Source organism: Onthophagus taurus, chromosome 1 (genome assembly GCF_036711975.1).
Source record: "Onthophagus taurus isolate NC chromosome 1, IU_Otau_3.0, whole genome shotgun sequence".
Lineage (NCBI taxonomy): Eukaryota > Metazoa > Arthropoda > Insecta > Coleoptera > Scarabaeidae > Onthophagus > Onthophagus taurus.
This window is the reverse complement of record NC_091966.1, coordinates 22,023,472-22,095,560: the sequence shown is the minus strand read 5'-3', so window position 1 is coordinate 22,095,560 and position 72,089 is coordinate 22,023,472.

Here is a 72,089-nt window from a genome sequence, read left to right as displayed (position 1 = left end):
TATCACAAATATGGTCAACAGAATTATCGGAACCAAAAGTGATAGAAAGTTCAAACATGGCTCAGAACGGCGTATAACGTCATAATATCACGTTTTGGGCACATTTTGTTTTTTATCTCCAACATGTCATTTGGCGCCTGAACATCACATATATGGTCGACAGAATTATCGGAACCAAAAGTGATAGAAAGTTCAAACATGGCTCAGAACGGCGTATAACGTCATAATATCACGTTTTGGGCACATTTTGTTTTTTATCTCCAACATGTCATTTGGCGCCTGAACATCACATATATGGTCGACAGAATTATAGGAACCAAAAGTGATAGAAAGTTCAAACATGGCTCAGAACGGCGTATAACGTCATAATATCACGTTTTGGGCACATTTTGTTTTTTATCTCCAACATGCTCCAAGATGTCATTTGGCGCCTGAATATCACAAATATGGTCAACAGAATTATCGGAACCAAAAGTGATAGAAAGTTCAAACATGGCTCAGAACGGCGTATAACGTCATAATATCACGTTTTGGGCACATTTTGTTTTTTTTTCTCCAACATGCTCCAAGATGTCATTTGGCGCCTGAATATCACAAATATGGTTAACAGAATTATCGGAACCAAAAGTGATAGAAAGTTCAAACATGACTCAGAACGGCGTATAACGTCATAATATCACGTTTTGGGCACATTTTGTTTTTTTTCTCCAACATGCTCCAATGTTACATTTGGCGCCTGAACATCACATATATGGTCGACAGAATTATCGGAACCAAAAGTGATAGAAAGTTCAAACATGGCTCAGAACGGCGTATAACGTCATAATATTACGTTTTGGGCACATTTTGTTTTTTATCTCCAACATGCTCCAACATGTCATTTGGCGCCTGAACATCACATATATGGTCGACAGAATTATCGGAACCAAAAGTGATAGAAAGTTCAAACATGGCTCACAACGGCGTATAACGTCATAATATCACGTTTTGGGCATATTTTGTTTTTTATCTCCAACATGCTCCAACATGTCATTTGGCGCCTGAATATCACAAACATGGTCAAGAGAATTATCGGAACCAAAAGTGATAGAAAGTTCAAACATGGCTCAGAACGGCGTATAACGTCACAATATCACGTTTTGGGCACATTTTGTTTTTTATCTCCAACATGCTCCAAGATGACATTTGGCGCCTGGATATCACAAATATGGTCAACAGAATTATCGGAACCAAAAGTGATAGAAAGTTCAAACATGGCTCAGAACGGCGTATAACGTCATAATATCACGTTTTGGGCACATTTTGTTTTTTATCTCCAACATGTCATTTGGCGCCTGAACATCACATATATGGTCGACAGAATTATCGGAACCAAAAGTGATAGAAAGTTCAAACATGGCTCAGAACGGCGTATAACGTCATAATATCACGTTTTGGGCACATTTTGTTTTTTATCTCCAACATGTCATTTGGCGCCTGAACATCACATATATGGTCGACAGAATTATCGGAACCAAAAGTGATAGAAAGTTCAAACATGGCTCAGAACGGCGTATAACGTCATAATATCACGTTTTGGGCACATTTTGTTTTTTATCTCCAACATGCTCCAAGATGACATTTGGCGCCTGGATATCACAAATATGGTCAACAGAATTATCGGAACCAAAAGTGATAGAAAGTTCAAACATGGCTCAGAACGGTGTATAACGTCATAATATCACGTTCTGGGCACATTTTGTTTTTTATCTCCAACATGCTCCAACATGTCATTTGGCGCCTGAACATCACATATATGGTCGACAGAATTATCGGAACCAAAAGTGATAGAAAGTTCAAACATGGCTCAGAACGGCGTATAACGTCATAATATCACGTTTTGGGCACATTTTGTTTTTTATCTCCAACATGCTCCAAGATGACGTTTGGCCCCTGAATATCACAAATATGGTCAACAGAATTATCGGAACCAAAAGTGATAGAAAGTTCAAACATGGCTTAGAACGGCGTATAACGTCATAATATTACGTTTTGGGCACATTTTGTTTTTTATCTCCAACATGCTCCCAGATGACATTTGGCCCCTGAATATCACATATATGGTCGACAGAATTATCGGAACCAAAAGTGATAGAAAGTTCAAACATGGCTCAGAACGGCGTATAACGTCATAATATCACGTTTTGGGCACATTTTGTTTTTTATCTCCAACATGCTCCAAGATGTCATTTGGCGCCTGAATATCACAAATATGGTCAACAGAATTATCGGAACCAAAAGTGATAGAAAGTTCAAACATGGCTCAGAACGGCGTATAACGTCATAATATCACGTTTTGGGCACATTTTGTTTTTTTTTCTCCAACATGCTCCAAGATGTCATTTGGCGCCTGAATATCACAAATATGGTTAACAGAATTATCGGAACCAAAAGTGATAGAAAGTTCAAACATGACTCAGAACGGCGTATAACGTCATAATATCACGTTTTGGGCACATTTTGTTTTTTTTCTCCAACATGCTCCAATGTTACATTTGGCGCCTGAACATCACATATATGGTCGACAGAATTATCGGAACCAAAAGTGATAGAAAGTTCAAACATGGCTCAGAACGGCGTATAACGTCATAATATTACGTTTTGGGCACATTTTGTTTTTTATCTCCAACATGCTCCAACATGTCATTTGGCGCCTGAACATCACATATATGGTCGACAGAATTATCGGAACCAAAAGTGATAGAAAGTTCAAACATGGCTCACAACGGCGTATAACGTCATAATATCACGTTTTGGGCATATTTTGTTTTTTATCTCCAACATGCTCCAACATGTCATTTGGCGCCTGAATATCACAAACATGGTCAAGAGAATTATCGGAACCAAAAGTGATAGAAAGTTCAAACATGGCTCAGAACGGCGTATAACGTCACAATATCACGTTTTGGGCACATTTTGTTTTTTATCTCCAACATGCTCCAAGATGACATTTGGCGCCTGGATATCACAAATATGGTCAACAGAATTATCGGAACCAAAAGTGATAGAAAGTTCAAACATGGCTCAGAACGGCGTATAACGTCATAATATCACGTTTTGGGCACATTTTGTTTTTTATCTCCAACATGTCATTTGGCGCCTGAACATCACATATATGGTCGACAGAATTATCGGAACCAAAAGTGATAGAAAGTTCAAACATGGCTCAGAACGGCGTATAACGTCATAATATCACGTTTTGGGCACATTTTGTTTTTTATCTCCAACATGCTCCAAGATGACATTTGGCGCCTGCATATCACAAATATGGTCAACAGAATTATCGGAACCAAAAGTGATAGAAAGTTCAAACATGGCTCAGAACGGCGTATAACGTCATAATATCACGTTTTGGGCACATTTTGTTTTTTATCTCCAACATGCTCCAACATGTCATTTGGCGCCTGAACATCACATATATGGTCAACAGAATTATCGGAACCAAAAGTGATAGAAAGTTCAAACATGGCTCAGAACGGCGTATAACGTCATAATATCACGTTTTGGGCACATTTTGTTTTTTATCTCCAACATGCTCCAAGATGACATTTGGCGCCTGCATATCACAAATATGGTCAACAGAATTATCGGAACCAAAAGTGATAGAAAGTTCAAACATGGCTCAGAACGGCGTATAACGTCATAATATCACGTTTTGGGCACATTTTGTTTTTTATCTCCAACATGTCATTTGGCGCCTGAACATCACATATATGGTCGACAGAATTATCGGAACCAAAAGTGATAGAAAGTTCAAACATGGCTCAGAACGGCGTATAACGTCATAATATTACGTTTTGGGCACATTTTGTTTTTTATCTCCAACATGCTCCAACATGTCATTTGGCGCCTGAACATCACATATATGGTCGACAGAATTATCGGAACCAAAAGTGATAGAAAGTTCAAACATGGCTCACAACGGCGTATAACGTCATAATATCACGTTTTGGGCATATTTTGTTTTTTATCTCCAACATGCTCCAACATGTCATTTTGCGCCTGAATATCACAAACATGGTCAAGAGAATTATCGGAACCAAAAGTGATAGAAAGTTCAAACATGGCTCAGAACGGCGTATAACGTCACAATATCACGTTTTGGGCACATTTTGTTTTTTATCTCCAACATGCTCCAAGATGACATTTGGCGCCTGGATATCACAAATATGGTCAACAGAATTATCGGAACCAAAAGTGATAGAAAGTTCAAACATGGCTCAGAACGGCGTATAACGTCATAATATCACGTTTTGGGCACATTTTGTTTTTTATCTCCAACATGTCATTTGGCGCCTGAACATCACATATATGGTCGACAGAATTATCGGAACCAAAAGTGATAGAAAGTTCAAACATGGCTCAGAACGGCGTATAACGTCATAATATCACGTTTTGGGCACATTTTGTTTTTTATCTCCAACATGCTCCAAGATGACATTTGGCGCCTGCATATCACAAATATGGTCAACAGAATTATCGGAACCAAAAGTGATAGAAAGTTCAAACATGGCTCAGAACGGCGTATAACGTCATAATATCACGTTTTGGGCACATTTTGTTTTTTATCTCCAACATGCTCCAACATGTCATTTGGCGCCTGAACATCACATATATGGTCAACAGAATTATCGGAACCAAAAGTGATAGAAAGTTCAAACATGGCTCAGAACGGCGTATAACGTCATAATATCACGTTTTGGGCACATTTTGTTTTTTATCTCCAACATGCTCCAAGATGACATTTGGCGCCTGCATATCACAAATATGGTCAACAGAATTATCGGAACCAAAAGTGATAGAAAGTTAAAACATGGCTCAGAACGGCGTATAACGTCATAATATCACGTTTTGGGCACATTTTGTTTTTTATCTCCAACATGCTCCCAGATGACATTTGGCCCCTGAATATCACATATATGGTCGACAGAATTATCGGAACCAAAAGTTATAGAAAGTTCAAACATGGCTCAGACCGGCGTATAACGTCATTATATCACGTTTTGGGCACATTTTGTTTTTTATCTAAAACATGCTCCAAGATGTCATTTGGCGCCTGAATATCACAAATATGGTCAACAGAATTATCGGAACCAAAAGTGATAGAAAGTTCTAACATGGCTCAGAACGCCGTATAACGTCATAATATCACGTTTTGGGCACATTTTGTTTTTTTTCTCCAACACGCTCCAAGATGTCATTTGGCGCCTGAATATCACAAATATGGTCAACAGAATTATCGGAACCAAAAGTGATAGAAAGTTCAAACATGGCTCAGAACGGCGTATAACGTCATAATATCACGTTTTGGGCACATTTTGTTTTTTATCACCAACATGCTCCAAGATGACATTTGGCGCCTAAATATCACATATATGGTCAACAGAATTATCGGAACCAAAAGTGATAGAAAGTTCAAACATTGCTCAGAACGCCGTATAACGCCATAATATCACGTTTTGGGCACATTTGGTTTTTATCTCTAACATGCTCCAAGATGACGTTTGGCCCCTGAATATCACAAATATGGTCAACAGAATTATCGGAACCAAAAATGATAGAAAGTTCAAACATGGCTCAGAACGGCGTATAACGTCATAATATTACGTTTTGGGCACATTTTGTTTTTTATCTCCAACATGCTCCAAGATGTCATTTGGCGCCTGAATATCACAAATATGGTCAACAGAATTATCGGAACCAAAAGTGATAGAAAGTTCAAACATGGCTCAGAACGGCGTATAACGTCATAATATTACGTTTTGTGCACATTTTGTTTTTTTTCTCCAACATGCTCCAAGATGTCATTTGGCGCCTGAATATCGCAAATATGGTCAACAGAATTATCGGAACCAAAAGTGATAGAAAGTTCAAACATGGCTCAGAACGGCGTATAACGTCATAATATCACGTTTTGGGCACATTTTGTTTTTTATCTCCAACATGCTCCAAGATGACATTTGGCGCCTAAACATCACATATATGGTCAACAGAATTATCGGAACCAAAAGTGATAGAAAGTTCAAACATGGCTCAGAACGGCATATAACGTCATAACATCACGTTTTATGCACATTTTGTTTTCTATCTCCAACATGCTCCAAGATGACATTTGGCCCCTGAATATCACAAATATGGTCAAGAGAATTATCGGAACCAAAAGTGATAGAAAGTTCAAACATGGCTCAGAACGCTGTATAACGCCATAATATCACGTTTTGGGCACATTTTGTTTTTTATCTCTAACATGCTCCAATGTTACATTTGGCGCCTGAACGTCACACATATGGTCGACAGAATTATCGGTACCAAAAGTGATAGAAAGTTCAAACATGGCTCAGAACGGCGTATAACGCCATAATATCACGTTTTCGGCACATTTTGTTTTTTATCTCTAACATGCTCCAATGTTACATTTGGCGCCTGAACATCACATATATGGTCGACAGAATTATCGGAACCAAAAGTGATAGAAAGTTCAAACATGGCCCAGAACGGCGTATAACGCCATAATATCACGTTTTGGGCACATTTTGTTTTTTATCTCCAACATGTCATTTGGCGCCTGAACATCACATATATGGTCGGCAGAATTATCGGAACCAAAAGTGATAGAAAGTTCAAACATGGCTCAGAACGGCGTATAACGTCATAATATCACGTTTTGGGCACATTTTGTTTTTTATCTCCAACATGCTCCAAGATGACATTTGGCGCCTAAATATCACAAATATGATCAACAGAATTATCGGAACCAAAAGTGATAGAAAGTTCAAACATGGCTCAGAACGGCGTATAACGTCATAATATCACGTTTTGGGCACATTTTGTTTTTTATCTCCAACATGCTCCAACATGTCATTTGGCGCCTGAACATCACATATATGGTCGACAGAATTATCGGAACCAAAAGTGATAGAAAGTTCAAACATGGCTCAGAACGGCGTGTAACGTCATAATATCACGTTTTGGGCACATTTTGTTTTTTATCTCCAACATGCTCCAAGATGACGTATGGCCCCTGAATATCACAAATATGGTCCACAGAATTATCGGAACCAAAAATGATAGAAAGTTCAAACATGGCTCAGAACGGCGTATAACGTCATAATATCACGTTTTGGACACATTTTGTTTTGTATCTCCAACATGCTCCAAGATGACATTTGGCCCCTGAATATCACAAATATGGTCAAGAGAATTATCGGAACCAAAAGTGATAGAAAGTTCAAACATGGCTCAGAACGCTGTATAACGCCATAATATCACGTTTTGGGCACATTTTGTTTTTTATCTCTAACATGCTCCAATGTTACATTTGGCGCCTGAACGTCACACATATGGTCGACAGAATTATCGGTACCAAAAGTGATAGAAAGTTCAAATATGGCTCAGAACGGCGTATAACGTCATAATATCACGTTTTGGGCACATTTTGTTTTTTATCTCCAACATGCTCCAAGATGACATTTGGCGCCTGAATATCACAAATATGGTCAACAGAATTATCGGAACCAAAAGTGATAGAAAGTTCAAACATTGCTCAGAGCGCCGTATAACGCCATAATATCACGTTTTGGGCACATTTGGTTTTTATCTCTAACATGCTCCAAGATGACGTTTGGCCCCTGAATATCACAAATATGGTCAACAGAATTATCGGAACCAAAAGTGATAGAAAGTTCAAACATGGCTCAGAACGGCGTATAACGTCATAATATTACGTTTTGGGCACATTTTGTTTTTTATCTCCAACATGCTCCAAGATGTCATTTGGCGCCTGAATATCACAAATATGGTCAACAGAATTATCGGAACCAAAAGTGATAGAAAGTTCAAACATGGCTCAGAACGGCGTATAACGTCATAATATTACGTTTTGTGCACATTTTGTTTTTTATCTCTAACATGCTCCAATGTTACATTTGGCGCCTGAACATCACATATATGGTCGACAGAATTATCGGAACCAAAAGTGATAGAAAGTTCAAACATGGCCCAGAACGGCGTATAACGCCATAATATCACGTTTTGGGCACATTTTGTTTTTTATCTCCAACATGTCATTTGGCGCCTGAACATCACATATATGGTCGGCAGAATTATCGGAACCAAAAGTGATAGAAAGTTCAAACATGGCTCAGAACGCTGTATAACGCCATAATATCACGTTTTGGGCACATTTTGTTTTTTATCTCTAACATGCTCCAATGTTACATTTGGCGCCTGAACGTCACACATATGGTCGACAGAATTATCGGTACCAAAAGTGATAGAAAGTTCAAATATGGCTCAGAACGGCGTATAACGTCATAATATCACGTTTTGGGCACATTTTGTTTTTTATCTCCAACATGCTCCAAGATGACATTTGGCGCCTGAATATCACAAATATGGTCAACAGAATTATCGGAACCAAAAGTGATAGAAAGTTCAAACATTGCTCAGAGCGCCGTATAACGCCATAATATCACGTTTTGGGCACATTTGGTTTTTATCTCTAACATGCTCCAAGATGACGTATGGCCCCTGAATATCACAAATATGGTCCACAGAATTATCGGAACCAAAAATGATAGAAAGTTCAAACATGGCTCAGAACGGCGTATAACGTCATAATATCACGTTTTGGACACATTTTGTTTTGTATCTCCAACATGCTCCAAGATGACATTTGGCCCCTGAATATCACAAATATGGTCAAGAGAATTATCGGAACCAAAAGTGATAGAAAGTTCAAACATGGCTCAGAACGCTGTATAACGCCATAATATCACGTTTTGGGCACATTTTGTTTTTTATCTCTAACATGCTCCAATGTTACATTTGGCGCCTGAACGTCACACATATGGTCGACAGAATTATCGGTACCAAAAGTGATAGAAAGTTCAAATATGGCTCAGAACGGCGTATAACGTCATAATATCACGTTTTGGGCACATTTTGTTTTTTATCTCCAACATGCTCCAAGATGACATTTGGCGCCTGAATATCACAAATATGGTCAACAGAATTATCGGAACCAAAAGTGATAGAAAGTTCAAACATTGCTCAGAGCGCCGTATAACGCCATAATATCACGTTTTGGGCACATTTGGTTTTTATCTCTAACATGCTCCAAGATGACGTTTGGCCCCTGAATATCACAAATATGGTCAACAGAATTATCGGAACCAAAAGTGATAGAAAGTTCAAACATGGCTCAGAACGGCGTATAACGTCATAATATTACGTTTTGGGCACATTTTGTTTTTTATCTCCAACATGCTCCAAGATGTCATTTGGCGCCTGAATATCACAAATATGGTCAACAGAATTATCGGAACCAAAAGTGATAGAAAGTTCAAACATGGCTCAGAACGGCGTATAACGTCATAATATTACGTTTTGTGCACATTTTGTTTTTTATCTCTAACATGCTCCAATGTTACATTTGGCGCCTGAACATCACATATATGGTCGACAGAATTATCGGAACCAAAAGTGATAGAAAGTTCAAACATGGCCCAGAACGGCGTATAACGCCATAATATCACGTTTTGGGCACATTTTGTTTTTTATCTCCAACATGTCATTTGGCGCCTGAACATCACATATATGGTCGGCAGAATTATCGGAACCAAAAGTGATAGAAAGTTCAAACATGGCTCAGAACGGCGTATAACGTCATAATATCACGTTTTGGGCACATTTTGTTTTTTATCTCCAACATGCTCCAAGATGACATTTGGCGCCTAAATATCACAAATATGATCAACAGAATTATCGGAACCAAAAGTGATAGAAAGTTCAAACATGGCTCAGAACGGCGTATAACGTCTTAATATCACGTTTTGGGCACATTTTGTTTTTTATCTCCAACATGCTCCAACATGTCATTTGGCGCCTGAACATCACATATATGGTCGACAGAATTATCGGAACCAAAAGTGATAGAAAGTTCAAACATGGCTCAGAACGGCGTGTAACGTCATAATATCACATTTTGGGCACATTTTGTTTTTTATCTCCAACATGCTCCAAGATGACGTATGGCCCCTGAATATCACAAATATGGTCCACAGAATTATCGGAACCAAAAATGATAGAAAGTTCAAACATGGCTCAGAACGGCGTATAACGTCATAATATCACGTTTTGGACACATTTTGTTTTGTATCTCCAACATGCTCCAAGATGACATTTGGCCCCTGAATATCACAAATATGGTCAAGAGAATTATCGGAACCAAAAGTGATAGAAAGTTCAAACATGGCTCAGAACGCTGTATAACGCCATAATATCACGTTTTGGGCACATTTTGTTTTTTATCTCTAACATGCTCCAATGTTACATTTGGCGCCTGAACGTCACACATATGGTCGACAGAATTATCGGTACCAAAAGTGATAGAAAGTTCAAATATGGCTCAGAACGGCGTATAACGTCATAATATCACGTTTTGGGCACATTTTGTTTTTTATCTCCAACATGCTCCAAGATGACATTTGGCGCCTGAATATCACAAATATGGTCAACAGAATTATCGGAACCAAAAGTGATAGAAAGTTCAAACATGGCTCAGGACGGCGTATAACGTCATAATATCACGTTTTGGGCACATTTTGTTTTTTATCTCCAACATGCTCCAAGATGACATTTGGCGCCTAAACATCACATATATGGTCAACAGAATTATCGGAACCAAAAGTGATAGAAAGTTCAAACATTGCTCAGAGCGCCGTATAACGCCATAATATCACGTTTTGGGCACATTTGGTTTTTATCTCTAACATGCTCCAAGATGACGTTTGGCCCCTGAATATCACAAATATGGTCAACAGAATTATCGGAACCAAAAGTGATAGAAAGTTCAAACATGGCTCAGAACGGCGTATAACGTCATAATATTACGTTTTGGGCACATTTTGTTTTTTATCTCCAACATGCTCCAAGATGTCATTTGGCGCCTGAATATCACAAATATGGTCAACAGAATTATCGGAACCAAAAGTGATAGAAAGTTCAAACATGGCTCAGAACGGCGTATAACGTCATAATATCACGTTTTGGGCACATTTTGTTTTTTATCTCCAACATGCTCCAAGATGACGTTTGGCCCCTGAATATCACAAATAGGGTCATCAGAATTATCGGAACCAAAAGTGATAGAAAGTTCAAACATGGCGTATAACGTCATAATATCACGTTTTGGGCACATTTTGTTTTTTATCTCTAACATGCTCCAAGATGACATTTGGCCCCTGAATATCACATATATGGTCGACAGAATTATCGGAACCAAAAGTGATAGAAAGTTCAAACATGGCTCAGAACGGCGTATAACGCGATAATATCACGTTTTCGGCACATTTTGTTTTTTATCTCTAACATGCTCCAATGTTTCATTTGGCGCCTGAACATCACATATATGGTCGACAGAATTATCGGAACCAAAAGTGATAGAAAGTTCAAATATGGCCCAGAACGGCGTATAACGCCATAATATCACGTTTTGGGCACATTTTGTTTTTTATCTCCAACATGCTCCAAGATGACATATGGCGCCTGAACATCACATATATGGTCGACAGAATGATCGGAACCAAAAGTGATAGAAAGTTCAAACATGGCTCAGAACGCCGTATAACGCCATAATATCACGTTTTGGGCACATTTTGTTTTTTATCTCTAACATGCTCCAATGTTACATTTGGCGCCTGAACATCACATATGTGGTCGACAGAATTATCGGAACCAAAAGTGATAGAAAGTTCAAACATGGCTCAGAACGGCGTATAACGTCATAATATCACGTTTTGGGCACATTTTGTTTTTTATTACAACATTCTCCAAGATGACATTTGGCGCCTGGATATCACAAATATGGTCAACAGAATTATCGGAACCAAAAGTGATAGAAAGTTCAAACATGGCTCAGAACGGCGTATAACGTCATAATATTACGTTTTGGGCACATTTTGTTTTTTATCTCCAACATGCTCCAAGATGACGTTTGGCCCCTGAATATCACAAATATGATCAACAGAATTATCGGAACCAAAAGTGATAGAAAGTTCAAACATGGCTCAGAACGGCGTATAACGTCATAATATCAAGTTTTGAGCACATTTTGTTTTTTATCTCCAACATGCTCCAAGATGACATTTGGCCCCTGAATATCACAAATATGGTCAAGAGAATTATCGGAACCAAAAGTGATAGAAAGTTCAAACATGGCTCAGAACGGCGTATAACGTCAATTATGATGTTTTGGGCACATTTTGTTTTTTATCTCCAACATGCTCCAAGATGACATTTGGCGCCTGAATATCACAAATATGGTCAACAGAATTATCGGAACCAAAAGTGATAGAAAGTTCAAACATGGCTCAGAACGGCGTATAACGTCAATTATGATGTTTTGGGCACATTTTGTTTTTTATTACAACATTCCCCAAGATAACATTTGGCGCCTGGATATCACAAATATGGTCAACAGAATTATCGGAACCAAAAGTGATAGAAAGTTCAAACATGGCTCAGAACGGCGTATAACGTCAATTATGATGTTTTGGGCACATTTTGTTTTTTATCTCCAACATGCTCCAAGATGACGTTTGGCCCCTGAATATCACAAATATGATCAACAGAATTATCGGAACCAAAAGTGATAGAAAGCTCAAACATGGCTCAGAACGGCGTATAACGTCATAATATCATGTTTTGGGCACATTTTGTATTTTATCTCCAACATGCTCCAAGATGTCATTTGGCGCCTGAATATCACAAATATGGTCAACAGAATTATCGGAACCAAAAATGATAGAAAGTTCAAACATGGCTCAGAACGGCGTATAACGTCAATTATGATGTTTTGGGCACATTTTGTTTTTTATCTCCAACATGCTCCAAGATGACATTTGGCGCCTGAATATCACAAATATGGTCAACAGAATTATCGGAACCAAAAGTGATAGAAAGTTCAAACATGGCTCAGAACGGCGTATAACGTCATAATATCACGTTTTGGGCACATTTTGTTTTTTATCTCCAACATGCTCCAACATGTCATTTGGCGCCTGAACATCACATATATGGTCGACAGAATTATCGGAACCAAAAGTGATAGAAAGTTCAAACATGGCTCAGAACGGCGTATAACGTCATAATATCACGTTTTGGGCACATTCTTTTTTTTATCTCTAACATGCTCCAATGTTACATTTGGCGCCTGAACGTCACACATATGGTCGACAGAATTATCGGAACCAAAAGTGATAGAAAGTTCAAATATGGCTCAGAACGGCGTATAACGTCATAATATCACGTTTTGGGCACATTTTGTTTTTTATCTCCAACATGCTCCAAGATGACATTTGGCGCCTGAATATCACAAATATGGTCAACAGAATTATCGGAACCAAAAGTGATAGAAAGTTCAAACATGGCGTATAACGTCATAATATCACGTTTTGGGCACATTTTGTTTTTTATCTCCAACATGCTCCAAGATGACATTTGGCGCCAGAATATCACAAATATGGTCAACAGAATTATCGGAACCAAAAGTGATAGAAAGTTCAAACATGGCTCAGAACGACGTATAACGTCATAATATCACGTTTTGGGCACATTTTGTTTTTTATCTCCAACATGCTCCAAGATGACATTTTGCGCCTGAATATTACAAATATGGTCAACAGAATTATCGGAACCAAAAGTGATAGAAAGTTCAAACATGGCTCAGAACGGCGTATAACGTCATAATATCACGTTTTGGGCACATTTTGTTTTGTATCTCCAACATGCTCCAAGATGACGTTTGGCCCCTGAATATCACAAATATGGTCCACAGAATTATCGGAACCAAAAGTGATAGAAAGTTCAAACATGGCTCAGAACGGCGTATAACGTCATAATATCACGTTTTGGGCACATTTTGTTTTTTATCTCCAACATGCTCCAAGATGACATTTGGCGCCTGAATATCACAAATATGGTCAACAGAATTATCGGAACCAAAAGTGATAGAAAGTTCAAACATGGCTCAGAACGGCGTATAACGTCATAATATCACGTTTTGGGCACATTTTGTTCTTTATTACAACATTCTCCAAGATGACATTTGGCGCCTGGATATCACAAATATGGTCAACAGAATTATCGGAACCAAAAGTGATAGAAAGTTCAAACATGGCTCAGAACGGCGTATAACGTCATAATATCACGTTTTGAGCACATTTTGTTTTTTATCTCCAACATGCTCCAAGATGACATTTGGCCCCTGAATATCACAAATATGGTCAAGAGAATTATCGGAACCAAAAGTGATAGAAAGTTCAAACATGGCTCAGAACGGCGTATAACGTCATAATATCACGTTTTGGGCACATTTTGTTTTTTATCTCTAACATGCTCCAATGTTACATTTAGCGCCTGAACATCACATACAGTGCTAGCGTAAAGTAACCCCCCCCCCCTTTTAACTTCCGAACAGATTGAGATATCAATATGAGCAAAAAAAAGTCAGGTTCTATATTTTATCAGCACAAATATTTTCTTATGGAAAATTTTGCTATCACTTTTAGTTTTTCCGGAAAATGGATCCACTTTGTTTTTTTAAATGGAACACCCAGTATATTATGGTATCTTCCGAAAGATGAAACCAATACGAATCCAACGGTACCTCACAATCAAATATCGGTTTATTAGTTTTTCGCATAAAAATTAAACAAAATCCGGCATTTCGCCGGAAAAACCAACGTATCTTCGGCGACTACCTGTCGAAATGCAATCGGTCAGTTAAATGGTGGACGGTAGGTATACGCTCGAGCTAAGACGGATTTAAAATTGATAGTTCCCTTACTTATTTTTGAAGTATATTAAATTTATGAATTAATCATATTTTATCAAAAAATATTTATAAAGAAAAGAATTAAAGTCAATATAAGAAATGAAATTTTTTTATTAAAGATTTTGCCGTATCGGTTGAAAAATTGGCTTAGTGTTGTTAATAATAAAAGAATTTTTTATTTATTAAGAACAAACATTTTTGTAGTGTTTCCTCTCTCATACGGCTTAACATGTGTTGATCAATATTTTGGCAGACGTCAATAATTTTTTGTTTTAAATCCTCAATACTCTCCAGCGAAATTTCATATACCTTGGATTTTAAATAACACCATAAAAAGAAATCTAAAGGTGTCAGATCTGGTGATCTTGCTGGCCCTTGCTTGTCAATCGGCCCACGTCGACCGATCCACCGTCCATTAATATTTGTATCAAGATAATTTCGTACTGCCGCATAATGTGGAGGAGCCATTTCAAAATCGTCAGGATTCTGGTGTACAGTTTGCAAAAGACTTGGATTAATATTTTCTTTTAATAATCTTAAATACAATTCCGGTCTAATTTTCGGTTAGGAATATTGGTCCCACGATGTGATTTCCCAATATGCCTGTCCAAACATTTATTTTCTTGGAAAATTGAGTGTTAACTTCACGATTTTCATGTGGATTAAAATCACTCTAGTAACGTACATTTTGCCGATGCAATTTTCCATCCAAAAAGAAAGTACATTCATCACTGAAACAAATCTAAAAATATTTCCCCGCTTTTGTTGGACCCACATCACACGTTGATGCGATAGCAGCAGGCGACATCATACACGCATTAACTACTTCTGTTAACATCTGCACTTGTGTGTCTTCAGAAATCGAACGACGACCAGTTCTTTTGCGGTCTTCGACGCTTCCAGTTTCCAAAAACTTATTTACAAGTTCTCTTAAATATTTTCGACTAATTGGATGTTCAGGAAATCGTTCATTAAATTGTCGCTCTGTTTCATGTACATTTCTGTCAGCACGAGCGAATATTAAAATTCCTCCGATTTTGTGCTGTAAACTCCTTCTAGCCATTTTGATCACGCCTTTCGTTGGTTATACTTGGTCGGGTAGAATTCCAAGATAGAAATGAAGGACAATATTTGCATGCTGCCTTAAATACAAAATTTCAAGGTACCTACAAACTTTAAAATTGTTGTTATGACAATTTTTTCTTAGAAGATTTAAGAAGAACTTTCTTTTTATCCTTTTCTTGCATTGATTGTTTCATAAAAACATTCTAAAAGAATTGCCGATTTTAACCCTGCTTAATCCGAGCGTAGACCGACCTTTAACTGACCGTCCATCATTTATCTGGCCCATTGTATCTCGTCAGGTAGTCAACGCAGATACGTTGGTTTTTTCGACGAAACTTCGCATTTTGTTTAATATTTATGCAAAAAACTAATAAACCGATATTTGATTGTGAGGTATCGTTGGATTCGTATTGTTTTATTCTTTCGGAAGATACCATAATATACTGGGTGTTCCATTTAAAAAAACAAAGTTGTTCCATTTTCCGGAAAAACTAAAAGTGATAGCAAAATTTTCCATAAGAAAATATTTGAGCTGATAAAATATAGAAACTGACGCTTTTTTGCTCATATTGATATCTCAATCTGTTCAGAAGTTAAACAGGGGGGGGGGGTTACTTTACGCTAGCACTGTATATGGTCGACAGAATTATCGGAACCAAAAGTGATAGAAAGTTCAAACATGGCGTATAACGTCATAATATCACGTTTTGGGCACATTTTGTTTTTTATCTCCAACATGCTCCAAGATGACATATGGCGCCTGAACATCACATATATGGTCGACAGAATGATCGGAACCAAAAGTGATAGAAAGTTCAAACATGGCTCAGAACGCCGTATAACGCCATAATATCACGTTTTGGGCACATTTTGTTTTTTATCTCTAACATGCTCCAATGTTACATTTGGCGCCTGAACATCACATATGTGGTCGACAGAATTATCGGAACCAAAAGTGATAGAAAGTTCAAACATGGCTCAGAACGGCGTATAACGTCATAATATCACGTTTTGGGCACATTTTGTTTTTTATTACAACATTCTCCAAGATGACATTTGGCGCCTGGATATCACAAATATGGTCAACAGAATTATCGGAACCAAAAGTGATAGAAAGTTCAAACATGGCTCAGAACGGCGTATAACGTCATAATATTACGTTTTGGGCACATTTTGTTTTTTATCTCCAACATGCTCCAAGATGACGTTTGGCCCCTGAATATCACAAATATGATCAACAGAATTATCGGAACCAAAAGTGATAGAAAGTTCAAACATGGCTCAGAACGGCGTATAACGTCATAATATCACGTTTTGAGCACATTTTGTTTTTTATCTCCAACATGCTCCAAGATGACATTTGGCCCCTGAATATCACAAATATGGTCAAGAGAATTATCGGAACCAAAAGTGATAGAAAGTTCAAACATGGCTCAGAACGGCGTATAACGTCATAATATCATGTTTTGGGCTCATTTTGTTTTTTATCTCTAACATGCTCCAATGTTACATTTAGCGCCTGAACATCACATATATGGTCGACAGAATTATCGGAACCAAAAGTGATAGAAAGTTCAAACATGGCTCAGAACGGCGTATAACGTCATAATATCACGTTTTGGGCACATTTTGTATTTTATCTCCAACATGCTCCAAGATGTCGTTTGGCGCCTGAATATCACAAATATGGTCAACAGAATTATCGGAACCAAAAGTGATAGAAAGTTCAAACATGGCTCAGAACGGCGTATAACGTCAATTATGATGTTTTGGGCACATTTTGTTTTTTATCTCCAACATGCACCAAGATGACATTTGGCGCCTGAATATCACAAATATGGTCAACAGAATTATCGGAACCAAAAGTGATAGAAAGTTCAAACATGGCTCAGAACGGCGTATAACGTCATAATATCACGTTTTGGGCACATTCTGTTTTTTATCTCTAACATGCTCCAATGTTACATTTGGCGCCTGAACGTCACACATATGGTCGACAGAATTATCGGAACCAAAAGTGATAGAAAGTTCAAATATGGCTCAGAACGGCGTATAACGTCATAATACCACGTTTTGGGCACATTTTGTTTTTTATCTCCAACATGCTCCAAGATGACATTTGGCGCCTGAATATCACAAATATGGTCAACAGAATTATCCGAACCAAAAGTGATAGAAAGTTCAAACATGGCGTATAACGTCATAATATCACGTTTTGGGCACATTTTGTTTTTTATCTCCAACATGCTCCAAGATGACATTTGGCGCCAGAATATCACAAATATGGTCAACAGAATTATCGGAACCAAAAGTGATAGAAAGTTCAAACATGGCTCAGAACGACGTATAACGTCATAATATCACGTTTTGGGCACATTTTGTTTTTTATCTCCAACATGCTCCAAGATGACATTTTGCGCCTGAATATTACAAATATGGTCAACAGAATTATCGGAACCAAAAGTGATAGAAAGTTCAAACATGGCTCAGAACGGCGTATAACGTCATAATATCACGTTTTGGGCACATTTTGTTTTTTATCTCCAACATGCTCCAAGATGACATTTGGCGCCTGAATATCACAAATATGGTCAACAGAATTATCGGAACCAAAAGTGATAGAAAGTTCAAACATGGCTCAGAACGGCGTATAACGTCATAATATCACGTTTTGGGCACATTTTGTTTTTTATCTTCAACATGCTCCAACATGTCATTTGGCGCCTGAACATCACATATATGGTCAACAGAATTATCGGAACCAAAAGTGATAGAAAGTTCAAACGTGGCTCAGAACGGCGTATAACGTCATAATATCACGTTTTGGGCACATTTTGTTTTGTATCTCCAAGATGCCCAAGATGACATTTGGCCCCTGAATATCACAAATATGGTCAAGAGAATTATCGGAACCAAAAGTGTTAGAAAGTTCAAACATGGCTCAGAACGGCGTATAACGTCATAATATCACGTTTTGGGCACATTTTGTTTTTTATCTCTAACATGCTCCAATGTTACATTTAGCGCCTGAACATCACATATATGGTCGACAGAATTATCGGAACCAAAAGTGATAGAAAGTTCAAACATGGCTCAGAACGGCGTATAGCGTCATAATATCACGTTTTGGGCACATTTTGTTTTTTATCTCCAACATGCTCCAAGATGACATTTGGCCCCTGAACATCACATATATGGTCGACAGAATTATCGGAACCAAAAGTGATAGAAAGTTCAAACATGGCTCAGAACGGCGTATAACGTCATAATATCACGTTTTGGGCACATTTTGTTTTTTATCTCCAACATGCTCCAAGATGACGTTTGGCCCCTGAATATAACAAATATGGTCAACCGAATTATCGGAACCAAAAGTGATAGAAAGTTCAAACATGGCTCAGAACGGCGTATAACGTCATAATATTACGTTTTGGGCACATTTTGTTTTTTATCTCCAACATGCTCCAAGATGACGTTTGGCCCCTGAATATCACAAATATGGTCCACAGAATTATCGGAACCAAAAGTGATAGAAAGTTCAAACATGGCTCAGAACGGCGTATAACGTCATAATATCACGTTTTGGGCACATTTTGTTTTGTATCTTCAACATGCTCCAAGATGACGTTTGGCCCCTGAATATCACAAATTTGGTCCACAGAATTATCGGAACCAAAAGTGATAGAAAGTTCAAACATGGCTCAGAACGGCGTATAACGTCATAATATCACGTTTTGGGCACATTTTGTTTTTTATCTCCAACATGCTCCAAGATGACATTTGGCCCCTGAACATCACATATATGGTCGACAGAATTATCGGAACCAAAAGTGATAGAAAGTTCAAACATGGCTCAGAACGGCGTATAGCGTCATAATATCACGTTTTGGGCACATTTTGTTTTTTATCTCCATCATGCTCCAAGATGACATTTGGCGCCTGAATATCACAAATATGGTCAACAGAATTATCGGAACCAAAAGTGATAGAAAGTTCAAACATGGCTCAGAACGGCGTATAACGTCATAATATCACGTTTTGGGCACATTTTGTTTTTTATCTTCAACATGCTCCAACATGTCATTTGGCGCCTGAACATCAAATATATGGTCAACAGAATTATCGGAACCAAAAGTGATAGAAAGTTCAAACATGGCTCAGAACGGTGTATAACGCCATAATATCACGTTTTCTTCACGTTTTGTTTTTTATCTCTAACATGCTCCAATGTTACATTTGGCGCCTGAACATCACATATATGGTCGACAGAATTATCGGAACCAAAAGTGATAGAAAGTTCAAACATGGCTCAGAACGGCGTATAACGTCATAATATCACGTTTTGGGCATATTTTGTTTTTTATCTCCAACATGCTCCAAGATGTCATTTGGCGCCTGAATATCACAAATATGGTCAACACAATTATCGGAACCAAAAGTGATAGAAAGTTCAAACATGGCTCAGAACGGCGTATAGCGTCATAATATCACGTTTTGGGCACATTTTGTTTTTTATCTCCAACATGCTCCAAGATGACATTTGGCCCCTGAACATCACATATATGGTCGACAGAATTATCGGAACCAAAAGTGATAGAAAGTTCAAACATGGCTCAGAACGGCGTATAACGTCATAATATCACGTTTTGGGCACATTTTGTTTTTTATCTCCAACATGCTCCAAGATGACGTTTGGCCCCTGAACATAACAAATATGGTCAACCGAATTATCGGAACCAAAAGTGATAGAAAGTTCAAACATGGCTCAGAACGGCGTATAACGTCATAATATTACGTTTTGGACACATTTTGTTTTTTATCTCCAACATGCTCCAAGATGACGTTTGGCCCCTGAATATCACAAATATGGTCCACAGAATTATCGGAACCAAAAGTGATAGAAAGTTCAAACATGGCTCAGAACGGCGTATAACGTCATAATATCACGTTTTGGGCACATTTTGTTTTGTATCTTCAACATGCTCCAAGATGACGTTTGGCCCCTGAATATCACAAATATGGTCCACAGAATTATCGGAACCAAAAGTGATAGAAAGTTCAAACATGGCGTATAACGTCATAATATCACGTTTTGGGCACATTTTGTTTTTTATCTCCAACATGCTCCAAGATGACATATGGCGCCTGAACATCACATATATGGTCGACAGAATGATCGGAACCAAAAGTGATAGAAAGTTCAAACATGGCTCAGAACGCCGTATAACGCCATAATATCACGTTTTGGGCACATTTTGTTTTTTATCTCTAACATGCTCCAATGTTACATTTGGCGCCTGAACATCACATATGTGGTCGACAGAATTATCGGAACCAAAAGTGATAGAAAGTTCAAACATGGCTCAGAACGGCGTATAACGTCATAATATCACGTTTTGGGCACATTTTGTTTTTTATTACAACATTCTCCAAGATGACATTTGGCGCCTGGATATCACAAATATGGTCAACAGAATTATCGGAACCAAAAGTGATAGAAAGTTCAAACATGGCTCAGAACGGCGTATAACGTCATAATATTACGTTTTGGGCACATTTTGTTTTTTATCTCCAACATGCTCCAAGATGACGTTTGGCCCCTGAATATCACAAATATGATCAACAGAATTATCGGAACCAAAAGTGATAGAAAGTTCAAACATGGCTCAGAACGGCGTATAACGTCATAATATCACGTTTTGAGCACATTTTGTTTTTTATCTCCAACATGCTCCAAGATGACATTTGGCGCCAGAATATCACAAATATGGTCAACAGAATTATCGGAACCAAAAGTGATAGAAAGTTCAAACATGGCTCAGAACGACGTATAACGTCATAATATCACGTTTTGGGCACATTTTGTTTTTTATCTCCAACATGCTCCAAGATGACATTTTGCGCCTGAATATTACAAATATGGTCAACAGAATTATCGGAACCAAAAGTGATAGAAAGTTCAAACATGGCTCAGAACGGCGTATAACGTCATAATATCACGTTTTGGGCACATTTTGTTTTTTATCTCCAACATGCTCCAAGATGACATTTGGCGCCTGAATATCACAAATATGGTCAACAGAATTATCGGAACCAAAAGTGATAGAAAGTTCAAACATGGCTCAGAACGGCGTATAACGTCATAATATCACGTTTTGGGCACATTTTGTTTTTTATCTTCAACATGCTCCAACATGTCATTTGGCGCCTGAACATCACATATATGGTCAACAGAATTATCGGAACCAAAAGTGATAGAAAGTTCAAACGTGGCTCAGAACGGCGTATAACGTCATAATATCACGTTTTGGGCACATTTTGTTTTGTATCTCCAAGATGCCCAAGATGACATTTGGCCCCTGAATATCACAAATATGGTCAAGAGAATTATCGGAACCAAAAGTGATAGAAAGTTCAAACATGGCTCAGAACGGCGTATAACGTCATAATATCACGTTTTGGGCACATTTTGTTTTTTATCTCTAACATGCTCCAATGTTACATTTAGCGCCTGAACATCACATATATGGTCGACAGAATTATCGGAACCAAAAGTGATAGAAAGTTCAAACATGGCTCAGAACGGCGTATAGCGTCATAATATCACGTTTTGGGCACATTTTGTTTTTTATCTCCAACATGCTCCAAGATGACATTTGGCCCCTGAACATCACATATATGGTCGACAGAATTATCGGAACCAAAAGTGATAGAAAGTTCAAACATGGCTCAGAACGGCGTATAACGTCATAATATCACGTTTTGGGCACATTTTGTTTTTTATCTCCAACATGCTCCAAGATGACGTTTGGCCCCTGAATATAACAAATATGGTCAACCGAATTATCGGAACCAAAAGTGATAGAAAGTTCAAACATGGCTCAGAACGGCGTATAACGTCATAATATTACGTTTTGGGCACATTTTGTTTTTTATCTCCAACATGCTCCAAGATGACGTTTGGCCCCTGAATATCACAAATATGGTCCACAGAATTATCGGAACCAAAAGTGATAGAAAGTTCAAACATGGCTCAGAACGGCGTATAACGTCATAATATCACGTTTTGGGCACATTTTGTTTTGTATCTTCAACATGCTCCAAGATGACGTTTGGCCCCTGAATATCACAAATTTGGTCCACAGAATTATCGGAACCAAAAGTGATAGAAAGTTCAAACATGGCTCAGAACGGCGTATAACGTCATAATATCACGTTTTGGGCACATTTTGTTTTTTATCTCCAACATGCTCCAAGATGACATTTGGCCCCTGAACATCACATATATGGTCGACAGAATTATCGGAACCAAAAGTGATAGAAAGTTCAAACATGGCTCAGAACGGCGTATAGCGTCATAATATCACGTTTTGGGCACATTTTGTTTTTTATCTCCATCATGCTCCAAGATGACATTTGGCGCCTGAATATCACAAATATGGTCAACAGAATTATCGGAACCAAAAGTGATAGAAAGTTCAAACATGGCTCAGAACGGCGTATAACGTCATAATATCACGTTTTGGGCACATTTTGTTTTTTATCTTCAACATGCTCCAACATGTCATTTGGCGCCTGAACATCAAATATATGGTCAACAGAATTATCGGAACCAAAAGTGATAGAAAGTTCAAACATGGCTCAGAACGGCGTATAACGCCATAATATCACGTTTTCTTCACGTTCTGTTTTTTATCTCTAACATGCTCCAATGTTACATTTGGCGCCTGAACATCACATATATGGTCGACAGAATTATCGGAACCAAAAGTGATAGAAAGTTCAAACATGGCTCAGAACGGCGTATAACGTCATAATATCACGTTTTGGGCATATTTTGTTTTTTATCTCCAACATGCTCCAAGATGTCATTTGGCGCCTGAATATCATAAATATGGTCAACAGAATTATCGGAACCAAAAGTGATAGAAAGTTCAAACATGGCTCAGAACGGCGTATAGCGTCATAATATCACGTTTTGGGCACATTTTGTTTTTTATCTCCAACATGCTCCAAGATGACATTTGGCCCCTGAACATCACATATATGGTCGACAGAATTATCGGAACCAAAAGCGATAGAAAGTTCAAACATGGCTCAGAACGGCGTATAACGTCATAATATCACGTTTTGGGCACATTTTGTTTTTTATCTCCAACATGCTCCAAGATGACGTTTGGCCCCTGAATATCACAAATATGATCAACAGAATTATCGGAACCAAAAGTGATAGAAAGTTCAAACATGGCTCAGAACGGCGTATAACGTCATAATATCACGTTTTGAGCACATTTTGTTTTTTATCTCCAACATGCTCCAAGATGACATTTGGCCCCTGAATATCACAAATATGGTCAAGAGAATTATCGGAACCAAAAGTGATAGAAAGTTCAAACATGGCTCAGAACGGCGTATAACGTCATAATATCATGTTTTGGGCTCATTTTGTTTTTTATCTCTAACATGCTCCAATGTTACATTTAGCGCCTGAACATCACATATATGGTCGACAGAATTAGCGGAACCAAAAGTGATAGAAAGTTCAAACATGGCTCAGAACGGCGTATAACGTCATAATATCACGTTTTGGGCACATTTTGTATTTTACCTCCAACATGCTCCAAGATGTCATTTGGCGCCTGAATATCACAAATATGGTCAACAGAATTATCGGAACCAAAAGTGATAGAAAGTTCAAACATGGCTCAGAACGGCGTATAACGTCAATTATGATGTTTTGGGCACATTTTGTTTTTTATCTCCAACATGCACCAAGATGACATTTGGCGCCTGAATATCACAAATATGGTCAACAGAATTATCGGAACCAAAAGTGATAGAAAGTTCAAACATGGCTCAGAACGGCGTATAACGTCATAATATCACGTTTTGGGCACATTTTGTTTTTTATCTCCAACATGCTCCAACATGTCATTTGGCGCCTGAACATCACATATATGGTCGACAGAATTATCGGAACCAAAAGTGATAGAAAGTTCAAACATGGCTCAGAACGGCGTATAACGTCATAATATCACGTTTTGGGCACATTCTGTTTTTTATCTCTAACATGCTCCAATGTTACATTTGGCGCCTGAACGTCACACAATGGTCGACAGAATTATCGGAACCAAAAGTGATAGAAAGTTCAAATATGGCTCAGAACGGCGTATAACGCCATAATATCACGTTTTCTTCACGTTTTGTTTTTTATCTCTAACATGCTCCAATGTTACATTTGGCGCCTGAACATCACATATATGGTCGACAGAATTATCGGAACCAAAAGTGATAGAAAGTTCAAACATGGCTCAGAACGGCGTATAACGTCATAATATCACGTTTTGGGCACATTTTGTTTTCTATCTCCAACATGCTCCAAGATGACATTTAGCCCCTGAATATCACATATATGGTCGACAGAATTATCGGAACCAAAAGTGATAGAAAGTTCAAACATAGCCATATAACGCCATAATATCACGTTTTCGGCACATTTTGTTTTCTATCTCTAACATGCTCCAATGTTACATTTGGCGCCTGAACATCACATATATGGTCGACAGAATTATCGGAACCAAAAGTGATAGAAAGTTCAAACATGGCTCAGAACGGCGTATAACGTCATAATATCACGTTTTGGGCACATTTTGTTTTTTATCTCCAACATGCTCCAAGATGACATTTGGCCCCTGAACATCACATATATGGTCGACAGAATTATGGGAACCAAAAGTGATAGAAAGTTCAAACATGGCTCAGAACGGCGTATAGCGTCATAATATCACGTTTTGGGCACATTTCGTTTTTTAACTCCAACATGCTCCAAGATGACATTTGGCCCCTGAACATCACATATATGGTCGACAGAATTATCGGAACCAAAAGTGATAGAAAGTTCAAACATGGCTCAGAACGGCGTATAGCGTCATAATATCACGTTTTGGGCACATTTTGTTTTTTATCTCCAACATGCTCCAAGATGACATTTGGCCCGTGAACATCACATATATGGTCGACAGAATTATCGGAACCAAAAGTGATAGAAAGTTCAAACATGGCTCAGAACGGCGTATAACGTCATAATATCACGTTTTGGGCACATTTTGTTTTGTATCTCCAACATGCTCCAAGATGACATTTGGCGCCTGAATATCACAAATATGGTCAACAGAATTATCGGAACCAAAAGTGATAGAAAGTTCAAACATGGCTCAGAACGGCGTATAACGTCATAATATCACGTTTTGGGCACATTTTGTTTTTTATCTTCAACATGCTCCAACATGTCATTTGGCGCCTGAACATCAAATATATGGTCAACAGAATTATCGGAACCAAAAGTGATAGAAAGTTCAAACATGGCTCAGGACGGCGTATAACGTCATAATATCACGTTTCGGGCACATTTTGTTTTTTATCTCCAACATACTCCAAGATGACATTTGGCCCCTGAATATCTCATATATGGTCGACAGAATTATCGGAACCAAAAGTGATAGAAAGTTCAAACATGGCTCAGAACGGCGTATAACGCCATAATATCACGTTTTCTTCACATTTTGTTTTTTATCTCTAACATGCTCCAATGTTACATTTGGCGCCTGAACATCACATATATGGTCGACAGAATTATCGGAACCAAAAGTGATAGAAAGTTCAATCATGGCTCAGAACGGCGTATAACGTCATAATATCACGTTTTGGGCACATTTTGTTTTCTATCTCCAACATGCTCCAAGATGACATTTAGCCCCTGAATATCACATATATGGTCGACAGAATTATCGGAACCAAAAGTGATAGAAAGTTCAAACATAGCCATATAACGCCATAATATCACGTTTTCGGCACATTTTGTTTTCTATCTCTAACATGCTCCAATGTTACATTTGGCGCCTGAACATCACATATATGGTCGACAGAATTATCGGAACCAAAAGTGATAGAAAGTTCAAACATGGCTCAGAACGGCGTATAACGTCATAATATCACGTTATGGGCACATTTTGTTTTTTATTACAACATTCTCCAAGATGACATTTAGCGCCTGGATATCACAAATATGGTCAACAGAATTATCGGAACCAAAAGTGATAGAAAGTTCAAACATGGCTCAGAACGGCGTATAACGTCATAATATTACGTTTTGGGCACATTTTGTTTTTTATCTCCAACATGCTCCAAGATGACGTTTGGCCCCTGAATATCACAAATATGATCAACAGAATTATCGGAACCAAAAGTGATAGAAAGTTCAAACATGGCTCAGAACGGCGTATAACGTCATAATATCACGTTTTGAGCACATTTTGTTTTTTATCTCCAACATGCTCCAAGATGACATTTGGCCCCTGAATATCACAAATATGGTCAAGAGAATTATCGGAACCAAAAGTGATAGAAAGTTCAAACATGGCTCAGAACGGCGTATAACGTCATAATATCACGTTTTGGGCTCATTTTGTTTTTTATCTCTAACATGCTCCAATGTTACATTTAGCGCCTGAACATCACATATATGGTCGACAGAATTATCGGAACCAAAAGTGATAGAAAGTTCAAACATGGCTCAGAACGGCGTATAACGTCATAATATCACGTTTTGGGCACATTTTGTATTTTATCTCCAACATGCTCCAAGATGTCATTTGGCGCCTGAATATCACAAATATGGTCAACAGAATTATCGGAACCAAAAGTGATAGAAAGTTCAAACATGGCTCAGAACGGCGTATAACGTCAATTATGATGTTTTGGGCACATTTTGTTTTTTATCTCCAACTTGCTCCAACATGTCATTTGGCGCCTGAACATCACATATATGGTCGACAGAATTATCGGAACCAAAAGTGATAGAAAGTTCAAACATGGCTCAGAACGGCGTATAACGTCATAATATCACGTTTTGGGCACATTTTGTTTTTTATCTCCAACATGGTCCAAGATGACATTTGGCGCCTGAATATCACAAATATGGTCAACAGAATTATCGGAACCAAAAGTGATAGAAAGTTCAAACATGGCTCAGAACGGCGTATAACGTCATAATATCACGTTTTGGGCACATTTTGTTTTTTATCTCCAACATGCTCCAACATGTCATTTGGCGCCTGAACATCACATATATGGTCGACAGAATTATCGGAACCAAAAGTGATAGAAAGTTCAAACATGGCTCAGAACGGCGTATAACGTCATAATATCACGTTTTGGGCACATTCTGTTTTTTATCTCTAACATGCTCCAATGTTACATTTGGCGCCTGAACGTCACACATATGGTCGACAGAATTATCGGAACCAAAAGTGATAGAAAGTTCAAATATGGCTCAGAACGGCGTATAACGTCATAATACCACGTTTTGGGCACATTTTGTTTTTTATCTCCAACATGCTCCAAGATGACATTTGGCGCCTGAATATCACAAATATGGTCAACAGAATTATCCGAACCAAAAGTGATAGAAAATTCAAACATGGCGTATAACGTCATAATATCACGTTTTGGGCACATTTTGTTTTTTATCTCCAACATGCTCCAAGATGACATTTGGCGCCAGAATATCACAAATATGGTCAACAGAATTATCGGAACCAAAAGTGATAGAAAGTTCAAACATGGCTCAGAACGACGTATAACGTCATAATATCACGTTTTGGGCACATTTTGTTTTTTATCTCCAACATGCTCCAAGATGACATTTTGCGCCTGAATATTACAAATATGGTCAACAGAATTATCGGAACCAAAAGTGATAGAAAGTTCAAACATGGCTCAGAACGGCGTATAACGTCATAATATCACGTTTTGGGCACATTTTGTTTTTTATCTCCAACATGCTCCAAGATGACATTTGGCGCCTGAATATCACAAATATGGTCAACAGAATTATCGGAACCAAAAGTGATAGAAAGTTCAAACATGGCTCAGAACGGCGTATAACGTCATAATATCACGTTTTGGGCACATTTTGTTTTTTATCTTCAACATGCTCCAACATGTCATTTGGCGCCTGAACATCACATATATGGTCAACAGAATTATCGGAACCAAAAGTGATAGAAAGTTCAAACGTGGCTCAGAACGGCGTATAACGTCATAATATCACGTTTTGGGCACATTTTGTTTTGTATCTCCAAGATGCCCAAGATGACATTTGGCCCCTGAATATCACAAATATGGTCAAGAGAATTATCGGAACCAAAAGTGATAGAAAGTTCAAACATGGCTCAGAACGGCGTATAACGTCATAATATCACGTTTTGGGCACATTTTGTTTTTTATCTCTAACATGCTCCAATGTTACATTTAGCGCCTGAACATCACATATATGGTCGACAGAATTATCGGAACCAAAAGTGATAGAAAGTTCAAACATGGCTCAGAACGGCGTATAGCGTCATAATATCACGTTTTGGGCACATTTTGTTTTTTATCTCCAACATGCTCCAAGATGACATTTGGCCCCTGAACATCACATATATGGTCGACAGAATTATCGGAACCAAAAGTGATAGAAAGTTCAAACATGGCTCAGAACGGCGTATAACGTCATAATATCACGTTTTGGGCACATTTTGTTTTTTATCTCCAACATGCTCCAAGATGACGTTTGGCCCCTGAATATAACAAATATGGTCAACCGAATTATCGGAACCAAAAGTGATAGAAAGTTCAAACATGGCTCAGAACGGCGTATAACGTCATAATATTACGTTTTGGGCACATTTTGTTTTTTATCTCCAACATGCTCCAAGATGACGTTTGGCCCCTGAAAATCACAAATATGGTCCACAGAATTATCGGAACCAAAAGTGATAGAAAGTTCAAACATGGCTCAGAACGGCGTATAACGTCATAATATCACGTTTTGGGCACATTTTGTTTTGTATCTTCAACATGCTCCAAGATGACGTTTGGCCCCTGAATATCACAAATTTGGTCCACAGAATTATCGGAACCAAAAGTGATAGAAAGTTCAAACATGGCTCAGAACGGCGTATAACGTCATAATATCACGTTTTGGGCACATTTTGTTTTTTATCTCCAACATGCTCCAAGATGACATTTGGCCCCTGAACATCACATATATGGTCGACAGAATTATCGGAACCAAAAGTGATAGAAAGTTCAAACATGGCTCAGAACGGCGTATAGCGTCATAATATCACGTTTTGGGCACATTTTGTTTTTTATCTCCATCATGCTCCAAGATGACATTTGGCGCCTGAATATCACAAATATGGTCAACAGAATTATCGGAACCAAAAGTGATAGAAAGTTCAAACATGGCTCAGAACGGCGTATAACGTCATAATATCACGTTTTGGGCACATTTTGTTTTTTATCTTCAACATGCTCCAACATGTCATTTGGCGCCTGAACATCAAATATATGGTCAACAGAATTATCGGAACCAAAAGTGATAGAAAGTTCAAACATGGCTCAGAACGGCGTATAACGCCATAATATCACGTTTTCTTCACGTTTTGTTTTTTATCTCTAACATGCTCCAATGTTACATTTGGCGCCTGAACATCACATATATGGTCGACAGAATTATCGGAACCAAAAGTGATAGAAAGTTCAAACATGGCTCAGAACGGCGTATAACGTCATAATATCACGTTTTGGGCATATTTTGTTTTTTATCTCCAACATGCTCCAAGATGTCATTTGGCGCCTGAATATCACAAATATGGTCAACAGAATTATCGGAACCAAAAGTGATAGAAAGTTCAAACATGGCTCAGAACGGCGTATAGCGTCATAATATCACGTTTTGGGCACATTTTGTTTTTTATCTCCAACATGCTCCAAGATGACATTTGGCCCCTGAACATCACATATATGGTCGACAGAATTATCGGAACCAAAAGTGATAGAAAGTTCAAACATGGCTCAGAACGGCGTATAACGTCATAATATCACGTTTTGGGCACATTTTGTTTTTTATCTCCAACATGCTCCAAGATGACGTTTGGCCCCTGAACATAACAAATATGGTCAACCGAATTATCGGAACCAAAAGTGATAGAAAGTTCAAACATGGCTCAGAACGGCGTATAACGTCATAATATTACGTTTTGGACACATTTTGTTTTTTATCTCCAACATGCTCCAAGATGACGTTTGGCCCCTGAATATCACAAATATGGTCCACAGAATTATCGGAACCAAAAGTGATAGAAAGTTCAAACATGGCTCAGAACGGCGTATAACGTCATAATATCACGTTTTGGGCACATTTTGTTTTGTATCTTCAACATGCTCCAAGATGACGTTTGGCCCCTGAATATCACAAATATGGTCCACAGAATTATCGGAACCAAAAGTGATAGAAAGTTCAAACATGGCTCAGAACGGCGTATAACGTCATAATATCACGTTTTGGGCACACTTTGTTTTTTATCTCCAACATGCTCCAAGATGACATTTGGCCCCTGAACATCACATATATGGTCGACAGAATTATCGGAACCAAAAGTGATAGAAAGTTCAAACATAGCCATATAACGCCATAATATCACGTTTTCGGCACATTTTGTTTTCTATCTCTAACATGCTCCAATGTTACATTTGGCGCCTGAACATCACATATATGGTCGACAGAATTATCGGAACCAAAAGTGATAGAAAGTTCAAACATGGCTCAGAACGGCGTATAGCGTCATAATATCACGTTTTCTTCACGTTTTGTTTTTTATCTCTAACATGCTCCAATGTTACATTTGGCGCCTGAACATCACATATATGGTCGACAGAATTATCGGAACCAAAAGTGATAGAAAGTTCAAACATGGCTCAGAACGGCGTATAACGTCATAATATCACGTTTTGGGCACATTTTGTTTTCTATCTCCAACATGCTCCAAGATGACATTTAGCCCCTGAATATCACATATATGGTCGACAGAATTATCGGAACCAAAAGTGATAGAAAGTTCAAACATAGCCATATAACGCCATAATATCACGTTTTCGGCACATTTTGTTTTCTATCTCTAACATGCTCCAATGTTACATTTGGCGCCTGAACATCACATATATGGTCGACAGAATTATCGGAACCAAAAGTGATAGAAAGTTCAAACATGGCTCAGAACGGCGTATAACGTCATAATATCACGTTTTGGGCACATTTTGTTTTTTATTACAACATTCTCCAAGATGACATTTAGCGCCTGGATATCACAAATATGGTCAACAGAATTATCGGAACCAAAAGTGATAGAAAGTTCAAACATGGCTCAGAACGGCGTACAACGTCATAATATTACGTTTTGGGCACATTTTGTTTTTTATCTCCAACATGCTCCAAGATGACGTTTGGCCCCTGAATATCACAAATATGATCAACAGAATTATCGGAACCAAAAGTGATAGAAAGTTCAAACATGGCTCAGAACGGCGTATAACGTCATAATATCACGTTTTGAGCACATTTTGTTTTTTATCTCCAACATGCTCCAAGATGACATTTGGCCCCTGAATATCACAAATATGGTCAAGAGAATTATCGGAACCAAAAGTGATAGAAAGTTCAAACATGGCTCAGAACGGCGTATAACGTCATAATATCACGTTTTGGGCTCATTTTGTTTTTTATCTCTAACATGCTCCAATGTTACATTTAGCGCCTGAACATCACATATATGGTCGACAGAATTATCGGAACCAAAAGTGATAGAAAGTTCAAACATGGCTCAGAACGGCGTATAACGTCATAATATCACGTTTTGGGCACATTTTGTATTTTATCTCCAACATGCTCCAAGATGTCATTTGGCGCCTGAATATCACAAATATGGTCAACAGAATTATCGGAACCAAAAGTGATAGAAAGTTCAAACATGGCTCAGAACGGCGTATAACGTCAATTATGATGTTTTGGGCACATTTTGTTTTTTATCTCCAACATGCTCCAACATGTCATTTGGCGCCTGAACATCACATATATGGTCGACAGAATTATCGGAACCAAAAGTGATAGAAAGTTCAAACATGGCTCAGAACGGCGTATAACGTCATAATATCACGTTTTGGGCACATTTTGTTTTTTATCTCCAACATGGTCCAAGATGACATTTGGCGCCTGAATATCACAAATATGGTCAACAGAATTATCGGAACCAAAAGTGATAGAAAGTTCAAACATGGCTCAGAACGGCGTATAACGTCATAATATCACGTTTTGGGCACATTTTGTTTTTTATCTCCAACATGCTCCAACATGTCATTTGGCGCCTGAACATCACATATATGGTCGACAGAATTATCGGAACCAAAAGTGATAGAAAGTTCAAACATGGCTCAGAACGGCGTATAACGTCATAATATCACGTTTTGGGCACATTCTGTTTTTTATCTCCAACATGCTCCAAGATGACGTTTGGCCCCTGAATATCACAAATATGGTCCACAGAATTATCGGAACCAAAAGTGATAGAAAGTTCAAACATGGCTCAGAACGGCGTATAACGTCATAATATCACGTTTTGGGCACATTTTGTTTTGTATCTCCAACATGCTCCAAGATGACATTTGGCCCCTGAATATCACAAATATGGTCAAGAGAATTATCGGAACCAAAAGTGATAGAAAGTTCAAACATGGCTCAGAACGCTGTATAACGCCATAATATCACGTTTTGGGCACATTTTGTTTTTTATCTCTAACATGCTCCAATGTTACATTTGGCGCCTGAACATCACACATATGCTCGACAGAATTATCGGAACCAAAAGTGATAGAAAGTTCAAACATGGCTCAGAACGGCGTATAACGTCATAATATCACGTTTTGGGCACATTTTGTTTTTTATCTCCAACATGGTCCAAGATGACATTTGGCGCCTGAATATCACAAATATGGTCAACAGAATTATCGGAACCAAAAGTGATAGAAAGTTCAAACATGGCTCAGAACGGCGTATAACGTCACAATATCACGTTTTGGGCACATTTTGTTTTTTATCTCCAACATGCTCCAACATGTCATTTGGCGCCTGAACATCACATATATGGTCGACAGAATTATCGGAACCAAAAGTGATAGAAAGTTCAAACATGGCTCAGAACGGCGTATAACGTCATAATATCACGTTTTGGGCACATTCTGTTTTTTATCTCCAACATGCTCCAAGATGACGTTTGGCCCCTGAATATCACAAATATGGTCCACAGAATTATCGGAACCAAAAGTGATAGAAAGTTCAAACATGGCTCAGAACGGCGTATAACGTCATAATATCACGTTTTGGGCACATTTTGTTTTGTATCTCCAACATGCTCCAAGATGACATTTGGCCCCTGAATATCACAAATATGGTCAAGAGAATTATCGGAACCAAAAGTGATAGAAAGTTCAAACATGGCTCAGAACGCTGTATAACGCCATAATATCACGTTTTGGGCACATTTTGTTTTTTATCTCTAACATGCTCCAATGTTACATTTGGCGCCTGAACATCACACATATGCTCGACAGAATTATCGGAACCAAAAGTGATAGAAAGTTCAAACATGGCTCAGAACGCCGTATAACGCCATAATATCACGTTTTGGGCACATTTTGTTTTTTATCTCTAACATGCTCCAATGTTACATTTGGCGCCTGAACATCACACATATGGTCGACAGAATTATCGGAACCAAAAGTGATAGAAAGTTCAAACATGGCTCAGAACGGCGTATAACGTCATAATATCACGTTTTGGGCACATTTTGTTTTTTATCTCCAACATGCACCAAGATGACATTTGGCGCCTGAATATCACAAATATGGTCATCAGAATTATCGGAACCAAAAGTGATAGAAAGTTCAAACATGGCGTATAACGTCATAATATCACGTTTTGGGCACATTTTGTTTTTTATCTCTAAAATGCTCCAAGATGACATTTGGCCCCTGAATATCACATATATGGTTGACAGAATTATCGGAACCAAAAGTGATAGAAAGTTCAAACATGGCTCAGAACGGCGTATAACGCCATAATATCACGTTTTCGGCACATTTTGTTTTTTATCTCTAACATGCTCCAATGTTTCATTTTGCGCCTGAACATCACATATATGGTCGACAGAATTATCGGAACCAAAAGTGATAGAAAGTTCAAACATGGCCCAGAACGGCGTATAACGCCATAATATCACGTTTTGGGCACATTTTGTTTTTTATCTCCAACATGCTCCAAGATGACATATGGCGCCTGAACATCACATATATGGTCGACAGAATTATCGGAACCAAAAGTGATAGAAAGTTCAAACATGGCTCAGAACGCCGTATAACGCCATAATATCACGTTTTGGGCACATTTTGTTTTTTATCTCTAACATGCTCCAATGTTACATTTGGCGCCTGAACATCACATATATGGTCGACAGAATTATCGGAACCAAAAGTGATAGAAAGTTCAAACATGGCCCAGAACGGCGTATAACGCCATAATATCACGTTTTGGGCACATTTTGTTTTTTATCTCCAACATGCTCCAAGATGACATTTGGCCCCTGAACATCACATATATGGTCGACAGAATTATCGGAACCAAAAGTGATAGAAAGTTCAAACATGGCTCAGAACGGCGTATAACGCCATAATATCACGTTTTGGGCACATTTTGTTTTTTATCTCCAACATGCTCCAAGATGACGTTTGGCCCCTGAATATAACAAATATGGTCAACCGAATTATCGGAACCAAAAGTGATAGAAAGTTCAAACATGGCTCAGAACGGCGTATAACGTCATAATATCACGTTTTGGGCACATTTTGTTTTTTATCTCCAACATGCTCCAAGATGACGTTTGGCCCCTGAATATAACAAATATGGTCAACCGAATTATCGGAACCAAAAGTGATAGAAAGTTCAAACATGGCTCAGAACGGCGTATAACGTCATAATATCACGTTTTGGGCACATTTTGTTTTTTATCTCCAACATGCTCCAAGATGACGTTTGGCCCCTGAATATCACAAATATGGTCCACAGAATTATCGGAACCAAAGTGATAGAAAGTTCAAACATGGCTCAGAACGGCGTATAACGTCATAATATCACGTTTTGGGCACATTTTGTTTTGTATCTCCAACATGCTCCAAGATGACGTTTGGCCCCTGAATATCACAAATATGGTCCACAGAATTATCGGAACCAAAAGTGATAGAAAGTTCAAACATGGCTCAGAACGGCGTATAACGTCATAATATCACGTTTTGGGCACATTTTGTTTTTTATCTCCAACATGCTCCAAGATGACATTTGGCCCCTGAACATCACATATATGGTCGACAGAATTATCGGAACCAAAAGTGATAGAAAGTTCAAACATGGCTCAGAACGGCGTATAGCGTCATAATATCACGTTTTGGGCACATTTTGTTTTTTATCTCCAACATGCTCCAAGATGACATTTGGCCCCTGAACATCACATATATGGTCGACAGAATTATCGGAACCAAAAGTGATAGAAAGTTCAAACATGGCTCAGAACGGCGTATAACGTCATAATATCACGTTTTGGGCACATTTTGTTTTGTATCTCCAACATGCTCCAAGATGACATTTGGCGCCTGAATATCACAAATATGGTCAACAGAATTATCGGAACCAAAAGTGATAGAAAGTTCAAACATGGCTCAGAACGGCGTATAACGTCATAATATCACGTTTTGGGCACATTTTGTTTTTTATCTCTAACATGCTCCAAGATGACATTTGGCGCCTGAACATCAAATATATGGTCAACAGAATTATCGGAACCAAAAGTGATAGAAAGTTCAAACATGGCTCAGAACGGCGTATAACGCCATAATATCACGTTTTCTTCACATTTTGTTTTTTATCTCTAACATGCTCCAATGTTACATTTGGCGCCTGAACATCACATATATGGTCGACAGAATTATCGGAGCCAAAAGTGATAGAAAGTTCAAACATGGCTCAGAACGGCGTATAACGTCATAATATCACGTTTTGGGCACATTTTGTTTTCTATCTCCAACATGCTCCAAGATGACATTTGGCCCCTGAATATCACATATATGGTCGATAGAATTATCGGAACCAAAAGTGATAGAAAGTTCAAACATAGCCATATAACGCCATAATATCACGTTTTCGGCACATTTTGTTTTCTATCTCTAACATGCTCCAATGTTACATTTGGCGCCTGAACATCACATATATGGTCGACAGAATTATCGGAACCAAAAGTGATAGAAAGTTCAAACATGGCTCAGAACGGCGTATAACGTCATAATATCACGTTTTGGGCACATTTTGTTTTTTATCTCCAACATGCTCCAACATGTCATTTGGGGCCTGAATATCACAAATATGGACAACAGAATTATCGGAACCAAAAGTGATAGAAAGTTCAAACATGGCTCAGAACGGCGTATAACGTCATAGTATTACGTTTTGGGCACATTTTGTTTTTTATCTCCACATGCTCCAAGATGACATTTAGCCCCTGAATATCACAAATATGGTCAACAGAATTATCGGAACCAAAAGTGATAGAAAGTTCAAACATGGCTCAGAACGGCGTATAACGTCATAATATCACTTTTCGGGCACATTTTGTTTTTTATCTCCAACATGCTCCAAGATGACATTTGGCCCCTGAACATCACATATATGGTCGACAGAATTATCGGAACCAAAAGTGATAGAAAGTTCAAACATGGCTCAGAACGGCGTATAACGTCATAATATCACGTTTTGGGCACATTTTGTTTTGTATCTCCAACATGCTCCAAGATGACATTTGGCGCCTGAATATCACAAATATGGTCAACAGAATTATCGGAACCAAAAGTGATAGAAAGTTCAAACATGGCTCAGAACGGCGTATAACGTCATAATATCACGTTTTGGGCACATTTTGTTTTTTATCTCTAACATGCTCCAAGATGACATTTGGCGCCTGAACATCAAATATATGGTCAACAGAATTATCGGAACCAAAAGTGATAGAAAGTTCAAACATGGCTCAGAACGGCGTATAACGCCATAATATCACGTTTTCTTCACATTTTGTTTTTTATCTCTAACATGCTCCAATGTTACATTTGGCGCCTGATCATCACATATATGGTCGACAGAATTATCGGAACAAAAAGTGATAGAAAGTTCAAACATGGCTCAGAACGGCGTATAACGTCATAATATCACGTTTTGGGCACATTTTGTTTTCTATCTCCAACATGCTCCAAGATGACATTTGGCCCCTGAATATCACATATATGGTCGATAGAATTATCGGAACCAAAAGTGATAGAAAGTTCAAACATAGCCATATAACGCCATAATATCACGTTTTCGGCACATTTTGTTTTCTATCTCCAACATGCTCCAATGTTACATTTGGCGCCTGAACATCACATATATGGTCGACAGAATTATCGGAACCAAAAGTGATAGAAAGTTCAAACATGGCTCAGAACGGCGTATAACGTCATAATATCACGTTTTGGGCACATTTTGTTTTTTATCTCCAACATGCTCCAACATGTCATTTGGGGCCTGAATATCACAAATATGGACAACAGAATTATCGGAACCAAAAGTGATAGAAAGTTCAAACATGGCTCAGAACGGCGTATAACGTCATAGTATTACGTTTTGGGCACATTTTGTTTTTTATCTCCACATGCTCCAAGATGACATTTAGCCCCTGAATATCACAAATATGGTCAACAGAATTATCGGAACCAAAAGTGATAGAAAGTTCAAACATGGCTCAGAACGGCGTATAACGTCATAATATCACTTTTCGGGCACATTTTGTTTTTTATCTCCAACATGCTCCAACATGTCATTGGCGCCTGAACATCACATATATGGTCGACAGAATTATCGGAACCAAAAGTGATAGAAAGTTCAAACATGGCTCAGAACGGCGTATAACGTCATAATATCACGTTTCGGGCACATTTTGTTTTTTATCTCCACATGCTCCAACATGTCATTTGGCGCCTGAACATCACATATATGGTCGACAGAATTATCGGAACCAAAAGTGATAGAAAGTTCAAACATGGCTCAGAACGGCGTATAACGTCATAATATCACGTTTTGGGCACATTTTGTTTTTTATCTCCAACTTGCTCCAAGATGTCATTTGGCGCCTGAATATCACAAATATGGTCAACAGAATTATCGGAACCAAAAGTGATAGAAAGTTCAAACATGGCTGAGGACGGCGTATAACGTCATAATATCACGTTTCGGGCACATTTTGTTTTTTATCTCCAACATGCTCCAAGATGACATTTGGCCCCTGAATATCTCATATATGGTCGACAGAATTATCGGAACCAAAAGTGATAGAAAGTTCAAACATGGCTCAGAACGGCGTATAAAGTCATAATATCACGTTTTGGGCACATTTTGTTTTTTATCTCCAACATGCTCCAAGATGTCATTTGGCGCCTGAATATCACAAATATGGTCAACAGAATTATCGGAACCAAAAGTGATAGAAAGTTCAAACATGGCTCAGAACGGCGTATAACGTCATAGTATTACGTTTTGGGCACATTTTGTTTTTTATATTCAAAATGCTCCAAGATGACGTTTGGCCCCTGAATATCACAAATCTGATCAACAGAACTATCGGAACCAAAAGTGATAGAAAGTTCAAACATGGCTCAGAACGGCGTATAGCGTCATAATATCACGTTTTGGGCACATTTTGTTTTTTATCTCCAACATGCTCCAAGATGACATTTGGCCCCTGAATATCACATATATGGTCGACAGAATTATCGGAACCAAAAGTGATAGAAAGTTCAAACATGGCTCAGAACGGCGTATAACGTCATAATATCACGTTTTGGGCACATTTTGTTTTGTATCTCCAACATGCCCAAGATGACATTTGGCCCCTGGATATCACAAATATGGTCAAGAGAATTATCGGAACCAAAGGTGATAGAAAGTTCAAACATGGCTCAGAACGGTGTATAACGTCATAATATAACGTTTTGGGCACATTTTGTTTTCTATCTCCAACATGCTCCAAGATGACGTTTGGCGCCTGAATATCACAAATATGGTCAACAGAATTATCGGAACCAAAAGTGATAGAAAGTTCAAACATGGCTCAGAACGGCGTATAACGTCATAATATCACGTTTTGGGCACATTTTGTTTTTTATCTCCAACATGCTCCAAGATGACATTTGGCGCCTGAATATCACAAATATGGTCGACAGAATTATCGGAACCAAAAGTGATAGAAAGTTCAAACATGGCTCAGAACGGCGTATAACGTCATAATATCACGTTTTGGGCACATTTTGTTTTTTATCTTCAACATGCTCCAAGATGACATTTGGCGCCTGAATATCACAAATATGGTCAACAGAATTATCGGAACCAAAAGTGATAGAAAGTTCAAACATGGCTCAGAACGGCGTATAACGCCATAATATCACGTTTTAGGCACATTTTGTTTTTTATCTCCAACATGCTCCCAGATGACATTTGGCCCCTGAATATCACATATATGGTCAACAGAATTATCGGAACCAAAAGTGATAGAAAGTTCAAACATTGCTCAGAACGCCGTATAACGCCATAATATCACGTTTTGGGCACATTTGGTTTTTATCTCTAACATGCTCCAATGTTACATTTGGCGCCTGAACATCACAAATATGGTCAACAGCATTATCGGAACCAAAAGTGATAGAAAGTTCAAACATGGCTCAGAACGGCGTATAACGCCATAATATCACGTTTTGGGCACATTTTGTTTTTTATCTCTAATATGCTCCAATGTTACATTTGGCGCATGAACATCACATATATGGTCGACAGAATTATCGGAACCAAAAGTGATAGAAAGTTCAAACATGGCTCAGAACGGCGTATAACGTCATAATATCACGTTTTGGGCATATTTTGCTTTTATCTCCAACATGCTCCAACATGTCATTTGGCGCCTGAATATCACAAATATGGTCAAGAGAATTATCGGAACCAAAAGTGATAGAAAGTTCAAACATGGCTCAGAACGGCGTATAACGTCATAATATCACGTTTTGGGCACATTTTGTTTTTTATCTCCAACATGCTCCAACGTGTCATTTGGCGCCTGAACATCACATATATGGTCGACAGAATTATCGGAACCAAAAGTGATAGAAAGTTCAAACATGGCTCAGAACGGCGTATAACGTCATAATATCACGTTTTGGGCACATTTTGTTTTTTATCTCCAACATGCTCCAAGATGTCATTTGGCGCCTGAATATCACAAATATGGTCAACAGAATTATCGGAACCAAAAGTGATAGAAAGTTCAAACATGGCTCAGAACGGCGTATAACGTCATAATATTACGTTTTGGGCACATTTTGTTTTTTATCTCCAACATGCTCCAAGATGACGTTTGGCCCCTGAATATCACAAATATGGTCAACAGAATTATCGGAACCAAAAGTGGTAGAAAGTTCAAACATGGCTCAGAACGGCGTATAACGTCATAATATCACGTTTTGGGCACATTTTGTTTTTTATCTCCACATGCTCCAAGATGACATTTGGCCCCTGAATATCACATATATGGTCGACAGAATTATCCGAACCAAAAGTGATAGAAAGTTCAAACATGGCTCAGAACGGCGTATAACGCCATAATATCACGTTTTGGGCACATTTTGTTTTTTATCTCTAATATGCTCCAATGTTACATTTGGCGCATGAACATCACATATATGGTCGACAGAATTATCGGAACCAAAAGTGATAGAAAGTTCAAACATGGCTCAGAACGGCGTATAACGTCATAATATCACGTTTTGGGCACATTTTGTTTTTAATCTCCAACATGCTCCAAGATGACATTTGGCCCCTGAATATCACATATATGGTCGACAGAATTATCGGAACCAAAAGTGATAGAAAGTTCAAACATGGCTCAGAACGGCGTATAACGTCATAATATAACGTTTTGGGCACATTTTGTTTTTTATCTCCAACATGTCATTTGGCGCCTGAATATCATAAATATGGTCAACAGAATTATCGGAACCAAAAGTGATAGAAAGTTCAAACATGGCTCAGCATGGCGTATAACGTCATAATATCACGTTTTGGGCACATTTTGTTTTTTATCTCCAACATGCTCCAAGATGACATTTGGCGCCTGAATATCACATATATGGTCGACAGAATTATCGGAACCAAAAGTGATAGAAAGTTCAAACATGGCTCAGAACGGCGTATAACGTCATAACATCACGTTTTATGCACATTTTGTTTTCTATCTCCAACATGCTCCAACATGTCGTTTGGCGCCTGAACATCACATATATGGTCGACAGAATTATCGGAACCAAAAGTGATAGAAAGTTCAAACATGGCTCAGAACGGCGTATAACGTCATAATATCACGTTTTGGGCACATTTTGTTTTTTATCTCCAACATGCTCCAAGATGACGTTTGGCCCCTGAATATCACAAATATGGTCAACAGAATTATCGGAACCAAAAGTGGTAGAAAGTTCAAACATGGCTCAGAACGGGGTATAACGTCATAATATCACGTTTTGGGCACATTTTGTTTTTTATCTCCACATGCTCCAAGATGATATTTGGCCCTTGAATATCACATATGTGGTCGACAGAATTATCCGAACCAAAAGTGATAGAAAGTTCAAACATGGCTCAGAACGGCGTATAACGCCATAATATCACGTTTTGGGCACATTTTGTTTTTTATCTCTAATATGCTCCAATGTTACATTTGGCGCATGAACATCACATATATGGTCGGCAGAATTATCGGAACCAAAAGTGATAGAAAGTTCAAACATGGCTCAGAACGGCGTATAACGTCATAATATCACGTTTTGGGCACATTTTGTTTTTTTTCTCCAACATGCTCCAAGATGTCATTTGGCGCCTGAATATCACAAATATGGTCAACAGAATTAACGGAACCAAAAGTGATAGAAAGTTCAAACATGGCTCAGAACGGCGTATAACGTCATAATATCACGTTTTGGGCACATTTTGTTTTTTTTCTCAAGATGCTCCAAGATGTCATTTGGCGCCTGAATATCACAAATATGGTCAACAGAATTATCGGAACCAAAAGTGATAGAAAGTTCAAACATGGCTCAGAACGGCGTATAACGTCATAATATCACGTTTTGGGCACATTTTGTTTTTTATCTCCAACATGCTCCAAGATGACGTTTGGCCCCTGAATATCACAAATATGGTCAACAGAATTATCGGAACCAAAAGTGATAGAAAGTTCAAACATGGCTCAGAACGGCGTATAACGTCATAATATCACGTTTTGGGCACATTTTGTTTTTTATCTCCAACATGCTCCAAGATGTCATTTGGCGCCTGAATATCACAAATATGGTCAACAGAATTATCGGAACCAAAAGTGATAGAAAGTTCAAACATGGCTCAGAACGGCGTATAACGTCATAATATCACGTTTTGGGCACATTTTGTTTTTTATCTCCAACATGCGCCAAGATGACATTTGGCGCCTAAACATCACATACATGGTCAACAGAATTATCGGAACCAAAAGTGATAGAAAGTTCAAACATGGCTCAGAACGGCGTATAACGTCATAATATCACGTTTTGGGCACATTTTGTTTTTTATCTCCAATTTGCTCCAAGATGACATTTGGCGCCTGAATATCACAAATATGGTCAACAGAATTATCGGAACCAAAAGTGATAGAAAGTTCAAACATGGCTCAGAACGGCGTATAACGTCATAATATCACGTTTTGGGCACATTTTGTTTTTTATCTCCAACATGCTCCAAGATGACATTTGGCGCCTGAATATCACAAATATGGTCAACAGAATTATCGGAACCAAAAGTGATAGAAAGTTCAAACATGGCTCAGAACGGCGTATAACGCCATAATATCACGTTTTAGGCACATTTTGTTTTTTATCTCCAACATGCTCCCAGATGACATTTGGCCCCTGAATATCACATATATGGTCGACAGAATTATCGGAACCAAAAGTGATAGAAAGTTCAAACATTGCTCAGAACGGCGTATAACGTCATAATATCACGTTTTGGGCACATTTTGTTTTTTTTCTCCAACATGCTCCAAGATGTCATTTGGCGCCTGAATATCACAAATATGGTCAACAGAATTATCGGAACCTAAAGTGATAGAAAGTTCAAACATGGCTCAGAACGGCGTATAACGCCATAATATCACGTTTTGGGCACATTTTGTTTTTTATCTCCACATGCTCCAAGATGACATTTGGCCCCTTAATATCACATATATGGTCGACAGAATTATCGGAACCAAAAGTGATAGAAAGTTCAAACATGGCTCAGAACGGCGTATAACGTCATAATATCACGTTTTGGGCACATTTGGTTTTTATCTCTAACATGCTCCAATGTTACATTTGGCGCCTGAACATCACATATATGGTCGACAGAATTATCGGAACCAAAAGTGATAGAAAGTTCAAACATGGCTCAGAACGGCGTATAACGCCGTAATATCACGTTTTAGGCACATTTTGTTTTTTATCTCCAACATGCTCCCAGATGACATTTGGCCCCTGAATATCACATATATGGTCGACAGAATTATCGGAACCAAAAGTGATAGAAAGTTCAAACATGGCTCAGAACGGCGTATAACGTCATAATATCACGTTTTAGGCACATTTTGTTTTTTATCTCCAACATGCTCCAAGATGACATTTGGCGCCTGAATATCACAAATATGGTCAACAGAATTATCGGAACCAAAAGTGATAGAAAGTTCAAACATGGCTCAGAACGGCGTATAACGTCATAATATCACGTTTTGGGCACATTTTGTTTTTTATCTCCAACATGCTCCAAGATGACGTTTGGCCCCTGAATATCACAAATATGGTCAACAGAATTATCGGAACCAAAAGTGATAGAAAGTTCAAACATGGCTCAGAACGGCGTATAACGTCATAATATTACGTTTTGGGCACATTTTGTTTTTTATCTCCAACATGCTCCAAGATGACGTTTGGCCCCTGAATATCACAAATATGGTCCACAGAATTATCGGAACCAAAAGTGATAGAAAGTTCAAACATGGCACAGAACGGCGTATAACGTCATAATATTACGTTTTGGGCACATTTTGTTTTTTATCTCCAACATGCTCCAAGATGACGTTTGGCCCCTGAATATCACAAATATGGTCAACAGAATTATCGGAACCAAAAGTGATAGAAAGTTCAAACATGGCTCAGAACGGCGTATAACGTCATAATATTACGTTTTGGGCACATTTTGTTTTTTATCTCCAACATGCTCCAAGATGACGTTTGGCCCCTGAATATCACAAATATGGTCCACAGAATTATCGGAACCAAAAGTGATAGAAAGTTCAAACATGGCTCAGAACGGCGTATAATCTCATAATATCACGTTTAGGGCACATTTTGTTTTTTATCTCCACATGCTCCAAGATGACATTTGGCCTCTGAATATCACATATATGGTCGACAGAATTATCGGAACCAAAAGTGATAGAAAGTTGAAACATGGCTCAGAACGGCGTATAACGCCATAATATCACGTTTTGGGCACATTTTGTTTTTTATCTCTAATATGCTCCAATGTTACATTTGGCGCATGAACATCACATATATGGTCGACAGAATTATCGGAACCAAAAGTGATAGAAAGTTCAAACATGGCTCAGAACGGCGTATAACGTCACAATATCACGTTTTGGGCACATTTTATTTTTTATCTCCAACATGCTCCAAGATGACATTGGGCGCCTGAATATCGCAAATATGGTCAACAGAATTATCGGAACCAAAAGTGATAGAAAGTTCAAACATGGCTCAGAACGGCGTATAACGTCATAATATCACGTTTTGGGCACATTTTGTTTTTAATCTCCAACATGCTCCAAGATGACATTTGGCCCCTGAATATCACATATATGGTCGACAGAATTATCGGAACCAAAAGTGATAGAAAGTTCAAACATGGCTCAGAACGGCGTATAACGACATAATATCACGTTTTGGGCACATTTTGTTTTTTATCCCCAACATGCTCCAAGATGACATTTGACGCCTAAATATCACATATATGGTCAACAGAATTATCGGAACCAAAAGTGATAGAAAGTTCAAACATTGCTCAGAACGCCGTATAACGCCATAATATCACGTTTTGGGCACATTTGGTTTTTATCTCTAACATGCTCCAAGACGACATTTGGCGCTGGATATCACAAATATGGTCAACAGAATTATCGGAACCAAAAGTGATAGAAAGTTCAAACATGGCTCAGAACGGCGTATGACGTCATAATATCACGTTTTGGGCACATTTTGTTTTTTATCTCCAACATGCTCCAAGATGACATTTGACGCCCAAACATCACATATATGGTCGACAGAATTATCGGAACCAAAAGTGATAGGAAGTTCAAACATGGCTCAGAACGGCGTATAACGTCATAATATCACGTTTTGGGCACATTTTGTTTTTTATCTCCAACATGCTCCAAGATGACGTTTGGCCCCTGAATATCACAAATATGGTCAACAGCATTATCGGAACCAAAAGTGATAGAAAGTTCAAACATGGCTCAAAACGGCGTATAACGCCATAATATCACGTTTTGGGCAGATTTTGTTTTTTATCTCCAACATGCTCCCAGATGACATTTGGCCCCTGAATATCACATATATGGTCGACAGAATTACCGGAACCAAAAGTGATAGAAAGTTCAAACATGGCTCAGAACAGCGTATAACGTCATAATATCACGTTTTGGGCACATTTTGTTTTTTATCTCCAACATGCTCCAAGATGTCATTTGGCGCCTGAATATCACAAATATGGTCAACAGAATTATCGGAACCAAAAGTGATAGAAAGTTCAAACATGGCTCAGAACGGCGTATAACGTCATAATATCACGTTTTGGGCACATTTTGTTTTTTATCTCCACATGCTCCAAGATGACATTTGGCCCCCGAATATCACATATATGGTCGACAGAATTATCGGAACCAAAAGTGATAGAAAGTTCAAACATGGCTCAGAACGGCGTATAACGCCATAATATCACGTTTTGGGCACATTTTGTTTTTTATCTCTAATATGCTCCAATGTTACATTTGGCGCATGAACATCACATATATGGTCGACAGAATTATCGGAACCAAAAGTGATAGAAAGTTCAAACATGGCTCAGAACGGCGTATAACGTCATAATATCACGTTTTGGGCACATTTTGTTTTTTATCTCCACATGCTCCAAGATGACATTTGGCCCCTGAATATCACATATATGGTCGACAGAATTATCGGAACCAAAAGTGATAGAAAGTTCAAACATGGCTCAGAACGCCGTATAACGTCATAATATCACGTTTTGGGCACATTTTGTTTTTTATCTCCAACATGCTCCAGGATGTCATTTGGCGCCTGAATATCACAAATATGGTCGACAGAATTATCGGAACCAAAAGTGATAGAAAGTTCAAACATGGCTCAGAACGGCGTATAACGTCATAATATCACGTTTTGGGCACATTTTGTTTTTTATCTCCACATGCTCCAAGATGACATTTGGCCCCTGAATATCACATATATGGTCGACAGAATTATCGGAACCAAAAGTGATAGAAAGTTCAAACATGGCTCAGAACGGCGTATAACGTCATAATATCACGTTTTGGGCACATTTTGTTTTTTATCTCCAACATGCTCCAAGATGACGTTTGGCCCCTGAATATCACAAATATGGTCAACAGCATTATCGGAACCAAAAGTGATAGAAAGTTCAAACATGGCTCAAAACGGCGTATAACGCCATAATATCACGTTTTGGGCAGATTTTGTTTTTTATCTCCAACATGCTCCCAGATGACATTTGGCCCCTGAATATCACATATATGGTCGACAGAATTACCGGAACCAAAAGTGATAGAAAGTTCAAACATGGCTCAGAACAGCGTATAACGTCATAATATCACGTTTTGGGCACATTTTGTTTTTTATCTCCAACATGCTCCAAGATGTCATTTGGCGCCTGAATATCACAAATATGGTCAACAGAATTATCGGAACCAAAAGTGATAGAAAGTTCAAACATGGCTCAGAACGGCGTATAACGTCATAATATCACGTTTTGGGCACATTTTGTTTTTTATCTCCACATGCTCCAAGATGACATTTGGCCCCCGAATATCACATATATGGTCGACAGAATTATCGGAACCAAAAGTGATAGAAAGTTCAAACATGGCTCAGAACGGCGTATAACGCCATAATATCACGTTTTGGGCACATTTTGTTTTTTATCTCTAATATGCTCCAATGTTACATTTGGCGCATGAACATCACATATATGGTCGACAGAATTATCGGAACCAAAAGTGATAGAAAGTTCAAACATGGCTCAGAACGGCGTATAACGTCATAATATCACGTTTTGGGCACATTTTGTTTTTTATCTCCACATGCTCCAAGATGACATTTGGCCCCTGAATATCACATATATGGTCGACAGAATTATCGGAACCAAAAGTGATAGAAAGTTCAAACATGGCTCAGAACGCCGTATAACGTCATAATATCACGTTTTGGGCACATTTTGTTTTTTATCTCCAACATGCTCCAGGATGTCATTTGGCGCCTGAATATCACAAATATGGACAACAGAATTATGGGAACCAAAAGTGATAGAAAGTTCAAACATGGCTCAGAACGGCGTATAACGCCATAATATCAAGTTTTGGGCACATTTTGTTTTTTATCTCCAACATGCTCCAGGATGTCATTTGGCGCCTGAATATCACAAATATGGACAACAGAATTATGGGAACCAAAAGTGATAGAAAGTTCAAACATGGCTCAGAACGGCGTATAACGCCATAATATCACGTTTTGGGCACATTTTGTTTTTTATCTCCAACATGCTCCAACATGTCATTTGGCGCCTGAATATCACAAATATGGTCAACAGAATTATCGGAACCAAAAGTGATAGAAAGTTCAAACATGGCCCAGAACGGCGTATAACGCCATAATATCACGTTTTGGGCACATTTTGTTTTTTATCTCCAACATGCTCCAAGATGACATTTGGCGCCTGAACATCACATATATGGTCAACAGAATTATCGGAACCAAAAGTGATAGAAAGTTCAAACATGGCTCAGAACGGCGTATAACCTCATAATATCACGTTTTGGGCACATTTTGTTTTTTATCTCTAATATGCTCCAATGTTACATTTGGCGCATGAACATCACATATATGGTTGACAGAATTATCGGAACCAAAAGTGATAGAAAGTTCAAACATGGCTCAGAACGGCGTATAACTTCATAATATCACGTGTTGGGCACATTTTGTTTATTATCTCCAACATTCTCCAAGATGACGTTTGGCCCCTGAATATCACAAATATGGTCAACAGAATTATCGGAACCAAAAGTGATAGAAAGTTCAAACATGGCTCAGAGCGGCGTATAACGTCATAATAGCACGTTTTGGGCACATTTTGTTTTTTATCTCCACATGCTCCAAGATGACATTTGGCGCCTGAATATCACAAATATGGACAACAGAATTATGGGAACCAAAAGTGATAGAAAGTTCAAACATGGCTCAGAACGGCGTATAACGTCATAATATCACGTTTTGGGCACATTTTGTTTTTTATCTCCAACATGCTCCAGGATGTCATTTGGCGCCTGAATATCACAAATATGGACAACAGAATTATGGGAACCAAAAGTGATAGAAAGTTCAAACATGGCTCAGAACGGCGTATAACGCCATAATATCAAGTTTTGGGCACATTTTGTTTTTTATCTCCAACATGCTCCAGGATGTCATTTGGCGCCTGAATATCACAAATATGGACAACAGAATTATGGGAACCAAAAGTGATAGAAAGTTCAAACATGGCTCAGAACAGCGTATAACGTCATAATATCACGTTTTGAGCACATTTTGTTTTTTATCTCCAACATGCTCCAAGATGACATTTGGCGCCTGAACATCACATATATGGTCAACAGAATTATCGGAACCAAAAGTGATAGAAAGTTCAAACATGGATCAGAATGGCGTATAACCTCATAATATCACGTTTTGGGCACATTTTGTTTTTTATCTCTAATATGCTCCAAGATGACATTTGGCGCCTGAACATCACATATATGGTCAACAGAATTATCGGAACCAAAAGTGATAGAAAGTTCAAACATGGATCAGAATGGCGTATAACCTCATAATATCACGTTTTGGGCACATTTTGTTTTTTATCTCTAATATGCTCCAATGTTACATTTGGCGCATGAACATCACATATATGGTTGACAGAATTATCGGAACCAAAAGTGATAGAAAGTTCAAACATGGCTCAGAACGGCGTATAACTTCATAATATCACGTGTTGGGCACATTTTGTTTATTATCTCCAACATTCTCCAAGATGACGTTTGGCCCCTGAATATCACAAATATGGTCAACAGAATTATCGGAACCAAAAGTGATAGAAAGTTCAAACATGGCTCAGAGCGGCGTATAACGTCATAATAGCACGTTTTGGGCACATTTTGTTTTTTATCTCCACATGCTCCAAGATGACATTTGGCGCCTGAATATCACAAATATGGACAACAGAATTATGGGAACCAAAAGTGATAGAAAGTTCAAACATGGCTCAGAACGGCGTATAACGTCATAATATCACGTTTTGGGCACATTTTGTTTTTTATCTCCAACATGCTCCAGGATGTCATTTGGCGCCTGAATATCACAAATATGGACAACAGAATTATGGGAACCAAAAGTGATAGAAAGTTCAAACATGGCTCAGAACGGCGTATAACGCCATAATATCAAGTTTTGGGCACATTTTGTTTTTTATCTCCAACATGCTCCAGGATGTCATTTGGCGCCTGAATATCACAAATATGGACAACAGAATTATGGGAACCAAAAGTGATAGAAAGTTCAAACATGGCTCAGAACAGCGTATAACGTCATAATATCACGTTTTGAGCACATTTTGTTTTTTATCTCCAACATGCTCCAAGATGTCATTTGGCGCCTGAATATCACAAATATGGTCAACAGAATTATCGGAACCAAAAGTGATAGAAAGTTCAAACATGGCTCAGAACGGCGTATAACGTCATAATATCACGTTTTGGGCACATTTTGTTTTTTATCTCCACATGCTCCAAGATGACATTTGGCCCCCGAATATCACATATATGGTCGACAGAATTATCGGAACCAAAAGTGATAGAAAGTTCAAACATGGCTCAGAACGGCGTATAACGCCATAATATCACGTTTTGGGCACATTTTGTTTTTTATCTCTAATATGCTCCAATGTTACATTTGGCGCATGAACATCACATATATGGTCGACAGAATTATCGGAACCAAAAGTGATAGAAAGTTCAAACATGGCTCAGAAAGGCGTATAACGTCATAATATCACGTTTTGGGCACATTTTGTTTTTTATCTCCACATGCTCCAAGATGACATTTGGCCCCTGAATATCACATATATGGTCGACAGAATTATCGGAACCAAAAGTGATAGAAAGTTCAAACATGGCTCAGAACGCCGTATAACGTCATAATATCACGTTTTGGGCACATTTTGTTTTTTATCTCCAACATGCTCCAGGATGTCATTTGGCGCCTGAATATCACAAATATGGACAACAGAATTATGGGAACCAAAAGTGATAGAAAGTTCAAACATGGCTCAGAACGGCGTATAACGCCATAATATCAAGTTTTGGGCACATTTTGTTTTTTATCTCCAACATGCTCCAAGATGACGTTTGGCCCCTGAATATCACAAATATGGTCAACAGAATTATCGGAACCAAAAGTGATAGAAAGTTCAAACATGACTCAGAGCGGCGTATAACGTCATAATAGCACGTTTTGGGCACATTTTGTTTTTTATCTCCAACATGCTAGAAGATGACATTTGGCGCCTGAATATCACAAATATGGTCAACAGAATTATCGGAACCAAAAGTGATAGAAAGTTCAAACATGGCTCAGAACGGCGTATAACCTCATAATATCACGTTTTGGGCACATTTTGTTTTTTATCTCCAACATGCTCCAAGATGACGTTTGGCCCCTGATTATCACAAATATGGTCCACAGAATTATCGGAACCAAAAGTGATAGAAAGTTCAAACATGGCTCAGAACGGCGTATAACGTCATAATATCACGTTTTGGGCACATTTTGTTTTTTATCTCCAACATGCTCCAAGATGACGTTTGACCCTGAATATCACAAATATGGTCAACAGAATTATCGGAACCAAAAGTGATAGAAAGTTCAAACATGGCTCAGAACGGAGTATAACGTCGTAATATTACGTTTTGGGCACATTTTGCTTTTTATCTCCAACATGCTCCAAGATGACGTTTGGCCCCTGAATATCACAAATATGGTCAACAGAATTATCGGAACCAAAAGTGATAGAAAGTTCAAACATGGCTCAGAACGGCGTATAAAGTCATAATATCACGTTTTGGGCACATTTTGTTTTTTATCTCCAACATGCTCCAAGATGACATTTGGCCCCTGAACATCACATATATGGTCGACAGAATTATCGGAACCAAAAGTGATAGAAAGTTCAAACATGGCTCAGAACGGCGTATAGCGTCATAATATCACGTTTTGGGCACATTTTGCTTTTTATCTCCAACATGCTCCAAGATGACGTTTGGCCCCTGAATATCACAAATATGGTCAACAGAATTATCGGAACCAAAAGTGATAGAAAGTTCAAACATGGCTCAGAACGGCGTATAAAGTCATAATATCACGTTTTGGGCACATTTTGTTTTTTATCTCCAACATGCTCCAAGATGACATTTGGCCCCTGAACATCACATATATGGTCGACAGAATTATCGGAACCAAAAGTGATAGAAAGTTCAAACATGGCTCAGAACGGCGTATAGCGTCATAATATCACGTTTTGGGCACATTTTGTTTTTTATCTCCAACATGCTCCAAGATGACATTTGGCGCCTGAACATCACAAATATGGTCAACAGAATTATCGGAACCAAAAGTGATAGAAAGTTCAAACATGGCTCAGAGCGGCGTATAACGTCATAATATCACGTTTTGGGCACATTTTGTTTTTTATCTCCAACATACTCCAAGATGACATTTGGCCCCTGAATATCACAAATATGGTCAACAGAACTATCGGAACCAAAAGTGATAGAAAGTTCAAACATGGCTCAGAACGGCGTATAACCTCATAATATCACGTTTTGGGCACATTTTGTTTTTTATCTCTAATATGCTCCAATGTTACATTTGGCGCATGAACATCACATATATGGTTGACAGAATTATCGGAACCAAAAGTGATAGAAAGTTCAAACATGGCTCAGAACGGCGTATAACTTCATAATATCACGTGTTGGGCACATTTTGTTTATTATCTCCAACATTCTCCAAGATGACGTTTGGCCCCTGAATATCACAAATATGGTCAACAGAATTATCGGAACCAAAAGTGATAGAAAGTTCAAACATGGCTCAGAGCGGCGTATAACGTCATAATAGCACGTTTTGGGCACATTTTGTTTTTTATCTCCAACATGCTCCAAGATGACATTTGGCGCCTGAATATCACAAATATGGTCAACAGAATTATCGGAACCAAAAGTGATAGAAAGTTCAAACATGGCTCAGAACGGCGTATAACCTCATAATATCACGTTTTGGGCACATTTTGTTTTTTATCTCCAACATGCTCCAAGATGACGTTTGGCCCCTGATTATCACAAATATGGTCCACAGAATTATCGGAACCAAAAGTGATAGAAAGTTCAAACATGGCTCAGAACGGCGTATAACGTCATAATATCACGTTTTGGGCACATTTTGTTTTTTATCTCCAACATGCTCCAACATGTCATTTGGCGCCTGAACATCACATATATGGTCGACAGAATTATCGGAACCAAAAGTGATAGAAAGTTCAAACATGGCTCAGAACGGCGTTAACGTCATAATATCACGTTTTGGGCACATTTTGTTTTTTATCTCCAACATGCTCCAAGATGACGTTTGGCCCCTGAATATCACAAATATGGTCAACAGCATTATCGGAACCAAAAGTGATAGAAAGTTCAAACATGGCTCAGAACGGCGTATAACGCCATAATATCACGTTTTGGGCAGATTTTGTTTTTTATCTCCAACATGCTCCCAGATGACATTTGGCCCCTGAATATCACATATATGGTCGACAGAATTACCGGAACCAAAAGTGATAGAAAGTTCAAACATGGCTCAGAACAGCGTATAACGTCATAATATCACGTTTTGAGCACATTTTGTTTTTTATCTCCAACATGCTCCAAGATGTCATTTGGCGCCTGAATATCACAAATATGGTCAACAGAATTATCGGAACCAAAAGTGATAGAAAGTTCAAACATGGCTCAGAACGGCGTATAACGTCATAATATCACGTTTTGGGCACATTTTGTTTTTTATCTCCACATGCTCCAAGATGACATTTGGCCCCCGAATATCACATATATGGTCGACAGAATTATCGGAACCAAAAGTGATAGAAAGTTCAAACATGGCTCAGAACGGCGTATAACGCCATAATATCACGTTTTGGGCACATTTTGTTTTTTATCTCTAATATGCTCCAATGTTACATTTGGCGCATGAACATCACATATATGGTCGACAGAATTATCGGAACCAAAAGTGATAGAAAGTTCAAACATGGCTCAGAACGGCGTATAACGTCATAATATCACGTTTTGGGCACATTTTGTTTTTTATCTCCACATGCTCCAAGATGACATTTGGCCCCTGAATATCACATATATGGTCGACAGAATTATCGGAACCAAAAGTGATAGAAAGTTCAAACATGGCTCAGAACGCCGTATAACGTCATAATATCACGTTTTGGGCACATTTTGTTTTTTATCTCCAACATGCTCCAGGATGTCATTTGGCGCCTGAATATCACAAATATGGACAACAGAATTATGGGAACCAAAAGTGATAGAAAGTTCAAACATGGCTCAGAACGGCGTATAACGTCATAATATCACGTTTTGGGCACATTTTGTTTTTTATCTCCAACATGCTCCAAGATGACGTTTGACCCTGAATATCACAAATATGGTCAACAGAATTATCGGAACCAAAAGTGATAGAAAGTTCAAACATGGCTCAGAACAGCGTATAACGTCATAATATCACGTTTTGAGCACATTTTGTTTTTTATCTCCAACATGCTCCAAGATGTCATTTGGCGCCTGAATATCACAAATATGGTCAACAGAATTATCGGAACCAAAAGTGATAGAAAGTTCAAACATGGCTCAGAACGGCGTATAACGTCATAATATCACGTTTTGGGCACATTTTGTTTTTTATCTCCACATGCTCCAAGATGACATTTGGCCCCCGAATATCACATATATGGTCGACAGAATTATCGGAACCAAAAGTGATAGAAAGTTCAAACATGGCTCAGAACGGCGTATAACGCCATAATATCACGTTTTGGGCACATTTTGTTTTTTATCTCTAATATGCTCCAATGTTACATTTGGCGCATGAACATCACATATATGGTCGACAGAATTATCGGAACCAAAAGTGATAGAAAGTTCAAACATGGCTCAGAACGGCGTATAACGTCATAATATCACGTTTTGGGCACATTTTGTTTTTTATCTCCACATGCTCCAAGATGACATTTGGCCCCTGAATATCACATATATGGTCGACAGAATTATCGGAACCAAAAGTGATAGAAAGTTCAAACATGGCTCAGAACGCCGTATAACGTCATAATATCACGTTTTGGGCACATTTTGTTTTTTATCTCCAACATGCTCCAGGATGTCATTTGGCGCCTGAATATCACAAATATGGACAACAGAATTATGGGAACCAAAAGTGATAGAAAGTTCAAACATGGCTCAGAACGGCGTATAACGTCATAATATCACGTTTTGGGCACATTTTGTTTTTTATCTCCAACATGCTCCAAGATGACGTTTGACCCTGAATATCACAAATATGGTCAACAGAATTATCGGAACCAAAAGTGATAGAAAGTTCAAACATGGCTCAGAACGGAGTATAACGTCGTAATATTACGTTTTGGGCACATTTTGCTTTTTATCTCCAACATGCTCCAAGATGACGTTTGGCCCCTGAATATCACAAATATGGTCAACAGAATTATCGGAACCAAAAGTGATAGAAAGTTCAAACATGGCTCAGAACGGCGTATAAAGTCATAATATCACGTTTTGGGCACATTTTGTTTTTTATCTCCAACATGCTCCAAGATGACATTTGGCCCCTGAACATCACATATATGGTCGACAGAATTATCGGAACCAAAAGTGATAGAAAGTTCAAACATGGCTCAGAACGGCGTATAGCGTCATAATATCACGTTTTGGGCACATTTTGTTTTTTATCTCCAACATGCTCCAAGATGACATTTGGCGCCTGAACATCACAAATATGGTCAACAGAATTATCGGAACCAAAAGTGATAGAAAGTTCAAACATGGCTCAGAGCGGCGTATAACGTCATAATATCACGTTTTGGGCACATTTTGTTTTTTATCTCCAACATACTCCAAGATGACATTTGGCCCCTGAATATCACAAATATGGTCAACAGAACTATCGGAACCAAAAGTGATAGAAAGTTCAAACATGGCTCAGAACGGCGTATAGCGTCATAATATCACGTTTTGGGCACATTTTGTTTTTTATCTCCAACATACTCCAAGATGACATTTGGCCCCTGAATATCACAAATATGGTCCACAGAATTATCGGAACCAAAAGTGATAGAAAGTTCAAACATGGCTCAGAACGGCGTATAGCGTCATAATATCACGTTTTGGGCACATTTTGTTTTTTATCTCCAACATGCTCCAAGATGACATTTGGCCCCTGAACATCACATATATGGTCGACAGAATTATCGGAACCAAAAGTGATAGAAAGTTCAAACATGGCTCAGAACGCCGTATAACGCCATAATATCACGTTTTGGGCACATTTTGTTTTTTATCTCTAACATGCTCCAATGTTACATTTGGCGCCTGAACATCACATATATGGTCGACAGAATTATCGGAACCAAAAGTGATAGAAAGTTCAAACATGGCTCAGAACGGCGTATAACGTCATAATATCACGTTTTGGGCACATTTTGTTTTTTATCTCCAACATGCTTCATGAAGTCATTTGGCGCCTGAATATCACAAATATGGTCCACAGAATTATCGGAACCAAAAGTGATAGAAAGTTCAAACATGGCCCAGAACGGCGTATAACGTCATAATATCACGTTTTGGGCACATTTTGTTTTTTATCTCCAACATGCTCCAAGATGACGTTTGGCCCCTGAATATCACAAATATGGTCAACAGAATTATCGGAACCAAAAGTGATAGAAAGTTCAAACATGGCTCAGAGCGGCGTATAACGTCATAATATCACGTTTTGGGCACATTTTGTTTTTTATCTCCAACATACTCCAAGATGACATTTGGCCCCTGAATATCACAAATATGGTCAACATAATTATCGGAACCAAAAGTGATAGAAAGTTCAAACATGGCTCAGAACGGCGTATAACGTCATAATATTACGTTTTGGGCACATTTTGTTTTTTATCTCCAACATGCTCCAAGATGACGTTTGGCCCCTGAATATCACAAATATGGTCAACAGAATTATCGGAACCAAAAGTGATAGAAAGTTCAAACATGGCTCAGAACGGCGTATAACGTCATAATATCACGCTTTGGGCACATTTTGTTTTTTATCTCCAATATGCTCCAAGATGACATTTGGCTCCTGAATATCACAAATATGGTCAACAGAATTATCGGAACCAAAAGTGATAGAAAGTTCAAACATGGCTCAGAACGGCGTATAACGTCATAATATCACGTTTTGGGCACATTTTGTTTTGTATCTCCAACATGCCCAAGATGACATTTGGCCCCTGAATATCACAAATATGGTCAAGAGAATTATCGGAACCAAAAGTGATAGAAAGTTCAAACATGGCTCAGAACGGCGTATAACGTCATAATATCACGTTTTGGGCACATTTTGTTTTTTATCTCTAACATGCTCCAATGTTACATTTAGCGGCTGAACATCACATATATGGTCGACAGAATTATCGGAACCAAAAGTGATAGAAAGTTCAAACATGGCTCAGAACGGCGTATAACGTCATAATATCACGTTTTGGGCACATTTTGTTTTTTATCTCCAACATGCTCCAAGATGACGTTTGGCCCCTGAATATCACAAATATGGTCCACAGAATTATCGGAACCAAAAGTGATAGAAAGTTCAAACATGGCTCAGAACGGCGTATAACGCCATAATATCACGTTTTCGGCACATTTTGTTTTTTAACTCTAAGATGCTCCAATGTTGCATTTGGCGCCTGAACATCACATATATGGTCGACAGAATTATCGGAACCAAAAGTGATAGAAAGTTCAAACATGGCTCAGAACGGCGTATAACGTCATAATATCACGTTTTGGGCACATTTTGTTTTTTATCTCCAACATGCTCCAAGATGACGTTTGGCCCCTGAATATCACAAATATGGTCAACAGAATTATCGGAACCAAAAGTGATAGAAAGTTCAAACATGGCTCAGAACGGCGTATAAAGTCATAATATCACGTTTTGTGCACATTTTGTTTTTTATCTCCAACATGCTCCAAGATGACGTTTGGCGCCTGAATATCACAAATATGGTCAACAGAATTATCGGAACCAAAGTGATAGAAAGTTCAAACATGGCTCAGAACGGCGTATAGCGTCATAATATCACGTTTTGGGCACATTTTGTTTTTTATCTCCAACATGCTCCAAGATGACATTTGGCCCCTGAACATCACATATATGGTCGACAGAATTATCGGAACCAAAAGTGATAGAAAGTTCAAACATGGCTCAGAACGGCGTATAACTTCATAATATCACGTTTTGGGCACATTTTGTTTTTTATCTCCAACATGCTCCAAGATGACGTTTGGCCCCTGAATATCACAAATATGGTCAACAGAATTATCGGAACCAAAAGTGATAGAAAGTTCAAACATGGCTCAGAGCGGCGTATAACGTCATAATATCACGTTTTGGGCACATTTTGTTTTTTATCTCCAACATGCTCCAAGATGACATTTGGCGCCTGAATATCACAAATATGGTCAACAGAATTATCGGAACCAAAAGTGATAGAAAGTTCAAACGTAGCTCAGAACGGCGTATAACCTCATAATATCACGTTTTGGGCACATTTTGTTTTTTATCTCCAACATGCTCCAAGATGACGTTTGGCCCCTGATTATCACAAATATGGTCCACAGAATTATCGGAACCAAAAGTGATAGAAAGTTCAAACATGGCTCAGAACGGCGTATAACGTCATAATATCACGTTTTGGGCACATTTTGTTTTTTATCTCCGACATGCTCCAAGAAGTCATTTGGCGCCTGAATATCACAAATATGGTCAACAGAATTATCGGAACCAAAAGTGATAGAAAGTTCAAACATGGCTCAGAACGGCGTATAACGTCATAATATCACGTTTTGGGAACATTTTGTTTTTTATCTCCAACATGCTCCAAGATGACGTATGACCCTGAATATCACAAATATGGTCAACAGAATTATCGGAACCAAAAGTGATAGAAAGTTCAAACATGGCTCAGAACGGAGTATAACGTCGTAATATTACGTTTTGGGCACATTTTGTTTTTTATCTCCAACATGCTCCAAGATGACGTTTGGCCCCTGAATATCACAAATATGGTCAACAGAATTATCGGAACCAAAAGTGATAGAAAGTTCAAACATGGCTCAGAACGGCGTATAAAGTCATAATATCACGTTTTGGGCACATTTTGTTTTTTATCTCCAACATGCTCCAAGATGACGTTTGGCGCCTGAATATCACAAATATGGTCAACAGAATTATCGGAACCGAAAGTGATAGAAAGTTCAAACATGGCTCAGAACGGCGTATAGCGTCATAATATCACGCTTTGGGCACATTTTGTTTTTTATCTCCAATATGCTCCAAGATGACATTTGGCTCCTGAATATCACAAATATGGTCAACAGAATTATCGGAACCAAAAGTGATAGAAAGTTCAAACATGGCTCAGAACGGCGTATAACGTCATAATATCACGTTTTGGGCACATTTTGTTTTGTATCTCCAACATGCCCAAGATGACATTTTCCCCTGAATATCACAAATATGGTCAAGAGAATTATCGGAACCAAAAGTGATAGAAAGTTCAAACATGGCTCAGAACGGCGTATAACGCCGTAATATCACGTTTTAGGCACATTTTGTTTTTTATCTCCAACATGCTCCCAGATGACATTTGGCCCCTGAATATCACATATATGGTCGACAGAATTATCGGAACCAAAAGTGATAGAAAGTTCAAACATGGCTCAGAACGGCGTATAACGTCATAATATCACGTTTTAGGCACATTTTGTTTTTTATCTCCAACATGCTCCAAGATGACATTTGGCGCCTGAATATCACAAATATGGTCAACAGAATTATCGGAACCAAAAGTGATAGAAAGTTCAAACATCGCTCAGAACGGCGTATAACGTCATAATATCACGTTTTGGGCACATTTTGTTTTTTACCTCCAACATGCTCCAAGATGACGTTTGGCCCCTGAATATCACAAATATGGTCAACAGAATTATCGGAACCAAAAGTGATAGAAAGTTCAAACATGGCTCAGAACGGCGTATAACGTCATAATATTACGTTTTGGGCACATTTTGTTTTTTATCTCCAACATGCTCCAAGATGACGTTTGGCCCCTGAATATCACAAATATGGTCCACAGAATTATCGGAACCAAAAGTGATAGAAAGTTCAAACATGGCACAGAACGGCGTATAACGTCATAATATTACGTTTTGGGCACATTTTGTTTTTTATCTCCAACATGCTCCAAGATGACGTTTGGCCCCTGAATATCACAAATATGGTCAACAGAATTATCGGAACCAAAAGTGATAGAAAGTTCAAACATGGCTCAGAACGGCGTATAACGTCATAATATTACGTTTTGGGCACATTTTGTTTTTTATCTCCAACATGCTCCAAGATGACGTTTGGCCCCTGAATATCACAAATATGGTCCACAGAATTATCGGAACCAAAAGTGATAGAAAGTTCAAACATGGCTCAGAACGGCGTATAATCTCATAATATCACGTTTAGGGCACATTTTGTTTTTTATCTCCACATGCTCCAAGATGACATTTGGCCTCTGAATATCACATATATGGTCGACAGAATTATCGGAACCAAAAGTGATAGAAAGTTGAAACATGGCTCAGAACGGCGTATAACGCCATAATATCACGTTTTGGGCACATTTTGTTTTTTATCTCTAATATGCTCCAATGTTACATTTGGCGCATGAACATCACATATATGGTCGACAGAATTATCGGAACCAAAAGTGATAGAAAGTTCAAACATGGCTCAGAACGGCGTATAACGTCACAATATCACGTTTTGGGCACATTTTATTTTTTATCTCCAACATGCTCCAAGATGACATTGGGCGCCTGAATATCGCAAATATGGTCAACAGAATTATCGGAACCAAAAGTGATAGAAAGTTCAAACATGGCTCAGAACGGCGTATAACGTCATAATATCACGTTTTGGGCACATTTTGTTTTTAATCTCCAACATGCTCCAAGATGACATTTGGCCCCTGAATATCACATATATGGTCGACAGAATTATCGGAACCAAAAGTGATAGAAAGTTCAAACATGGCTCAGAACGGCGTATAACGACATAATATCACGTTTTGGGCACATTTTGTTTTTTATCCCCAACATGCTCCAAGATGACATTTGACGCCTAAATATCACATATATGGTCAACAGAATTATCGGAACCAAAAGTGATAGAAAGTTCAAACATTGCTCAGAACGCCGTATAACGCCATAATATCACGTTTTGGGCACATTTGGTTTTTATCTCTAACATGCTCCAAGACGACATTTGGCGCTGGATATCACAAATATGGTCAACAGAATTATCGGAACCAAAAGTGATAGAAAGTTCAAACATGGCTCAGAACGGCGTATGACGTCATAATATCACGTTTTGGGCACATTTTGTTTTTTATCTCCAACATGCTCCAAGATGACATTTGACGCCCAAACATCACATATATGGTCGACAGAATTATCGGAACCAAAAGTGATAGGAAGTTCAAACATGGCTCAGAACGGCGTATAACGTCATAATATCACGTTTTGGGCACATTTTGTTTTTTATCTCCAACATGCTCCAAGATGACGTTTGGCCCCTGAATATCACAAATATGGTCAACAGCATTATCGGAACCAAAAGTGATAGAAAGTTCAAACATGGCTCAAAACGGCGTATAACGCCATAATATCACGTTTTGGGCAGATTTTGTTTTTTATCTCCAACATGCTCCCAGATGACATTTGGCCCCTGAATATCACATATATGGTCGACAGAATTACCGGAACCAAAAGTGATAGAAAGTTCAAACATGGCTCAGAACAGCGTATAACGTCATAATATCACGTTTTGGGCACATTTTGTTTTTTATCTCCAACATGCTCCAAGATGTCATTTGGCGCCTGAATATCACAAATATGGTCAACAGAATTATCGGAACCAAAAGTGATAGAAAGTTCAAACATGGCTCAGAACGGCGTATAACGTCATAATATCACGTTTTGGGCACATTTTGTTTTTTATCTCCACATGCTCCAAGATGACATTTGGCCCCCGAATATCACATATATGGTCGACAGAATTATCGGAACCAAAAGTGATAGAAAGTTCAAACATGGCTCAGAACGGCGTATAACGCCATAATATCACGTTTTGGGCACATTTTGTTTTTTATCTCTAATATGCTCCAATGTTACATTTGGCGCATGAACATCACATATATGGTCGACAGAATTATCGGAACCAAAAGTGATAGAAAGTTCAAACATGGCTCAGAACGGCGTATAACGTCATAATATCACGTTTTGGGCACATTTTGTTTTTTATCTCCACATGCTCCAAGATGACATTTGGCCCCTGAATATCACATATATGGTCGACAGAATTATCGGAACCAAAAGTGATAGAAAGTTCAAACATGGCTCAGAACGCCGTATAACGTCATAATATCACGTTTTGGGCACATTTTGTTTTTTATCTCCAACATGCTCCAGGATGTCATTTGGCGCCTGAATATCACAAATATGGTCGACAGAATTATCGGAACCAAAAGTGATAGAAAGTTCAAACATGGCTCAGAACGGCGTATAACGTCATAATATCACGTTTTGGGCACATTTTGTTTTTTATCTCCACATGCTCCAAGATGACATTTGGCCCCTGAATATCACATATATGGTCGACAGAATTATCGGAACCAAAAGTGATAGAAAGTTCAAACATGGCTCAGAACGGCGTATAACGTCATAATATCACGTTTTGGGCACATTTTGTTTTTTATCTCCAACATGCTCCAAGATGACGTTTGGCCCCTGAATATCACAAATATGGTCAACAGCATTATCGGAACCAAAAGTGATAGAAAGTTCAAACATGGCTCAAAACGGCGTATAACGCCATAACATCACGTTTTGGGCAGATTTTGTTTTTTATCTCCAACATGCTCCCAGATGACATTTGGCCCCTGAATATCACATATATGGTCGACAGAATTACCGGAACCAAAAGTGATAGAAAGTTCAAACATGGCTCAGAACAGCGTATAACGTCATAATATCACGTTTTGGGCACATTTTGTTTTTTATCTCCAACATGCTCCAAGATGTCATTTGGCGCCTGAATATCACAAATATGGTCAACAGAATTATCGGAACCAAAAGTGATAGAAAGTTCAAACATGGCTCAGAACGGCGTATAACGTCATAATATCACGTTTTGGGCACATTTTGTTTTTTATCTCCACATGCTCCAAGATGACATTTGGCCCCCGAATATCACATATATGGTCGACAGAATTATCGGAACCAAAAGTGATAGAAAGTTCAAACATGGCTCAGAACGGCGTATAACGCCATAATATCACGTTTTGGGCACATTTTGTTTTTTATCTCTAATATGCTCCAATGTTACATTTGGCGCATGAACATCACATATATGGTCGACAGAATTATCGGAACCAAAAGTGATAGAAAGTTCAAACATGGCTCAGAACGGCGTATAACGTCATAATATCACGTTTTGGGCACATTTTGTTTTTTATCTCCACATGCTCCAAGATGACATTTGGCCCCTGAATATCACATATATGGTCGACAGAATTATCGGAACCAAAAGTGATAGAAAGTTCAAACATGGCTCAGAACGCCGTATAACGTCATAATATCACGTTTTGGGCACATTTTGTTTTTTATCTCCAACATGCTCCAGGATGTCATTTGGCGCCTGAATATCACAAATATGGACAACAGAATTATGGGAACCAAAAGTGATAGAAAGTTCAAACATGGCTCAGAACGGCGTATAACGCCATAATATCAAGTTTTGGGCACATTTTGTTTTTTATCTCCAACATGCTCCAGGATGTCATTTGGCGCCTGAATATCACAAATATGGACAACAGAATTATGGGAACCAAAAGTGATAGAAAGTTCAAACATGGCTCAGAACGGCGTATAACGCCATAATATCACGTTTTGGGCACATTTTGTTTTTTATCTCCAACATGCTCCAACATGTCATTTGGCGCCTGAATATCACAAATATGGTCAACAGAATTATCGGAACCAAAAGTGATAGAAAGTTCAAACATGGCCCAGAACGGCGTATAACGCCATAATATCACGTTTTGGGCACATTTTGTTTTTTATCTCCAACATGCTCCAAGATGACATTTGGCGCCTGAACATCACATATATGGTCAACAGAATTATCGGAACCAAAAGTGATAGAAAGTTCAAACATGGCTCAGAACGGCGTATAACCTCATAATATCACGTTTTGGGCACATTTTGTTTTTTATCTCTAATATGCTCCAATGTTACATTTGGCGCATGAACATCACATATATGGTTGACAGAATTATCGGAACCAAAAGTGATAGAAAGTTCAAACATGGCTCAGAACGGCGTATAACTTCATAATATCACGTGTTGGGCACATTTTGTTTATTATCTCCAACATTCTCCAAGATGACGTTTGGCCCCTGAATATCACAAATATGGTCAACAGAATTATCGGAACCAAAAGTGATAGAAAGTTCAAACATGGCTCAGAGCGGCGTATAACGTCATAATAGCACGTTTTGGGCACATTTTGTTTTTTATCTCCACATGCTCCAAGATGACATTTGGCGCCTGAATATCACAAATATGGACAACAGAATTATGGGAACCAAAAGTGATAGAAAGTTCAAACATGGCTCAGAACGGCGTATAACGTCATAATATCACGTTTTGGGCACATTTTGTTTTTTATCTCCAACATGCTCCAGGATGTCATTTGGCGCCTGAATATCACAAATATGGACAACAGAATTATGGGAACCAAAAGTGATAGAAAGTTCAAACATGGCTCAGAACGGCGTATAACGCCATAATATCAAGTTTTGGGCACATTTTGTTTTTTATCTCCAACATGCTCCAGGATGTCATTTGGCGCCTGAATATCACAAATATGGACAACAGAATTATGGGAACCAAAAGTGATAGAAAGTTCAAACATGGCTCAGAACAGCGTATAACGTCATAATATCACGTTTTGAGCACATTTTGTTTTTTATCTCCAACATGCTCCAAGATGACATTTGGCGCCTGAACATCACATATATGGTCAACAGAATTATCGGAACCAAAAGTGATAGAAAGTTCAAACATGGCTCAGAACGGCGTATAACTTCATAATATCACGTGTTGGGCACATTTTGTTTATTATCTCCAACATTCTCCAAGATGACGTTTGGCCCCTGAATATCACAAATATGGTCAACAGAATTATCGGAACCAAAAGTGATAGAAAGTTCAAACATGGCTCAGAGCGGCGTATAACGTCATAATAGCACGTTTTGGGCACATTTTGTTTTTTATCTCCACATGCTCCAAGATGACATTTGGCGCCTGAATATCACAAATATGGACAACAGAATTATGGGAACCAAAAGTGATAGAAAGTTCAAACATGGCTCAGAACGGCGTATAACGTCATAATATCACGTTTTGGGCACATTTTGTTTTTTATCTCCAACATGCTCCAGGATGTCATTTGGCGCCTGAATATCACAAATATGGACAACAGAATTATGGGAACCAAAAGTGATAGAAAGTTCAAACATGGCTCAGAACGGCGTATAACGCCATAATATCAAGTTTTGGGCACATTTTGTTTTTTATCTCCAACATGCTCCAGGATGTCATTTGGCGCCTGAATATCACAAATATGGACAACAGAATTATGGGAACCAAAAGTGATAGAAAGTTCAAACATGGCTCAGAACAGCGTATAACGTCATAATATCACGTTTTGAGCACATTTTGTTTTTTATCTCCAACATGCTCCAAGATGTCATTTGGCGCCTGAATATCACAAATATGGTCAACAGAATTATCGGAACCAAAAGTGATAGAAAGTTCAAACATGGCTCAGAACGGCGTATAACGTCATAATATCACGTTTTGGGCACATTTTGTTTTTTATCTCCACATGCTCCAAGATGACATTTGGCCCCCGAATATCACATATATGGTCGACAGAATTATCGGAACCAAAAGTGATAGAAAGTTCAAACATGGCTCAGAACGGCGTATAACGCCATAATATCACGTTTTGGGCACATTTTGTTTTTTATCTCTAATATGCTCCAATGTTACATTTGGCGCATGAACATCACATATATGGTCGACAGAATTATCGGAACCAAAAGTGATAGAAACTTCAAACATGGCTCAGAACGGCGTATAACGTCATAATATCACGTTTTGGGCACATTTTGTTTTTTATCTCCACATGCTCCAAGATGACATTTGGCCCCTGAATATCACATATATGGTCGACAGAATTATCGGAACCAAAAGTGATAGAAAGTTCAAACATGGCTCAGAACGCCGTATAACGTCATAATATCACGTTTTGGGCACATTTTGTTTTTTATCTCCAACATGCTCCAGGATGTCATTTGGCGCCTGAATATCACAAATATGGACAACAGAATTATGGGAACCAAAAGTGATAGAAAGTTCAAACATGGCTCAGAACGGCGTATAACGCCATAATATCAAGTTTTGGGCACATTTTGTTTTTTATCTCCAACATGCTCCAAGATGACGTTTGGCCCCTGAATATCACAAATATGGTCAACAGAATTATCGGAACCAAAAGTGATAGAAAGTTCAAACATGACTCAGAGCGGCGTATAACGTCATAATAGCACGTTTTGGGCACATTTTGTTTTTTATCTCCAACATGCTCCAAGATGACATTTGGCGCCTGAATATCACAAATATGGTCAACAGAATTATCGGAACCAAAAGTGATAGAAAGTTCAAACATGGCTCAGAACGGCGTATAACCTCATAATATCACGTTTTGGGCACATTTTGTTTTTTATCTCCAACATGCTCCAAGATGACGTTTGGCCCCTGATTATCACAAATATGGTCCACAGAATTATCGGAACCAAAAGTGATAGAAAGTTCAAACATGGCTCAGAACGGCGTATAACGTCATAATATCACGTTTTGGGCACATTTTGTTTTTTATCTCCAACATGCTCCAAGATGACGTTTGACCCTGAATATCAAAAATATGGTCAACAGAATTATCGGAACCAAAAGTGATAGAAAGTTCAAACATGGCTCAGAACGGCGTATAACTTCATAATATCACGTGTTGGGCACATTTTGTTTATTATCTCCAACATTCTCCAAGATGACGTTTGGCCCCTGAATATCACAAATATGGTCAACAGAATTATCGGAACCAAAAGTGATAGAAAGTTCAAACATGGCTCAGAGCGGCGTATAACGTCATAATAGCACGTTTTGGGCACATTTTGTTTTTTATCTCCAACATGCTCCAAGATGACATTTGGCGCCTGAATATCACAAATATGGTCAACAGAATTATCGGAACCAAAAGTGATAGAAAGTTCAAACATGGCTCAGAACGGCGTATAACCTCATAATATCACGTTTTGGGCACATTTTGTTTTTTATCTCCAACATGCTCCAAGATGACGTTTGGCCCCTGATTATCACAAATATGGTCCACAGAATTATCGGAACCAAAAGTGATAGAAAGTTCAAACATGGCTCAGAACGGCGTATAACGTCATAATATCACGTTTTGGGCACATTTTGTTTTTTATCTCCAACATGCTCCAACATGTCATTTGGCGCCTGAACATCACATATATGGTCGACAGAATTATCGGAACCAAAAGTGATAGAAAGTTCAAACATGGCTCAGAACGGCGTTAACGTCATAATATCACGTTTTGGGCACATTTTGTTTTTTATCTCCAACATGCTCCAAGATGACGTTTGGCCCCTGAATATCACAAATATGGTCAACAGCATTATCGGAACCAAAAGTGATAGAAAGTTCAAACATGGCTCAGAACGGCGTATAACGCCATAATATCACGTTTTGGGCAGATTTTGTTTTTTATCTCCAACATGCTCCCAGATGACATTTGGCCCCTGAATATCACATATATGGTCGACAGAATTACCGGAACCAAAAGTGATAGAAAGTTCAAACATGGCTCAGAACAGCGTATAACGTCATAATATCACGTTTTGAGCACATTTTGTTTTTTATCTCCAACATGCTCCAAGATGTCATTTGGCGCCTGAATATCACAAATATGGTCAACAGAATTATCGGAACCAAAAGTGATAGAAAGTTCAAACATGGCTCAGAACGGCGTATAACGTCATAATATCACGTTTTGGGCACATTTTGTTTTTTATCTCCACATGCTCCAAGATGACATTTGGCCCCCGAATATCACATATATGGTCGACAGAATTATCGGAACCAAAAGTGATAGAAAGTTCAAACATGGCTCAGAACGGCGTATAACGCCATAATATCACGTTTTGAGCACATTTTGTTTTTTATCTCTAATATGCTCCAATGTTACATTTGGCGCATGAACATCACATAGATGGTCGACAGAATTATCGGAACCAAAAGTGATAGAAAGTTCAAACATGGCTCAGAACGGCGTATAACGTCATAATATCACGTTTTGGGCACATTTTGTTTTTTATCTCCACATGCTCCAAGATGACATTTGGCCCCTGAATATCACATATATGGTCGACAGAATTATCGGAACCAAAAGTGATAGAAAGTTCAAACATGGCTCAGAACGCCGTATAACGTCATAATATCACGTTTTGGGCACATTTTGTTTTTTATCTCCAACATGCTCCAGGATGTCATTTGGCGCCTGAATATCACAAATATGGACAACAGAATTATGGGAACCAAAAGTGATAGAAAGTTCAAACATGGCTCAGAACGGCGTATAACGCCATAATATCACGTTTTGGGCACATTTTGTTTTTTATCTCCAACATGCTCGAAGATGACGTTTGGCCCCTGATTATCACAAATATGGTCCACAGAATTATCGGAACCAAAAGTGATAGAAAGTTTAAACATGGCTCAGAACGGCGTATAACGTCATAATATCACGTTTTGGGCACATTTTGTTTTTTATCTCCAACATGCTCCAAGATGACGTTTGACCCTGAATATCACAAATATGGTCAACAGAATTATCGGAACCAAAAGTGATAGAAAGTTCAAACATGGCTCAGAACGGAGTATAACGTCGTAATATTACGTTTTGGGCACATTTTGCTTTTTATCTCCAACATGCTCCAAGATGACGTTTGGCCCCTGAATATCACAAATATGGTCAACAGAATTATCGGAACCAAAAGTGATAGAAAGTTCAAACATGGCTCAGAACGGCGTATAAAGTCATAATATCACGTTTTGGGCACATTTTGTTTTTTATCTCCAACATGCTCCAAGATGACATTTGGCCCCTGAACATCACATATATGGTCGACAGAATTATCGGAACCAAAAGTGATAGAAAGTTCAAACATGGCTCAGAACGGCGTATAGCGTCATAATATCACGTTTTGGGCACATTTTGTTTTTTATCTCCAACATGCTCCAAGATGACATTTGGCGCCTGAACATCACAAATATGGTCAACAGAATTATCGGAACCAAAAGTGATAGAAAGTTCAAACATGGCTCAGAGCGGCGTATAACGTCATAATATCACGTTTTGGGCACATTTTGTTTTTTATCTCCAACATACTCCAAGATGACATTTGGCCCCTGAATATCACAAATATGGTCAACAGAACTATCGGAACCAAAAGTGATAGAAAGTTCAAACATGGCTCAGAACGGCGTATAACCTCATAATATCACGTTTTGGGCACATTTTGTTTTTTATCTCCAACATGCTCCAAGATGACGTTTGGCCCCTGATTATCACAAATATGGTCAACAGAATTATCGGAACCAAAAGTGATAGAAAGTTCAAACATGGCTCAGAACGGCGTATAGCGTCATAATATCACGTTTTGGGCACATTTTGTTTTTTATCTCCAACATGCTCCAAGATGACATTTGGCCCCTGAACATCACATATATGGTCGACAGAATTATCGGAATCAAAAGTGATAGAAAGTTCAAACATGGCTCAGAACGCCGTATAACGCCATAATATCACGTTTTGGGCACATTTTGTTTTTTATCTCTAACATGCTCCAATGTTACATTTGGCGCCTGAACATCACATATATGGTCGACAGAATTATCGGAACCAAAAGTGATAGAAAGTTCAAACATGGCTCAGAACGGCGTATAACGTCATAATATCACGTTTTGGGCACATTTTGTTTTTTATCTCCAACATGCTTCATGAAGTCATTTGGCGCCTGAATATCACAAATATGGTCAACAGAATTATCGGAACCAAAAGTGATAGAAAGTTCAAACATGGCTCAGAGCGGCGTATAACGTCATAATATCACGTTTTGGGCACATTTTGTTTTTTATCTCCAACATACTCCAAGATGACATTTGGCCCCTGAATATCACAAATATGGTCCACAGAATTATCGGAACCAAAAGTGATAGAAAGTTCAAACATGGCTCAGAACGGCGTATAGCGTCATAATATCACGTTTTGGGCACATTTTGTTTTTTATCTCCAACATGCTCCAAGATGACATTTGGCCCCTGAACATCACATATATGGTCGACAGAATTATCGGAACCAAAAGTGATAGAAAGTTCAAACATGGCTCAGAACGCCGTATAACGCCATAATATCACGTTTTGGGCACATTTTGTTTTTTATCTCTAACATGCTCCAATGTTACATTTGGCGCCTGAACATCACATATATGGTCGACAGAATTATCGGAACCAAAAGTGATAGAAAGTTCAAACATGGCTCAGAACGGCGTATAACGTCATAATATCACGTTTTGGGCACATTTTGTTTTTTATCTCCAACATGCTTCATGAAGTCATTTGGCGCCTGAATATCACAAATATGGTCAACAGAATTATCGGAACCAAAAGTGATAGAAAGTTCAAACATGGCTCAGAACGGCGTATAACGTCATAATATCACGTTTTGGGCACATTTTGTTTTTTATCTCCAACATGCTCCAAGATGACGTTTGACCCTGAATATCACAAATATGGTCAACAGAATTATCGGAACCAAAAGTGATAGAAAGTTCAAACATGGCTCAGAACGGCGTATAGCGTCATAATATCACGTTTTGGGCACATTTTGTTTTTTATCTCCAACATGCTCCAAGATGACATTTGGCGCCTGAATATCACAAATATGGTCAACAGAATTATCGGAACCAAAAGTGATAGAAAGTTCAAACATGGCTCAGAGCGGCGTATA